The sequence below is a fragment of the Onychomys torridus genome, chromosome 21 (genome assembly GCF_903995425.1).
Source record: "Onychomys torridus chromosome 21, mOncTor1.1, whole genome shotgun sequence".
In the NCBI taxonomy this organism is placed as follows: domain Eukaryota; kingdom Metazoa; phylum Chordata; class Mammalia; order Rodentia; family Cricetidae; genus Onychomys; species Onychomys torridus.
Genome location: NC_050463.1, coordinates 30517859 through 30589475, shown reverse-complemented (window position 1 = coordinate 30589475; position 71617 = coordinate 30517859). Strand labels below are relative to the sequence as shown.

General features: G+C 46.3%; 1 protein-coding gene across 1 annotated transcript; it reads left to right on the top strand.

Annotated features, from left to right (window-relative positions):
- The first annotated feature begins 20673 nt into the window (after positions 1 to 20673).
- Lbh (LBH regulator of WNT signaling pathway) lies at positions 20674 to 46792 on the top strand. The gene is made up of 3 exons (XM_036170812.1): positions 20674 to 21363; positions 24022 to 24124; positions 44421 to 46792. The coding sequence occupies exons 1-3, from the start codon at positions 21338 to 21340 to the stop codon at positions 44610 to 44612; spliced, it is 321 nt and encodes a 106-aa protein (XP_036026705.1). The 5' UTR covers positions 20674 to 21337; the 3' UTR covers positions 44613 to 46792.
- Positions 46793 to 71617: the final 24825 nt, after the last annotated feature.

The following is a 71617-nucleotide window of genomic DNA, read 5'->3' as shown; positions in this document are numbered from 1 at the left end:
TTCTCTCTTGAACTGTGGCAGTCATAATTGGGACCTTTGATTGCAGACAGAAGCCTGAACTTTCTCCATGTCCTTTGCTAGGCATAGACATTCAATGAGACAGCCTCATCAAATTGAGAAAATAGAACATAGAACTCTGTGATATTTCTTGAAAATCAAAGTTTCTTAGACTTACTAAGTTTGAAAAAAAAACTTTATTGAGATAATCATAAACTTTTTATCCTTCAGTTCACTAACAGTGACTATCATGTTCACATTAAACTTTTCCTGTTTTAAAAAATTAGCTTTAATCAGTTATAGCTTTTAAATTGTTTATTTATTTTTATTTTATGTGTATGAGTGTTTTGCCTGTATATATGCCTGTATAGGTATTTACCATGTGCATTCAGTGCCCTCAGAGGCCGGAAGAGGGCACCTGGTCTCTTAGAACTGGAATTACTAGAGGCTGTGAGGGGCTGTGTGGGTACTGGGAACCAAATCCATGACCTCTGCAAAAGCAGCCAGTGCTCTAAACCACTGAACCATCTCTCCAGTCCCAGTTGTAGCTATTTTATTTATGTTATTTTCTTATTGTGTTTCATTTTTAAAGATTTTTTAATTTATTTTTTATTTATTAATTAGGTATACAGCATGTATGACTGCAGGCCAGAAGGTGGCACCAGATCTCATTATAGATGGTTGTGAGCCACCATGTAGTTGCTGGGAATTGAACTCAGGACCTCTGGAAGATCAGTCAGTGCTCTTAACCTCTGAGCCATCTCTCCAGCTCTGTGTTTCATTTTTATTAGCATTTATTTCTTTGTTTATGTTAAGACAAGGTCTCACTATGTAGCTCTGGCTGGCCAGGAATTCACTCTGTAGACCAGGCTGGCCTCAAACTCATAGGGATCTACCTGCCTCTGCCTCCTGAGTGCTGGGATTAAAGGCATGTGCCACCAAGCCTGGCCTGGTGTATTAGTGTTTAGTAACTGTACAAAAAATGATATTTCATACATGTATATGATACATTTTGATCACCTTCAGTCACCTAGTATCACATCCTGCTCCCTGTCCACTGTTCCCCTTGCTATATCTCCCAAGCCCTGTTACTTTCATGTATTATCTCTACTGGACTCTTATCTTAGATACATACAGTCAGCTAATATTTTATTTAGAATTTGGAAACATGAAGTATTCTGAAAGTTTTCTGTCTCTACCGTCCTTATCTGGCTTTGTAATAAAGGCTAGTCTTACAGTGGAGTATCTCAGCTCTCTTATCTGGAACAGCTTGGCTTGTCTGGGGATTACCTCTACTTCCAAAAAGAGCAGAACTTATCTGTGGCCTGAGCCTAGAGCTTTTCAGGAAGGGGAAGTTCTTTGATTAGACTGTAGTCCCTTATTGAATGTTTGAAAAACTGGCTTGCTAATTCTTTTAGTTCCAAGTTTGGATTTTTTTTTAAACTATATCGATGTTAAGAAACTTCCAAAGTTTAATTTTCATGATATTGTTAGCCTAAAACTTTTCTTAGATCTGAGGAAACTTTCAGCATTTAGTGTACAGCTTTAACTTCTCTTTTTAGTCCCTCTGGCAGTCTTGCCAGGCATCTGTGGACATATAGATGTATTTTAAAGTTTACTGTTATTATGCATGTATGATTATGGTGAGTATGTACTGGCTCACATGTGCCCTGGTGTTTGTGTAGAGGTCAGAGGACACTTTTGTTGGGTACTGGGGACCATTCTCAAGTCATCAGGCTTGTATGGTAAGTGTTTTTGCCAACCGAACCATCTAGCCATCCACTTAGTATTTGTATATCTTTAAAGCCAGCATGTCCAATGTCTTGTTGCTGCCCTTGACTTTGTGTGTGTGTGTGTGTTAAAACAAGGTTTCACTGTAGCAACAACTATCCTGACACTCTGTAGCTCAGGCTGCCTTTGAACCCGTTTTAGCCTCCCAGTTGCTGGGATTACAGGTATGGGCTGCCATGCCTGGTTTATGCATATGTTTCTTTAGGTTTATTCTGGACTTTTTTTTATTGCTGTTTTTGTTTGTCAGATTATGCTGTTGAACATGTAGCTACAAGAATGTTTCCAGGGGTTGGGGATTTAGCTCAGTGGTAGAGTGCTTGCCTAGCAAGCACAAGGCCCTGGGTTCGGTCCTCAGCTCAAAAAAAAAAAGGTTCCAGAAGAAATTTAGGATAAAGTCATCTAAAATCTTAAATATTTGATATTATTTTTGTTTTACTTTTGTTTTGTTTTTTCGAGACAGGGTTTCTCTGTGTAGCTTTGTGCCTGTCCTGGAACTCACTTTGGAGACCAGTCTGGCCTCAAACTCACAGAGATCCGCCTGCCTCTGCCTCCCAAGTGCTGGGATTAAAGGCGTGCGCCACCACTGCCCAGCTTGTTTTACTTTTTATTTAAGTGATAGTTTGTCTGGATATAAAATTATGGGTATGAAATCCTCTTCCATGAACACCTTAAGTATTACTTAATTGCTGTATTTGGTTTTATCGTCAAGTTCTGTAGCGTCCTGGTGGTTTTCATCTTAAATTTATCTAGTTTCTATCAAAGTTTTGAGAATTCTCTTTGTCATTTATGTTCTTAAATTCCATTACAGAGATCTGAGTTTCTTTCACATCTGTCTTATTTAACAGTAGGAAGCCACTCAATCTGATGGCTTGTTTCTAAGAAACGTTTAGTCATTACACCTTCAAACATATTTCTCCTTCATTATTTGTTTCTCCTTCTGCCTCCAAAGCCCATACTCCTAACCACTGTACTATCTTTAAAAAAAGAAAAAGAAAAGGAAAAAGCACTCTTTCTTGCATTTGGCTGTGTCGATCTTGCTGCCCTCCAACACACTGTGAAGGACAGAAACAGGCCCTCTTCATCTCTGAGCATGGTGCAGCCTTGTCTATTGTGTAAGCGAATGCATTAGTAAGCGAACCAAGAGAATACGGGGGTGGAGGGCTAGAGCAGGAGCCAAGTCGTGACTGGAGCAGGTGCCCACACCCAGGGCACGACCTCTGTCAAGGTGGCAGCCCCTTCAGCGGGTCCCTCCTTGTGGGGGGAGCATCTGGACTAACCAGCCCAGCCCAGCCCAGCTCAGCCCTGAGCTAATGACCTCCACCAGTTCCAGAGTTGGTCCCACATTCTGTCCTGACAGTCTGCTGTGGCTTCTTGTACCTTGTTTTCTCTTCTATGATTGGGGAGAAAACTCTAATCATAGTGCCCTGTGTAGCTTCCAGGGGTAAGAGGAAACTAGACCTCCCTGTGCTCTGTACACACACACACACACACACACACACACACACACACACACACACAAACACACACACACACAAAACCTGCACACAGCATGATGCTACTCTCACACAGCAAGGATTGTCGCAGACACACAGCCACCACCTCTGCCCTAGAGCCTGAGGGCCTGATGGGAAATGGACATGTAATGTGAGCCCTGGCTTGAATCCGGCTTTATTAGCAGCGGGGACAAGAGCTCCCACAGGTCTGCGCTATGGGGATTGCTGGAGACTTCCTGGGGGCTTTAGATGGGTGGAGAAGAATCTAACTCCATGGCAGTGACCCCATCCACACTTTGGCCCCCCTTGCCTGTACTCTCATCCATTGTTTCCCAATTGGCCTCTCCTCTGATTTCACTGGATAGCCACTGGCCTTCCCTGATGGTAAGGGCCCGACACCTGGAGTCTTCACTTCCCCCTTGCCCAGCAGAACTTGTCATATGACATCAGCATAACCTGGAGCCCGTTAGGCCTACACAGAGGAATTCAAACTAAAGTTGTCATGGGTGATATGGCCTTACTCTCGTGCGTGCGTGCGTGCGTGTGTGTGTGTGTGTGTGTGTGTGTGTGTCTGTCTGTCTGTCTGTCTGTCTGTCTGTCTGACTGTGTGTGTCTGTCTGTATGTATGTGTCTGTCTGTGTGTCTATCTATCTTGTGTGTCTGTGTGTCTGTCTGTGTGTATCTGTGTGTGTTTGTCTGTTTGTATGTGTCTGCCTGTGTGTGTCTGTGTGTGTGTCTATCTGTCTTGTGTGTGTCTGCCTGCCTGTCTGTCTCTTTGTGTGTGTGTATTTGCCTATCTGTGTGTGTTTGTCTGTGTGTATGTGTGTCTCTGTGTATGTCTGTCTGTATGTGTCTGTCCGTTTGTGTCTGTGTGTGTGTGTCTATCTGTCTCTGTGTGTGTCTGTCTGCCTGTCTGTCAGTGTGTATCTGTCTGTCTGTATGTGTTCGTGTGTGTATATGTTTCTGTGTGTGTGTGTCTGTCTGTGTATATGTGTGTCTATCTGTATGTGTGTCTGTCTGTCTGTATCTGTCTGTCTGTGTCTGTGTGTCTGTGTGCGCATGTTTGTCTGTATGTGCGTGTATGTGTGTATGTGTGTGTGTTAAATGGTGGCATCCAAAATCGTCAACTCCTCTGACTGCCTGGTGGGGACCCACAGGTATACAGTGCAAACTCCTCTGGTAGCCTACTTAAGAGAATAAAGGCCCAGACTTCCGCTGATAAATCTGTTTCTCCAGGCCCCCAGCCACTAGCCCTTGAGAAACAAACCCTCCCCTTCAACTTCACTTTAGAGCTTCCCCCAGCAACTTCTGAACCCTTGTTGATCCATACTTCATCTCTTCAGTTAGTTTGTTTGAGTAAGCCTGATGATCTCTCAAGATTCCAACCTTTTCGTTTTCTCTCAGCAAAACTCTCCTTTGGATATTTATCCTAAGGGCTATGAAGCATGAGGTAGGAAGTTGGATTAGAGTATCTTGAGTGGCATTCAACCCAGAGCTCACTGAATCTGAAATTCAAAACTAAACCAGCACCACGGGGGCCACCAGTGATTACGTCAACTGTGTGGATGCAGGACTTCTGTCCAATGAGAAGACGGAGTGCTGGCCAGCACTCTGTCCTCGCTGTTAAGATGACTCAAGTATTCTGACATTACCCGATTTAAACATTAATCCTATTTGGAGAATGGCTTAGATGTCCTGTCTCGGCGATGACAATGACAGGCGACATCAATGACACCTGTAATGTGCCAGTCACTGCCCCAGGTGCTTGGCTCACTTTGATTCTTATTTCCTGCAGTTATGAGGACAAGTTAATGAATATTCTCAACATTACATTACAGAGGAGAAACTGAGACACAAAGAGGTTATATGTTTTGTCTAAAATCTGATTTGGTAAATGATAGAGTTCAGAACCACCAGACTAGACCCTGGGTGTCTGAGTATGATACATACTATACTCTAGAGCTCAGAACACAAGATTATGCACCCCTGCTAGGGAATCATGCTTTCCTATCTCCTACTGAAGACTGCTCGAGAGCTTGCTCATCTTCCACCCTATCATCACCACATGGGTCTAGCTTTTATCTCTTGCGTACCTAGAAGAGTTGGATGGATGTGGGAACTTTTGAACGACATGGATGGCACCAGAAGGAAAGATAGCAAAGCAACAAGAAGAAATTGGACATAATGCTTGAGCCGAAGAGGGTTAAAGAGAGGAAGAAAGAAGGAAGCTAGGAGCCTTACATAAGCTTGGGAAACCATAAGTGCACACCTCAAATAATTAAAAAAGAGATCTGAAAATAAAGAAATGACATTTCTTCCAAAATTAGTCTATAGAACGTCAGTTAACTTTAATGGGTTTTTTTTTGGGGGGGGGGATGGGTTGTTTTTTGTTTTGTTTGGAACTAGATAATATCATTACAAAATTCCCTTTGTAGAGCAAAGGGCCAAGAATAACTGAGAAGCAGTTTTGAAAAAGGTACAAGCTAGAAGAACTGGCCATACCAGATGTCAACATTTAGTCTCCAAATATTTAGTAAGAAGACATTGCAGTTGGGCACAGGATAGACTAATGGAGGAGGGCAGAAAACCCAGCCACGGCTCATCCATGCTCAGAAACAATATAGGGCAGAGGTGAGGCTATTAACCCAGGTAGAAAAAGTGTTCTGTTGACTATTGAGTGTTTGAAAGAGCTCCCATCTATACGGAAAACATTAAAGTAGATTTCTACGTTAGGTCAATCTCAGGAAGATTAGAGAACAACAACAAAAAAGAAAGAAAGAAAGAAAGAAAGAAAGAAAGAAAGAAAGAAAGAAAGAAAGAAAGAAAACTTTAAAAGACAGCATGAGTATATATATATATATATATATATATATATATATATATATATATATATATATATATATATATATAAAGCCATGATCGTAAGATAAAGAAAAACTTCACTAAATAAAGCACACAAAGAAAATTAGGGGCAAAAAAAGTTCATGTAAATTTAGTTGCATTAACACCATTCGACAAAGTCCATTATAACAAATAGAAAACAAACCCTATTGTCTGAGAGAAGACACCTGTAATTAGTATAACATGTAAATAAAGTCCTCAAATTAGTAAGAGGTTGATACATGGAAGAGGAATGGACAAAGAATACGGAAGAGTCATAGAAGAACCCCAGAAGGTCAATGAATATAAAAAGTGGCACACTCTCACTATTAGAGAAAAACAATGCAAAACATCAGAGAGTTACCATTCCACCCACCGGGTTGGTAAAAATGTGCAGCTCGAGCCAAGTATTAGGAAAGAGCAGTTAAATCTCTGAGTCTCAGGCATTGCCGGTTCGGCTGTCAGTTGATCCAGAGCTCTAGAGAGCCATCTGGCAACAACTTAGGAAGATGAAAGTGATCGTGTCTAGAAATTCCACTCTTAGCAGGCAGTCAAGAAGACATGTATGAAGATGTTTACCACCACACTGGAAACAACTGAAATATCCATCAACGTGAGAATGGATAAGCAAATTGTATTGTAGTTATACAATGGAATACAACAGCATGTGTCATCAGAGATTAAGATCTCACAATTATAATGCCAAGGCAGAAACACATTGCAGAAGATTATAATTCTCTCCCTATATGCTTATGTCCTATGTAACATAAAGGGTAATAATGCTTTATCGGTAAAGTTTCAAAACCCCGCCTAAATAAAAACTTTATAATGTTTGTGAATACACACCGATGCAATAAAAAGATTAAAAAAAAAAACAGAGGGAAGGATGATTAAGATGGAATTCAAAACAAGTTCTGGCAAATGAGGGAACAGACTAGGATAAAGCATTCAGAGAGGAACTTAGTTATATCGCTCATATTTACTTCCTTTTGTGTTCTTCAGGATGCATTTATTAATTTACTTATCTGTTTATTTTGGAGATTGGGTCTTGCTGTGTATCCTTGGCTGGCCTGGTACTTACTCTGCAGTTCAGGCTGGCCTTGAACTTGCAGCAAGCAGTCCTTCTGTGTCAGTCTCCTGAGTACCAGGATGACAGATGTGTACTACCATGCAGGGCTTCTACTATTTACTTTCTTTGAAATAAAAAGACATGGAGCAAAAAGTATAATGTGTTAATATTTGCTAACGCTCATGTGGCCATCATAAATGATATCCACTAAGTATTTTTTTGGCTTACTGCTTTCCAGGCAGATGATTGTACTTCCTATCTACTCTAAGGTTAGAGGTGGCCTGGAGGCTTCCTCTACCCAATAAAATAGGAGTGTGGCTTACATTTATGGCCTCATAAGCCAGTGGGCAAAAAGCTTTGGCCAACATGGCAGCCCAGACACAAAGGTTTTATCCTCCCTGGCCTCTGGGGAAGCATGTCACATCCAGGCTACTGGTGGAGAACGTGAGGATTTGTGAGAAAGGAAACTGTGGGCGTTGGCCAGAGACTGGGAGTGGGGGCTTGGCTTGTTACTCCAGCAGAACTGAGTCCATCTTGCAGTCACCACAGGGGCTGTCAGCCTGGTTTGAAAGTTCAGCTCTGCTCCAGCCTGTGTAGCTCAGGCTGGCCTTGAACATGTAGGAATTGTCCTGCTTCATTCAACCTCCCATCACTGGGGTCATGGGTGTGCTACTATGCACGGCTTCTAACAGTTACTTTGAAATAAAAGGACATGAAGCAAATAGGTTAGTGCATTAATACTTTAAGCATGAATTATGATGACTGCAATTGTTGTGGACTTGGTGTGGCTTCTGGAACTATCTTTTCACTCTCTGTTTTCTGTCCTCTGGCGTGTCTGACCAACCACTCACCCCATCCCCACTGACCCCCGAAGTATTTGCTCAGTTATAGTTCACTTCTGAGAATATCAAGGAGATGGTCCCTCACCTCCTTGACTAAGGTTCCTTTTTCAGGCTGCCCTTGAGCCCCCCCAGAGAATAAAAGCCCCAACTAGGGGTGATGAGCAGGCAAAGTGGGAGAAGAAGGAAGAGAAACTTGCACCCTTGACTAGTTCTGTTCCATAGGTGCTGTGCAGAGAAAACCAAGCATTGTCTGGAAGTGTCTGTGACATGCGATGCCTTTGAGAAGTTCTGTGGAAAGAATGACATCACCACCAACCCCTCTCCCCCACCTTTTTTTCCAGTGGGAGTGAGAAATAAATAGACAGACACATTTTCCAGTCAGGGAGCAATTCTGGAGAGCAAGTTTACCTTGGCAGAGGAGCCCAGGTGGAGTTGTGAGAAACCTTATCTGTGCTTGCCCAGTAAACAGGAGCCGCAGTCTCCCCAGAGCCTTGGCTATGAGCAGGTGATAAGAGAGGCAGGTGAATGGGGCAGGTGAGCTCAGGGAACCTTGGCCTGGCCAGAGAGCCTCTGCAGAACCAGCCTGACCCAGGATCACCTGTGTGTTAGGTCAATATTGTCTTAATTTGATGGGCAGACTCATTTGACTGACTGTTCGTTGCCAAGAGACGTGCCATTAAACCCAGGAGGTTCAAAGGTGGAGGTTCCTGACCTTTAAATTGACAAGTCTCAAATTGTGATGTGGGCACAGCCTCTTAGGGAATCCCATTAAAATACGGGTTCTGATTCAGCAGGTGGAGATGGCCAGAGATCGACAGCAGTGTAAGCTGCAGAAGGGGCTAGCCTTCAGGCCTCTCTGAAATCCTAAGTGTGGAGACCTCAGATGACAGTCTGTGTTTGCAGAGACAGGGTCTCCATTGGAAGAGACAGAGCACAGGTGCCATGCCAGGTGTTTCCTCTCCTTTCTTTTAGCTCTTCAGCCTCTGCACGGTGGGTGTTCTTATCCCCACCCGCACTTGGCAAGCAAAAAGACTGAAGCGGAGGAAGGATAATTTGTGTTTTCTACATGTCATTTCCAAGAGATTTCATTGCTCCTCTGCTCCTTTCCCCGTGATCTGAAATAACCCAGAGACAAAGGGTAATAGACACCCATGGCAGACAGGCGTTGTCTGTTTGTGGTGATTGGACCTCTCGACACCTGGGAATGAGTCATCCCTTCTACATAGCATCCTGGGCCAAGCACAGGACTTCAGAGATCCTGGTATCAGCGTTTGGCCTAGGAGGCTCTGGCTTGAAAGTAGGCAGAATGGTGGACACGTCTGGTTTTCAAATCTCTCCGGTGCTGATGTGTTCAGCCTAAGGACATGGAGTTGGAGAGAATCCTTAATACTGGGAGGAGCTGTGTTAGTGTGTCAGCTTGGAAAGAATGCCTCAGGCGAGCCATTGAGGATTGCAGGAGAAAAGCAAGAACAGAAATGCCCAGCTTGTGGAAACATCAATGGGAAAGCAATGGTGGCCAGACAGAGCATTCTGGGGAGATATGTGATGTGCTAGGAGATCTGGGATGTGCTAAATAAACTCAGCTGTGCCCGGGGAGAAACTTCATCATGTCTGGACCATAAGGGGTGAGGCAGCCAGGCTTCCTGATCCTGGCCATGCATTACCTTCGAGGTAACTGGGAACTGTGAAACCCTCTCCCAGGCTCTTGGAAGACTGGAATTTTGTGGTGCGCTCATCATGTCCAGCTGCTCTGGGACTCCATCTTCATTCTAATCTCACTCACAGTGACTCCCAAGTGCTGCCAAGATTTGCACTGCAGGGTGGGAGGCCATGCGCAGGGCCCCCTAAAAGTCAACTGCACCATCTCTGCAAAGTAGTTCCACAATAGAGAATGAGCAAGACAAATGGAAGACTTTCCCCGAAAGGCATGACTTGATTTTGTTATTTACATATTATATCATTCTAGAAAGAATCTGCGCTTACAACCATAGAGAGCAGAGCAGAGGCTTTTAGACAGTGATAGATTTTGGAAAAAGGGGGGAGGGGGAAATAGAATGCAGGAGCAGACCGAGCCTAAAGCAGTTGTTACCTTGGTGTGTGTTATGAATTCCCAGGTGCTTGCACTAGGGTGTTTTCAATAGAGATCTGAATTCCTGACTTATAAGGCAATATATGATTCTTCTAATCTATGAATCACAAGTTCAAAGCAGAGCTGCCTCAGATAAGCCTGATCATTCCCAACAACCAGGCTCCCCTATGTAGCCTCAGAGTAAGAACGTTCAATCCGAATGCCACAGAGAGGTCTCGTGCACTGACTGCCCTGTAGTAAACCCTGGGCTTTCCTAGGATGTTTCCCATAGCACCTCCATGCAGATGGATGGCCAAGCCAATGCCCACTCCCAAAGGAGCAATTATGGAAGACTCCAGAATGACCCCTGCTGGTCCAGTTTAACCCCAGGATAAAAGTCAGAGGAAAGGACCTGTTTGGGGACTCCCTGGAAACTTGGATTCAGTTTTTTGTTGGTCTTGTGCTCACCTCACTTTGGGGTGGAAGCTGCGGGGGTCTTTCTGCAGAGCTGTACACATGGAAGATGAGTCACAGCATCTGCCGTTCCACAAACAGGAGCTGTGGTCATTCCTTTATGACTCTCAGAGCACCAGACTGTCTCTACCAAAGAGGCTGAGGGAAGGCAGGACCACATTGCTGGCAGACCTAGGCTCACAGTGCCCTGACTGTTGAACTTGGGAAGGACAGATTTTGGGGGGGCTTTTATTCTGTCCCCTGTAAGGTGGGAGGATCAGATGAGCAGAAAGAAATCAGGTTCTCCCTGAGGAGCCAATCAGTTACACTGTTTTTTGTTTTTTGTTTTTTTTGGTTTTTCGAGACAGGGTTTCTCTGTAGCTTTGGTGCCTGTCCTGGACTAGCTCTGTAGACCAGGCTGGCCTCGAACTCACAGAGATCCACCTGCCTCTGCCTCCCAAGTGCTGGGATTACAGGCATGCGCCACCACCGCCCGGCCAGTTACAGTGTTGTGCAGTGCACAGCTAGCTGAAGGGAGGCAGTGAAGCCGGGCTGTATGCCTTGGGGTCTGTGGAAGACATTAAATAAACCATGTAGATCTCCCCTGCAAGAGTCTGCTGCCCAGCTGTGAGCGTGGGGTCAGCAGACTGCCTCCAGTTGTTAGCATCTTCTAGGTGTGCCTCCCTGATGCTCATACCCTTTCAAGACAGCCCATATTATGGATTGAACAAAACAATGCAATAAACATCCAGGCATTTTGCCAGAGGAAGGTATTTGGATGGATGATATTTACACCATAGTCCCTCACAAGTTATCTAAATTTGTCAGGCCTTCATTCCAACCAGACCTCCCCCTGTCTTCTATTGGGCATCTCCTCCCTTCTACAGGTGTGGGTCCCAAGCCATGTCTCCATCTGCTTCTGCAGAACCCCATCTGTATAACAGTATGAATACCCACGGCACACACTTACAGGCTCATGACCTTTATATAGTGCCAGGGACCCATAGCATTAGTAGTTAGACAGTAGTGCGTGGCTGCTACTCTGTGAACGGTGGGTGGCTGCATGGAAACTCCATCTATTGGAAACAGACATGACCTTCACCTTCTCAACCAGCCCCTCTTAACTCAACTTCTGCAGCTAGTGAAACCCAAGATCTCCAAACCTGTTCCCATCACCCTCCCTCCCAATTCCCCATCCCCACATCACCAAAGTCCTGGGCCATCACCCCCACCTCCCACCAAAACTCAGTCCTTTAGAATCTTTGTAGCAATCTGTTGGCCCCCTCTTCCTCCCTGGCAGGCTCTCTTGCCTGGTGGCTGGTCCTGTGCTATGATGCTTCTGTGACCTCCTGTATGAATCATTGCCCTCCGGAAAGAAGAGAGAGGCTGTTGGAGCCAAGCCCGTCGCTCACACCTGCTTCCCTGAAGTCACTGGCAGGTGTGCGTTGCTGCTTGCAAGAAATGCCCAAACACACACACACACACACACACACACACACACACACACACACACACACACAAGATGGTAAAACAATGGGAACTGGGCAAGCTTCTGTGTTGACTGGGGTCAGTGTTCTTTCTCCAGCACTGACCCAGAACTCAGAGCACTTGTTCAAATGCTGAGATGCCCTTGGCCTGGAACGTGTGTGCTTGTGCAGGCATGCAGAGGTCCCGAGAACAAAAGAGCTGAGCAACTTGCTGGCACTGGATACCATGGTATTTCTTAACACCCCTGTCAAGCTGACAGCCATATGATGTTGACGGAAATGTCTACAGCCCTGAATGGAGCAGGGTGGGTTGTGAGGGTGGAGGCTATAACCCTGCCTCTGAGGACTAGTGGGCCATCTGTATACGGCCACTAGATATCTCCACTCTCGGTCCTGTGTGTGCTTGTGGACATGGTGCTGGTAAGAGTGAGGCCCTGTATCAATACACCCCAAAAGGTGCTTCAAAGAAGGAGAGATGGGACATGGACCGTGATTGTTGGCATTGTTCTCTTTTAGAGCTGGCCAGGCTGGGAAGCCCAGAAAGTGTTTCTATTGGTCCTTCGGCTGTTTTTCTTTAATAAGCAATAGTAGAATTGTTAATAAAGTTCTTGCCTGCCTTCCTTCCTTCCTTCCTTCCTTCCTTCCTTCCTTCCTCCCTCCCTCCCTCCCTCCCTTCCTTTCTCCCTCCCTCCTTCCCTCCCTCCCTCCCTCCTTTTCTTTCCCCCAGTTCATCTTCAAACAGGGTCGCTGGGCCGCTGTCACTATTGCAACTTTGCTGTGCAATACAATTTCGGGCAGGAAGTACCAGGCCCATTTACGGATGAGTAAACTCCCCAATAAGGAAAGGGGACTGATGGTGGCTTATCAAAAAAGGGAAAGAAAAACCAGCTCCCGTTGAGTGGCCTTGGCTCATCTTTCCTGGAAGCATCCTGACTTAGCTCCGAAGTGCTGGGATCTGGGATAGCATGCATGCATCACTACACATTGTTGTAAGTTCTTCGTCATGGAACGGCGGTCAGCTGAGATGCCCATCGATCCCTCCTTTTACTCTAGCTACCTTGTTTCCACTCCCCACCCCCACCCCCGAGCTGAGGATCGAACCCAGGGCCTTGTGCTTGCTAGGCAAGCGCTCTACCACTGAGCAAAATCCCCAACCCTCTGCCTCTTATTCTAAATCAGAGGTTCTCAATCCATTGGTCACGACCCCTTTGTGGGTTGCATATCAGGTATCCTGCATGTCAGGTATTTATGATTATTATTATATTTATAATATTTATGATATTATGATTCCTAACAGTAGCAAAACTGCAGTTATGAAGTAGCAATAGAATAATTGGATGGTTTGGGGTCACCACAACATGAGAAGCTATATTCAAGGGTCACCGCGTGAGGGAGGTTGGGGACCACTGCTCTAAAGCCTCTGGTGTTAGCACTGGGGAAACTTTTTCCCTCCCAGAGAAGCAGCAGCATCACAAAGGGCAGCTGTAGGTGCAAGGTCATCTTTCCAAAGAGGCCCTGAGTTAGGAGGGTGAGCAGTATAGTACCGGTGGCCAGCTGCTCCATCACCCTCAGTGGCTGGGGCCAGTACTGTCCGATAAGCCCCAAACACCTGCTCTGGGCCTCTAGGGCATGGACCCTCTGGCACTTCCTTGAGCACTTGGGAAGGCACTTGGCATCCGACACCACTCAGTCCTCACTGAAGCCGTGGACACCTCTGCTGGTGTGCACATCTGTTGCAGGGTCATCCAGTTCACTGGGTCCAGCTAGAGGAGTTCCTTTCGGCCCGCGTCTCTGTCTCTTCTCAGAAGGAAGAAAATGATCTTCCTGGACCTTTGATTCTCCTTCCATTAATCACTGGAGCCTGTCTACTAGAAGGCTGTCATCGCTGTAGAGTGGGGGTCAAGGATTTCAGTCAGATGTCCTCTACAAGGGTGTGACAGATGGGAATGGAGACAGCTGTCCCCTATGGGTATCTCCTGGCAGCTCTCTCCTACCCATGTCACCACGACCCTGTAGTGCCTCCTACCCTTCCTTACCTACCTGAAGGGCTACTTTAGTAGAAGCAGCTTTGGATGGTGTCACATGTCATCCTAGTAGCCAGATTTATGTGTCACATTAAACACTCGGCCTGGCAGCTTCCTGGACTTAGTCACAGGATAGATGATGGAGGGGGAAAAGAAAAGGGAGGTTTGAGTGCTTGGGAAGCAGTCAGGCAGTACTGGGTTCTGAGGGCAGGGGTTTGCAGAGGATTGTCTAGAGGTGTGAAATCAGAGGGGGCAGGAGGGGACGTCGCCAAAGACCCATGTCACATAAACTAAATGTGACCCATTCATGCTCCGGCTGAAGCACCTCACTGCTGGCCACTAGCCCAGGAAACAGAGGCTGTGGAGCATTGCTTTGGCTAACAGAAGATATATATGCAAGAAATTCTGTGTAGTCCTTTTGAAGAGGGACTTTCTAGCCATGGGCATTCATTCTGTTTGCCATGCAGAGCTGGTATCACAGGACACTTCAGCATCTCTTTCCAAGATCTATCAGGCATGCGCAAACTACCCCAAAAACTGTGGGCTGCATGTAATGGAAGGCAGCCGTAAATGTATTCCAACACAAAGTAGTAAACTTACTTAAAACATTGAGATTTTCTTTATTCGTAATTCAATGACATGTTTCTGTTATTGTTGGTTTGTTTTTTTTTTGCTTTGTTTTGTTTTTAGCTTGAACTTCGTAGATGAGTAGATGACAATTCATTCTTAGTTCCCAGCATTCTCGTGGTATTTTTCTCTCCCTGAGCCATTGCTAACACTCTTCCTGTTGGCAAAGGTTGCCTTCCTCTGGCTTCTCTTCATCCTTTGAGGTCAACTCTATTAATGTGAACCCCTTTTCCCCCGCTACTGTTCAACCAACATATATTTAGGGAACACCTACTGGGTGCCAGATGTCAACGGGACACAGCTAGGCACAATCCTTGTTCTGGTAGAGCTTAGATCCTGCACCCCTCTAAGTGTTCTGTAGCTCGTGACAGAACCTATCATATCCCTATCGTGGTCATGTGTCTCTGCTGTGGCACTTCTAGCATTAGAGGGAGCTGGCATCTCAGTCCTGCCTCCCCAGGGCTGTCATGCTTACCCAGTATCAGAGACAGCACCTCATTTCTTTGTAACAGGAACTCAAAGAGCAGGGGGAGAAGCCGTGGGCCTCAGCACACTCCGCACTTGTGCGGTACATGTGCCCTTTCTCTAGAGCTTTATAATTCGTTGGGAGTCTCTGATGCTGGTTAGGCAAATCTTATAGTTGTGTTCATCTGCAGATAAGGATGCTCCTAGGGAATGGCTTTGTCTGGACGAGGGGAAGGACAAAGATGGGGGAGACCCAAAGTCCCACTAGGGTGACTCCTCGCAAACATAGCCAACCCTCCTGGTACATAGTAGGTGCTAATGGCTGCTGGAACTGTTGAAACGGCAGAAGGGTGTAAGATGGACCCAGCTATCTGACTCCAAGGCGTGTCTTGTGGGTGTGAAGTACACCGGGAACTCCAGCAGGCTAGAGCTGGCTCAGGTTACTACTCAGAGGCAGTGGAGTGCTCAGAAGCCATTCTCTGGGGGACATCACAGGCTGCGTGCTCCTCCAAGGAGGAGCAGAGGGTGTGAAATCTGTGGGGATCAGTGGCCCCTGAGGAAGCATAGTGGAAGTGTGTTTCCACCCAGGCAAGCGACCGGAGTGTTTTCTTCCTTTTTCATAACACCACAGGTATGGTGGAGTTTCTCCTGGGTCTCGGGGCCGGTTAGGAGCAGGATAGATGGGTATGAAGGAGTCTGCATTGTTCTGTAGTTCCTGCTCTTTGTCTAAAGCCTTGACAGGCACAGCCCACCAGAGGAGCCCTCTCCTATGCCAGCAGGGTCCCCATGATAGTAGCCTCTCCGTTTGGCTTCAGAAGTGCATTCCTGTGTGGATATGGAGGGAGAGAAAGAAAGATCGAGCCAGAGCTAGCGCAGGAATGTGAGTGTTTCCTTAATTGGACACGAGGGCCTTGAACCAGTTCCAATTGGAGTGTTTTCTTTTAGGGCCTGGTCCCTCAAGATTCCGTAGTGTTTTCATTCTCAGAAGAAAAAAAAAAATCCCTTTGATTCAAAGGCCCCTTGATAGAAATAAAGAAACAGCCAGGCCCACGTCTCTTTGATATTTGGGAAGGCAAGAGTTTATGGGCAGCCAGCTCCTAGGCCTCTTTTAGGGTGAGGGAGATTCTGGCTGGAAAGAAGGAGGAGGCATTTTCTGAGATAGTGAAGGGCAGGGGGACCATGGGCTTTCTGTGAGGCTGCAGAGTCCCAGCACAGAAGTGCTTTGCTCCAATAATTTCCAAACCCAGGTTCTCTCAACTTTATCCCTCTGATACCCGCAAAGAAGATGTGTAGTGACAGCTTTGATTACTTTAGGAGCCTGAAGCAGAGGGGTGTGTGTGTGTGTGTGTGTGTGTGTGTGTGTGTGTGTGTGTGTGTATGTATATATATATACATAACATCTCACGGTATAGCTCTGGCTATCCTGGAACTAAACTCACTATGTAGACAAAGCTGTGTGAACTTACAGAGATCTGCTTGCCTCTTCCTACTGGGTGCTGGGATGATCATCTTGCTTGAGGGCGCATAGCAAAGTAAATCAAAGGCTGAAAGACTTTTGTCTTTTGTGTTTGGGGTTTTTGACCAAGGTGAGAAGGTAGATTGACATCCTCAGGCCTCTATATTCATCATGTACTGAGCTGGGCATGTCTTGGGAGGTACTGGTGCTGGTGTAAAGGGAGATGTGGGACACTGGAGCCACAGTAGCCTCTGGATCCATCACGACTCATGTCTGTTCCCCAACAGCTGAAAACAACAATGGAGGGACTTGGGGAGGGAAGCAAAAGTTCTGTCTAAAATGTGAGACTCTGTAGCAAATGCAAAGGACTCCGATAAACGTCTCTTCTTCCCCAAGCTCCTTAAAAGCAAGCCCTACATCTGCTCAGTGCTTTCCAGTACTTGAGTGTTTTCACGACACGTTCTCATTCATGCTTACATCAGCCCACACACATTCTTGCCATTTAGATTTCTTATGTACCCAAATGAGTGGCACTGAAAAATTGGCCCCAAACTCCCGTTCTACTCACATTTTTGTTTTTTAAAAAAACCTCAAGCCTTTGACTGATATCTTTAAGAAGCTCCCAAGTTACCAGGGTGGGTAACGTGTTTATTCTGCGTGCCCTACCCTACTGGATAGCTACCAAGAGGCCTGTCTTTGCTATTGGAACCAACACATCTGTATTCAGCTCACAGTTCAGCTGTTAAAACAAACAAAGGCACAGAAGCCATGGTAAGGGTGATATTGTAGGGGACACAGGCTTGGAAACTAGTAAGCCCTGGAGTTAGAATTTGGCTTGGTCCCTAGAAGGCTTTGTGGCCGTGGCCAGGGTACTTAATTCCTGGAGTCTGGATGCCTTCATTCATCCATAAAGTATAATCACAGAGCCTGTGACCAAGGTGTTTTGAGGCGCAAACGTAAGAATACCTCGACAAATGTTACTCCTTGCTTTCCTGGGCTCTCCACAAACAGGCTATACATACTTGGTAAAGTGCCATATAACTAAACAAAGTATTAACCTAAGCACCAGCCTCACTACCACTAGGCAACTTAAGTGTAATAACTGTCCTTGGTGAAACACAAGGAGACTTAAAGTGGGACGCATGGCTGGATGAATTTAAATGGAGACGCCTTAATTCGATGAATAGTTAGCTACGTGCCTCCTAAATACACAGTTACAACTGGGATCACTAACTCTAATAAGATCTTAAGTTCAGCTGGGTGTGATGGCTCACACCTGTAATTCCCAGCCCTTGGGAGGCTGAAGCAGGAGGATTGCTGCAAGTTCCAGGCCAGCCTGGGCTGTAGAGTAATACCCTATCTCAACGGAGGAAAAAAAAAAAAGACTGCTTCCACCCTATATGTATGCACATATATGTACATATAACACTGTATAGGCATATTTTATGTTCACTACCCTTATTCTTTAAAAAAATTTTTTTTGGGGCAAAGGAGAAAAGGAACTAAGAAACTGGACTTGTGTGAGATAGGAAAGCAAAATAATTCTATCCAGGTTTTTTATTCAAGCTGAATTGCAATTCAACTCTTTGATCCCCCAGGACAAAAGGTGGAGACAGTGCAGAGAGCTCAGGCTAATCTGCATACAGTAGGAGATGCCCAGTGACTGTTGCTTGATGGCCTGAGGTGGCTTAGCCAGCCCAGGCCTCTCATTTTATCTCTGTTGTGGGCTTGTTGGCAGACAAGGTGCACACGGTGGTGTGATCACGGAAAGAACATTTGACCAGTGGTCCGAAAGTGCAGTTTCCATCTACATCACTCAACAGCCTGGCGACCTTGGACATGCCATTTAATCTGTTAAGTGTCTTCTCACCTGTAAAATGAGGAGCCTGGACTCGGCACTTTGGAAGGTCTCTTTCAGCTCTGAGGCTGGAGCCTGAAGTCATTTCATTTGCTGGTGTTTCTGCTTCTTCATTTATTCAACGGTAGGGAGGGTAGAAACCTATCTCAGAGAGAGGAAGGAAGAAACAGTGTGCCTTAAAAATCTCCGGTGTCTTAAAGGAACTAGGAAATACAGAGATGGGGAACAATGTAACAGAAACATTGTAACAGAAGGGGAAGCTGACTGTGCCTCTACGCTGAACTCCCAGTCCCAAGTCAACCTTGTCTAGCTGCGGCAAGTTTCCCAATTTATTTCAGCTGTGGTTTGTACATCCGTTAAACCCAGGGCTGTAAACTGTTAAGCTGCGCCATTTGAGTCCTATTGCATTCTGTACAAAGCCCATGTAGTGACCATGTTTTGAAAAAACTGCAAAGAACTACATAACGTGTAGTAGCACTGAGAACTGACATAGATTTGGCAGTCACGATCCAAGGCTGATTTTCTGCTCGAATTTAGTGACAGGCCTCATTGAGCTAAAATGTTCATTCATACAGTTTCCGAAAGAGTAGTCATCTAGCATTATCTCAGTGTCTTCTGATGTAGGGCATGTTTCACAAGGCCAAGTCACTACTGTAGAGGGACACCTTATCTCACATCCTTGTCCCCCAAAGGGCTAATTGACTTCCGTGGTTGTTGTGCGTGGTGCTGCAGAGAGGGTTAAGATAGCTTTCTAACTTTTGATAGCTTCACTGGGTAATAATCACAAATTTGTAAAGTGTACCTGTGGCGTGGTGGTATGAGAGAGACTTTCATCTCAAGCCTTGTGAGGGATTGCTACAGGAGACAGGAGGAGGAGGCTTCCTTCTGCTAATCTCAGGGCCTGATTCAGGAACCACCTTCCTAAGGTTGCCAGAAAGTCTCCGCCTAGCACCTAGCTCTCCAAACATTGGCTCCCCAGGTGACAGCAGGTCACATGGCAGCCAATGACATTGAGATGCTTTCCCACCCTATTACAAGGTACAAGGAGCCCCTCTGTTAATAATAGCACACACCCTGGACCACCTTCCCTCAGCACCTGTTCATAAAGACTGGCCTACCCCAGCCCCAGCACCTGGACAGAAGCAGAATTGGGTAGTCCTGAATTGCACGAACAGCTCTTGATTTATCTCGAGGAGAAGGGACAGCCTGATTTTTTTTTTTTTTTTTTTTTCCTGGTTGCAGGGCTTATGAAATACTGCTCTTTTAGCGAGTCTAGCTTTTACTCAGGTTGACTATGTGGTGTGGAGCGGGGAGCAGGTATTACAAAATTTCTCTTACAGATTTATTTTATGCTTGGATTAATTCGAGGGGAAGAGTAGATTCTGAAAATTATGAGGTCCCCTATCTCCCAACATCCTCATGGTCCTGCCACTGACAACCTCTCTCTTGAACCTAGTAGTCTTTTACTGGAGAGGACCGATGTAGTTCCACTTTCCTTTCACGGTTCAGACTTATTTCAAGTCGCATTTAATTGTGCTTCGTTTTTGACCACAGCTCTCCCTTTCTCCAGCCCCTTTATGCTCATAGGTCAAGGTTGATGAAGCTGTTTTCAGGAGTAATTAAAGCAGAGGCCACAGAGGGGCAGCGCTGGGTACTGAGTCCTGTCTTCCTGGCTCTAGGGACTGAGCAGCAGTTTAATCACCAGGACAGACACAGGATCTGCAATTCCTGGGCCGTGTGGGGGGAGTCAGTCTCCTGGAGCTCTTTGTGTTTGCTGTTAGAACGTCTCTGGGAGCTAAGGCCAGCAGGGTGTACTTGCACGCTGCCCACCCTCACCCTCTAACTCCCAACCCAAATGGCGTGTGCGATTCGTGTGTGTGTGTGTGTGTGTGTGTGTGTGTGTGTGTGTGTGTGTGTGTACACGTACGCAAAAGCGCTCCCGCGCAGTGGAAAAACCCTAGTAAAACATCACATCCTTTCTCCCACAAACAGACCCCAGGACTGCAGACTTTTCGAAAGCCAACACGCCCCCAGCTCCGCGTCTCTGCAACCTTCTTTCCTATCTTTTTCTTTTTCCTGATCTCGCCCCGAGGGGCCGCAGGCGAGGATGCCCAAGAGAGGCCTAGTTTGCATGGATGACCAGTGAAGAGGGTCCTGAGATGTGAGAGTCGCAGAGAACGCGGCGCCAGGCGCTCGGGTGGAGGAATGGCGCCCTCCCCCGGCGAGCTGACACGTCCCGAGTGGGCCCCAACGCCTTCTTCCTCACGCCCACCCATCCGCGCAGCCTTTGGAGTCCCGGGGTGTGCGCGGGGAGGGGGCTGCGGACGCTGCGGATTTGCGGACAGGAAGCCGGCTTGACATTGAACTCCAGCTCGGGGACGCGCGCGTGTGAGCCGTGGGGAGGGGGCCGGGCTCGTAGCTGCGGCGAACCGGCTCAGGCGGAGTGCAGACCCGCCGCCGCCCGCCCGCGGGAGCGGCGAGCGCAGAAGCCATTCATGATTTTGGTGACGTTATTCTAAGAGTGGGCGAGGGGAGGCGGAGCCACTCTCGGACAGGCCCCGCCCCCGCTCCTATAAATGCGCCTTCCCGGGCTCTTTGTGGGACCCGGAGCTCGGTGGAGAGCGGGGAGCTTGGTCTGCACTGCCGACGCCGCTGGCAGCGGGGCTGTCTCGGGAAGGCGGACCGGCGATCGCCCAGTACCCGCTCTCGGCTGCCCGCTGCTCTCCTCTGCGCCCCTGTCATCCTCATTCGGGACGCAGAGACCATTTCTTTCTTTCTTTTTTTTTTTTAAATCACAAGGGCGTGGGTCAGCCTCCCCTAGGACTTCATGTCTGTATATTTCCCCATTCACTGGTGAGTATCCTGCGCCCGTGGCGGATGCCCGTTGAACCCAGGTGGCTGCCGGGGTCCGGCAGCCGGCTAGTGCCGGCTCCGGGTGCGAGGCCAGAGAGTGGCACGGACACCCAGTGCTGGCTAACCCGCTGCCTCAGCCCCTGCAGGAGTCGACGTCAAGGTTGCAAAGCTGGGGGTTGGGGAAGGCGGTGCTGAGAGCATCCAGACAAAGGAAGTGAACTCGGAACCTTCACTTAAGTGGCGGCCAGAGGGTGTGGATGTGGTGGCGACTGGGTGGGGGAGAACCCGGGGTCGCGCCTGAAGCCCCCTAAGGAAACCCTGTCCGCAGAGGGCGGCAGGAGATGAGTCCTCCTGCCTGGTGCAGGGGGCTCCGGCTCGCCCGGCCCCTCCCCTTTTCCTTTTTGTTTGCACGCAAGTCTCGGCGTCGAGGACGGCTGCAGCCGGGCTGAGCTGGTGCAGCCGCCCGGGTTGCAGAGCTTGGGGGGGGGGGGGAGGGGGGGGGGAGGAAGACACGCTCTCCGCACACACAAGCAGGGTGCACGGTGCACCTTTTCAACCCCTGCTCTCTGTGACCCCTAAAATCCAGCACGCCTTTATGGAGGACCGGGGTTGGGGAGGAGGGGGCTCTCCCAGCGCGGAAGACACGGGTCACAGCTCGGTGGGGGGCTGCAGAGGTTTGCCTCCAGCCGGGAGGGATTGGGTTGTGGAGATCAGAGCCGGGAAGGACACCGGGAGAGGCCCCTACCTGCTGGGACGTGCGAGCCAGCTGCTTCTTCCTTCCTGCTGTGGGGTAGAGGAGGGGCGCTACTGGAAGATGAGCTCCAGTGGTCCTGGAGCGCGCTTGCAGGTGCTGGCCTTGGAGAGCCGGTGCCAGGTCCAAGGCAAGCTCTGAGCCCAGGGAAAGCGGGCCCTAGCCATGGCGCTGTTCTGCTTAGCCCAGGAACTCAGAAAGTTCATGTTTCTCGTTTTAACTTTCTGGGCCCGCGCCACAGTTCCCAGAAAGAACAGAACGCTGCTAGGAACCTGGTCACAGCCCTGTGGATGCTCTACTGACTCCCTTCTTTGGGGTTTGGAGGCAGCTTTTCCAGACCCGGGAGAAAATTGTGAAAGTCTATCTTCTAAACCTAAACTTACCCCCAAGCCTGTCACCCTCTCTTAGTGTCTCTGCTCCCTGCTAGCGTAGCTTTGATTAGAGAGGCCCCCGAGTTTCAAAAGAAAGTAAAATTCCCCTACACTGGGAGCTTGTATACCCTCTCATGTGCAGACGAGTCAGCTATCTTATGGGTGGAGGCTTTGAAGGGTGGTGGAGGCTTTGTGCCCCCTCCTGCCCCCCATTGCTCAAAATTAAATAAGGTAGATGTTAGGAGCCCTCAGGGATATTAGCCCTCTCTCCCTCATCCATTAAGGTTTATGATTATTTTGTTCATTAGCACTTTGTGCGATGGCTGCAGCGTTTCCCCCTCCAGACATAACTATGCATTGTTAGCATCTTTGAAGTAAACAGGGATCCTGCAGCTCAGAGAGGCTCTGTAGTCTGTTAAAGATCACACAGCTCTCTAAGTGGTGAGGGCTCCCAGAACTGATTGCTTCTATTGCCATATTGCCAGGGCCAAAAACCATTTCTACCCTATCTGGTATATTTAAAAAAAAAAAAAAAAAAAAAAGGTTCTTGTCTTCCTGTTTTCATAGATGTCGTCTCTCTAAAGCCTGCCCCTGACTTGTTTTTTGTTTTTTGTTTTTTTCCTTTTTTCAAACCACATGCACAGACCTGATAGTGAAAAACTGGGCGTTGTGTCGTGGGTACCTGGATTTGGTATGTGTATTTGGCACTATGCATACTGAACTCTGTGTATACCCATGGTCTGTGCAAGGATAATGGGCTGTTTGTACCCTGCTTAGAGAGTACAGAGTCCTTTCACATGTCAGCCATTGGTGGGCCAACTTGGCCCCTCTGGAAATTTCCTTGCAATCAGAATCTGTGTGTCCTGAAGGCTTTTAATCCAGGGGATGTTTTTCATACTGGGAGCTAGTAGCAGCTGCTGCTAGGGCTACAGAAGCGGGTAGGATGGCAGATGTGAGGCTTGCAGAAAAGCTGACCCCTTGGGGTGGGACATTTCGCCCAAAGAGGCAGCAGACAGACAGAGACAGTTAAGAAGGCATCATGATTAGTCCCCGAGGCTGGCCTGTTATTGTTATTATGTAAGTCTACTGTGCAGTTCCCATTGGAAATTCATGGGCAAGATTACTCTTATTCTTAGTGGAAAAATGGGGGGGGGGGAGACCTAGCAGCATTAGCTTCATGTAGACACTACCTATGGTGTGTGTGTGTGTGTGTGTGTGTGTGTGTGTGTGTGTGTGTGTGTGTGTGGCGTTTCTAGTTTGTTTAATAGAAAACCCAAGCTTGCTTTGTGTAGGGTTTGGAGGTAGAAGGAGAAGTTGCAGAGAGTGGGGCCTTTGTCTGTCTCTGGGGATGAGCAAGCCACAGCACTGTGGGTTTGAAGGTTGCTTCCTCAGGCAGGCTTGTTTTGCTGTGAGCTGTTTCAGTATCTCTCATCCTATCTTTAGGCCAATCCCCCGATCTCAGGGCCACAAAGTCGCTAAGAGGAGGGATGTGCCTGCGTGTGCATGTGTTGACGTCTGGTCTGAATTTATTCACAGCCCTGACTATCTGAGATCGGCTGAGATGACTGAGGTCATGATGAACACCCCATCCATGGAAGAGATCGGCCTCAGCCCCCGGAAGGATGGCCTTTCCTATCAGGTGCGTTCAAACTTCTTGGGACCTTGTGCTTTTCTCTGGGACTGGAAGTAGGCTTGGTTTGGGGATCCCAATATCACCTGTAAGAGCCATGTCACCTTGAGAAAGTCCTTGACTGCTAGTGAGCCTCAGTTTCTCCATTTGTAAAATGAGGCAGCAATGGTCTGAAACTTATAGGACTATGTTGAAGAGTCAACATGGTGAGAAGGTGAGTTTAAGGCATTTGTAGTGCCTGGGCCACCCAGGGGTTCAGGAGACATTAACTGAAATCACTAACTAGCCATCCTGATTCTCTCAGTAACAGCAGAACACACTTCCCAGCCAGGCCTGGGAAATAAAAATGTAGTAGTAAGATGTATGGGTAAAAATGTAGTAAAATGAAGCTGACAGGAAGCGTGGTGGTCTGATAGGAGAATGGCTTCCTATCTTCTTGGAGTGATAGTTCACTGGTTGATTCAAAGTTCAGGTTTAAACTACACAGAGCCGAAGAGGACGCTTTCTTAGGGATGCTGATACTAGAATGTAGTGTAGGGATCATCCTGTCTAGTGGAGATAAATACACAGGACAGAAAAAGAGAGGGTCGGGGGAGGCCTCCTTTCTCACTCCTGGACAGTGCTCCTTAAGTGTGGGGAAAACTCAACATTACAGGAAAGTGGGGGGATATCATCCCAGCCAGCAAGAGAGCATTTTGGTTCCCTCTGGGAGGAACAACTGGTTTTAGATCACCAGAGAGTCCCTAGATTGCCGGTTCCGGAGGAGAGAAGTATCCAGAAGGGAATATTTTGAGGCATTGTGTACAGTGTGCAGTGGCCAGCCCAGGCAAGATGAATGGAGCACAGAGTGTCAAACACTCTGTCCCCACTACTTTGTCTATCCTTTGCGATATAGCTCCCGAAGGAACGCCCAGCCACCTTTTCCCCCTGAGACCCTAGCCCAGCCCCATTTGAGGACTCGAATCTCTACTCCTGATGGATCTTCTGACATCACCTGTGTCCTCACCCAAGGCTAGTTCTGCTAGAGTCTAGACTTACCTCAGCTGCTCACTCCTTAGAGCTGTTTCAGGAACCCTTCTTTTTGTAAAGAATGAAACAAATAGAGAAGCTGGAGAGGAGGAGTAATCTAAGAGAAGCCACGATAAAAGCAAAGGTTGGAAACGTGTCTTCAGATACCAGACATGCTCTGGAGGTACAGGAGCCTTTGTTTTATGTCAACATACCAGGCCTCGCTCGCTGGCTGCAAATAAGTGCTGTACCAACCTCCCAGGGGGTGAGGGGCCTAAGGGAAAAATGGTCTTTCAAGGCTAGTCTAACCTTCTTTTCTGGGAGAAGGACTAAGGGCCCCGTGGCCAGGCGGGAAGTACAGAAGTTCCCCAGCCCACCTGCCAGGGTAGTTTCGGATACCAGTTTCCAAGGCTCTGAGTCAGACTAAATGTCTTGGTTACAGGTAAGGGCATATTTCAGTTCTGGGTTGTAGATTTCCACCACAGAACCTTTCCAGCCGGAGTTGTCAGTGTGTGTGTGTGTGTGTGTGTGTGTGTGTGTGTGTGTGTGTGTGTGTGAGAGAGAGAGAGAGAGAGAGAGAGAGAGAGAGAGAGAGATCTTCCTTCCAACACATCATCTTCTTAGCCCTACACCTTCCTGAGGACATTCTAATAGATAGGAGCCTTACCATAGGTGACATGGAGGAGGGGACTGCCATGCTGGGTAGAAGACTGAATTGGGGCTTCGGTGGCTGGAGACAAACAAAAGCATTTCTGGGTTCTTCTTGTGTCTGGACACCTCCTGAGAAAAAGACCCACAAAGACCTTTCTTTTGCCTCTGGATTGAGGGTTCAGTTCCCACAGTCCCCAGAAAATCTTCCTCTGTCCCCTGCAAATATCTACCTCTGCCCAATGTCCAAATATCTTACCTGGAACTTTAAAGCACTCTTGTCATAGATGATTTCAAAAAAGGCTCTAGGTTGTCTGGTGAAGAAAAAAGGGAAAGTTACAGTGTTTAGCCAAGCAGAGTTTACGAGGCATTTTCTACCTTTAGTTTGTATTGGTTACAGCATCCAGGGCCCGGGGCTTATGGGAACCAGCACGTACATGCACTTCTGGAAAATATGCAGCCTGGCCAAACTATGTGTGGACACTGGTATTGTGCTCTTACAGAATCTAAGATGTCATGAAACAGGGAACCAGCAAGGGCTGGGCTTTGAAAGAACACGAGAGCCTTGAGGGGGCAACCCCATCTCGCACATGTAATTTTACTGTAATTTTCAGATACCTCTTGGCAGCCTGTTTGTGCCAAGGGTGGGGCTCCGCTGTGAGCTGGACTGGCAACTGGCAAATGATGGGTACTCTCTGGGCCCCCACAAAACTGGTGCCATCAAATTAAAAGCTTTCCCACCAATGCCCTGGGAATTGGCTGGGCCTGGCTCTTGGCTGAAGCTTGTCACCCTGCATGCTTGGGCTCTGCTTGGAGCTAAGGGTGGGAACTCAGTGCTCTGTTCTTGGCTTTCCTCCGGAGGATAATAATAGTATGTGGCTTTTACTGAGACCTGCTTTTCCAAGGAACTGAGTAAGGGCTGGAGACATCAATCCTGACTTGGCACATGAAATAGACTCCCAGGCTTGTAATTTGACCTTGAGACAAGGTCATCATATAAGTGACCCATTGGACTTTCAAGTCATTTATTCCCCTCCCTTCCAGACCTACTCTGAATTAAGTCTTCCTGTGATCTCTGTATTGTGTGTGGTCATTCTTCCAGTGCCTGTGTTTGGGGTTGAATTTTAAACTTTCTGTTGATGCTCTGCTGGGTTTTCAGGATGTGGACCCTGCATGACCTTCGCATGGCCAGGTCTTTGATGGCAGGGGTGCCCACCAGCTGTGTCTCCTTTAGCTATCCATCATCCTTTCCCACTTAGGAACCTCTAGGCTTATAGAGTAGGTGTTAAGGGGAAGGGTCTCCTGATCTGGAAACTAGCCACATTTACCTCTATGGTGGCCTCTGAAGGTCCTGCTGAAGGTATGGGTCAAGCCCATACCTATCCAGACCCTGAATGCATGTCCTTTTTATCCTCTATTATTGTTTAAAATTCATACCAATAATACTTTATTTTATTTTTGAGACAGGGTCTCATGTATCCCCAGACTAGCCAAAGGTGACTTTGAACCCCTAATTCTCTTGCTTCCAGCTCTTAAGTGCTGGGATTAGAGGCAGAGACGATACAGTGTCCAGTTTATGCAGTGCAAGGGATCAAACCCAGGTCCTCATGCATGCCAGGCAAGCGCTGTACCAACTGAGCTACATCTACCTCGGCCTCTAGTTCATGCCATTTTGTGAGCGTGTATAAAAACCTGGAGCCAATGCCTTGTTTTGTCTTCCTATCCATCTGGAGAGTCATTGAAATAAGTGAAACCCACGTGGCACATTTATTTGGCAGGAATTATCACACCCCATGGGGTGGGTGAGTAAACGGTTACTAGAAAGCCTAGTAAATTTAGCTGGAGCTGTGGGCGGCGGCAAGCTCTCAGAGCCATGTAGGAGGGTCTCTGTGAGGATATTTATGTCCCCAAGGGCTGTAGCTCCATCCCCATGCTGCATCTATGGGTTTCCCAGTTGGTCACCAGCCTATGGGACAGGAACGTGTACCATCCAGTGCCGACTCATCACTGGATGCCTGGTAGAGCCTGCTCTTTCTATGCACCCACTACTGTAAGAGTGTGATGTATAAGGATGTATCTTTCTCTGAGGGTCTCCTCTCAAATTGACCAGGGCTCCATATGGGGAAGGATCCAGACAATTTCCTTATGAGTCCTTATAGTGATGAACCTCAAGGAGCGCTGGCATTTTAGCCTTGCCCCTAACTTCTCCTGGTGCAGCATATACAAACTGCCCTATGCCTTTATCACCATGCTTAAGTCTATACATAGTTTAGGATTCCTTCACATTTAAACCTGTCCCTTCTGTAGCTTTTGGTCCAGGGTTCGATACCTTTATCTTTCCCTAGACTCCTTTCGTTTTCATATTATTTACTTATAGACAAGGTCTCTAGCTCAGGCTGGCCTAGAACTCTCTGTGGAGCTGAGAGTGACCTTGAACTTAAGATCCTCCTATGAATTGTGTGACCATGTCTGCTTCTGTGGTGCTGGAGAGCAGACCCAGAGTCTCGTACATTCTAGATGAACCCTCGGCCAACTGGGCTACCACCACAGCCCCTCCTGAGGCTCTTCCTTGGTTGCCATTGGTAATCCACCTGCTGTTACTTTGGGCCATGCATGCCTGCCTTTGACATCATCTCTCAGGCAGGAGCTTTGGCTCTTCTTCCCAGAAGGCCATGCTGGAAACCAGAAGGACCCCACTGTTCCTGTCCCTCCTCCCTCCCCCTCTCCCCCCCCCCCCCCTTACTCCATGCCTTCCTTCTGATCTAGAGAGCTAAGAGCCTCCTGCATCTCCCCCTTCATCTCCTAGGGTAAAGAGAGGGACAGGGGTGGGCTGGCCTTTCTTGTCACCCCTTAGTGTCTGCTTCTTGCAGGCCTGGAGCCTTAATTATAGCTCAGCCTTGGAGAGAGGGCTAAAGGAACAATGAGTGTATGTGAGATAGTCATATCCTGCAGGTTTCATAGTCACCAGGAAATCATCGTTCACAAACATCAGACTTTAAAAAGCCTCGGTTGTCCCCAGAGAGACATAAAGCTAAAATCCCCAAAGCCCATGGCAGGAGATGGTCAGCCATAGACACAGCACATTGCTGGGATCGAGGCAAGTTCTCTTTTTTCCTGGCCCTCTCCTTCCCCTTCGCTCACAGTGAGGAGATGTGCAACAGTCCATCCATTGGACTGAGAAGCATGAGTTGTCTCCTCTGAGTGGCACTGGCTCTTTCTGTGCCAACAGACACCTTGGCATTGCCAGTCCTCTCTGTAGGAGAGCCCAGCACCTTCCTTTCCATGTTAGAGGCCTGGACACAAAGGTCATGTTCACTGTTGTGGAAAGTCCCTGGATTAGGGCCTGCAGATGGCTGGAATTGTTCCCATGGGAGACTTCTTCTTCTCCCCTACCCCCATGGGCACAACAGTGTATTTGTGCCTGGCCATAGAGAGAGCAGGCTTTCTTTTTTTTCACAGCCAGCCAGCCAGCCAGCCAGTCAGCCGGCTGCACACTGGATTCATACAGCTTCTCTCAAAAAGGCCTGTGTTGGGTCTGACCCTCCCTCTTCCAGTGGCCATGTGTTCATCATGCTGCAGAGCCAGGGCCTACGTCTTAGACTGCTCTTTGTTCACAGTGTCCTACAAATAGATGCTTAATGCGTACTGAATGATGGATTGGGCTCTTCCTCTTTCCCTTTCCTGGGCTGAGACTATCTCTGTACCTTGGCAATCCCACGGTGAAATGTTTTAACAAGATCAGCATTTTCTCCCAGTCAGTCCAGTCTCATATGCTGGAGAGAAAAGGAGGACTGTACTGTACCGTGAGGAAAAGGGATGCATTTGGGTGGTGAATCTTGTGACTGAAGCCAAGAGCTATTCCTGGGTGTCTGGCGAATGTCCTGAGATGATCTTTCAGGCCCGAGTCTGAAATAATCCTTAGAGGATATGAAGACAGTACTTCATTCACACAGGGCTGCAGCTCGCTGGGGCTTCCTTCCTTTCCAGCGTGGTTAGGCACAGCAGCCTGTGCCTGTCTCTCCTCTGGCTGCCTCTCCTCTGCCTGCCCGCCCTTCCCGCCCAGCATGGATCTGTGTCAACCAGTCAAATCCTGTGTCCTGCAGTTTATCCTTGGCCTGCTGCTGGCCTGTTGACTGCACAAAGCCGCCTCAGAAACATTGCTTGTCTCTGCCCAGAGTATCTCCAAAGTGTTATGGAGGTAACACTGTGAACCTCAGGGGATGGGTGGGGATGGCTTCCACCTCCTCCTACTTGTACTGGGGCAGCGTTTTGTTGTTGTTTTGGTTTGGTTTGGGTTTGGGTTTGGTTGTTTTTGTTTATTTATTTATTGTTGTTTTTTTTTTTGTTTGTTTGTTTTTTTAGGGTGGTGGTGGTTAGGTCTTATAGTAGAGGCCGCCAACAGCTAAAACTGTGTTGACTGCTTGCTTCTTGGCCAGGGATTTTCTTGGAGCACAAGGGGAAAAGGGTTTTAGATCCTTCATGTGAAGTAGCCTGGATTAAGCCAGGAGAGCATCCCAAATGTCACTGTAGAGATGTTTGGTTCCCCAGGACCTGAGTTCATCTTCTGCCTTTACTTTGGAGACCATAAAATACTTGTCCATGACCATCCCTGCGGATGGCGCAGGTCTAAGCGCTTCTAAGTCCCCCATGCTCCCACTCTACCCTGCAGCTGAGATAGCGGAATGTTAGTGCAGCAGTGAGCTCTATTTTTCCGGTTAGAGTGTTGTAGTTACAGGAAGGTTCTTCCTCCCCTCTCTGTGGGTCATTTCCTGTTCTCATTGATAAAGTATGCATATTATCATTTTTATGCTTTTCAAAATTGGGTGACTACTCAGAAACGTTCATTCTCTTTTTCAATTTTCTTTCCTAGTTTTCACACATTGACCTGGCAGAACTCATAATTTTAACACTCCTGCATCTTTCACCCTCTTTCCCAGTACGCTTTATGCAGTCAGAATTGATACTTTGCTCTGGTATTCGGTTCTAAACAGCACCGGTCACCAGCATCATGGTGTCACTACAATGTATCTTCAGAATAATCGAGCTCTCTCTTTGTTTTATGGTCCTGGGAATTGTGCATGCTGAAAAATAGTTTCCCAACACTCTTTCTTGCTTTTGATTTTGAGATAGGTTCTTGCTAATTTGCCTACATTGGCCTTGTACTCACTATGTAGCCCAGGCTGGCCTTGAACTCTCAACAGTCCTCCTGCCTCAACCTCCCTAGTAGGTAGCCACCACTATACCCTGGAAAAGCTAATGTTATATAGCATGAGGTTGGATGATAATTTGTTTCACGTTTGTCTTGTTGAAAATCTTAGGTCATATTTTCTTTTCACTTATACTGTGATAGTTTACATTAAAATTTTAATATAAATCTTAGTGAATATATTATTCTTTAGAATAGTTTTATAAGTAGGATTTCTGAGTCAAAGGGTAAAAGTGTGGATGGATGTGTATGTCTAATCATTATAAAGATAATATTTATTCTTCATAGAATGTAGCAAAGCAGACTAGACCAAAGAGGCATGGCCTAGTCACATCTCTACCACTGAAATATTTTGGCATGTTTACTTTCAATGGTTGTCTGTGCACATTTTTCAATGCGTAGCAAATCCTTTTCCATTTTGTCTAATACTGTGACTCTGTTCTTGTCACTGGTTTTCTTTGTAAAACAGTATTTCATTCTATATGTAGCACTTCTCATTGCTGGATGTCTAGGTTGTGGCATCTTTTGTTCTTATGACAAATCCTGCCCTGAACATCATTTTCTGCAAATCTCTGTACAAACCTAAATTGTTTCTTTGGAATAAGTTCCTGGAAATAGAACTACTGATCCAAAGAGAGCCAACAACATTAAGCCTCTTGATTATATAGTACCTTAAAAAACAGAATATGGGCCGGGCGGTGGTGGTGCACGCCTATAATCCCAGCACTCGGGAGGCAGAGCCAGGTGGATCTCTGTGAGTTCCAGGACAGCCTGGGCTACCAAGTGAGCTCCAGAAAAGGTGCAAAGCTACGCAGGGAAACCCTGTCTCGAACCCCCCCCCCAAAAAAAAAAACCAACAACAACAAAAAACCAATAAGTTTATCAAGTTATAATCTGTCTGCATCGCAAGTTCAAGCAAATGGTAGCATCTATAGAGATGGGATAATGGTGGAACCTGCAGATGGGGTCAGAAGACATTTCATTATTTTAGTATGTTCTGATGTGGTACATCTTCTTGTAGCTTAATTATTTATTATATGCATGATGATAATTAATAGTGCTTAGGCAACCTTTAGCCAGCATTGAAAAAATAACTAGTGATCATATTTTTGACCCAAAGCTAACACAAGATATACTCTCTAGATTCCAAATGTTTACAGGCTAGCCATTGTTCTACTTGTCTCTTACTCTATTCTATGTCTTAGCTAGGATTTCTATTGCTGTGAAGAGACTCCATAACCATGCAACTCTTATAAAGGAAAACATTTAATTGAGGTGGCCACTTACAGATCAGAGGTTCAGTCCATGATCATCATGGCAGGAAGCATGGCGGCACACAGGCAGACATGGTGCTGGCTTACATCTTGATCAGAAGGCAACAGGAACTGGACTTTCTCTCTGGGCATGGCTTGAGCATGTATGAGACCTCACAGCCCACCTCCACAGTGACACATTTCCTCCAACAAGGCCATACTTTCTCCAACAAGGCCACACTTTCCAATAGTGCCATTCCCTATGTATATATGTATATATCTTATGGGGACCAGTTACATTCAAACTACCACACTCTATTAATGATACTAAAGCACCAGGTAACTTTGAAAACACCAGTACGATTGATTTGGCCAGAGGCATCCTTAGTGTTAGGAACCATTTTGGTGTCCCTGGGTTTTTGCCTCATGGGAAGTTCCTGGTTAAGAAACTTTGCTTCTCTGGATGTAAGGATAGACTGGATACTTAAAAAATAAATCTAAGTTTAATGAGTGCCTTACATCTATCCAGCAAGTTTGCAAGGCTTCTGGTGCATCTAAGCAATGGAGGCCAGTGTTCAAGTAGGGTCCATACTCCTGTTGGTTTATGAAAATGCCAGTGCTTTCCATGACACTGCCTATGGCACACACGGCCTAGTTGTCTATTTCTGTGGTGATGAAGTTTGGTTTTAAAGCAAGTGTCTTCTAAACAAGGGAGTAGAAAAGGAGCATGACGCCTATACGGATATAACGGAAAAATGAGGTGGTGCTGTGAGGCTGGTGGACACCTTTCCCAGGAGTGGGGCATGTTGCAACATGGTTCTTTGGGACCCATCGCTGGAACTGGCCACGAAGGAATTTTTTTCTTCAAATGTTGAGTACTGTCTTTGGTAGAAACAGTGTGACAGTTAGTACTCAGTTATGACTCCTTTGTTAAATAACAAAGTATGATTCGCTGCATCCAGGTGCTTCCTGACTGTTTTCCCCAGCTCTTCAGTATCAGAGAGGTTTGCCAAATCACTTCTCAATGATGCCCTCTGTAGCCACTGCTGCACATCTTACATAGTGTTAAGACAGAAAGGCAGCTGCCCCAGAGGGTCACAGGAACTCTCCAGGGCACGTGAAAACAGAGAAGGTTCTAAGGAAATCTATGCCCTCACCTTTAGCTTCCTTCTGTGGCTTTGCACAAATTACCATTCTGAAGGAATGCCCCACTAGCTCCCTTCCTCCACCTTCCTGTGATCTCTCTCTCTCTTTTTTTTTGGGGGGGGGGTTTGAGACAGGGTTTCTCAGTAGCTTTGGAGCCTGTCCTGAACTAGCTCTGTAGACCAGGCTGGCCTTGAACTCACAGAGATCCACCTGCCTTTGCCTCCCGAGTGCTGGGATTACAGGTGTGCGCCACCACCGCCCGGCTTTCTTTACAAGAGAGATATGTTGGTAGAAACTTTAGGGGCCTCAGAAATGGACCATTCAAAAGCAGAATGTTCCCTAGGCGTGGTAGCACATGCCTTTAATCCCAGCACTCGGGAGGCAGAGGCAGGTGGATCTCTGTGAGTTTGAGGCCAGCCTGGTCTACAGAGTGAGATCCAGGACAGCTAGAGCTAGTACACAGAAAAACTGTGTTTGGGAAAAAAAAGTCAAAAACCCAATATGTGCAGGTAGTCTCCTTCCTTCATAGTGAGAAATGTATCCAATAAAAATTAACTTCTGTATTTAGTAATTACTTATGATACATATATTGATTAGTTAGGTACTAAGAGCCACATTGAGCCAATATAGAAAATTTGAATTTATAAAACCTTCAGGTTACCGGACATTTTAAAATGTCAATTTATATACATAATAGATCTTTCTGTTGAAGGGGAGTATGCAAAAACCAATGGCTAAAACCTTGAAAATATAAAAAGATATTAAGAAGAATATCCAGTCAGGTGTGCTGGTGCGTGTCTGTGATCTTAGCTCTCAGAAGGATGTGGCAGAAAGATTATGAGTTTGAGGCAAGCCTGGGATACTCAGTGAGTCCCAGACTAGCCTGGGCTACATACATGAAACACTGTCTAAATTAAAAAACAAAACAAAACAAGAATAAATCCCATTTAAAAATGGAGTAGGAATCCAGTTTCAGATAGAGAAAGGAATACTATAAGGTTGACTAAGGAGCTTCCTTGTAAGTGTTTTAGTAGAAAGTGGTTGTTGATATCAAATTACTATAGTTCTCAGAATACACTGAGTGGAGCTTCGTTTTGTTTTCAGCTTGTTTGTATTTGTCCAAGTATTGGGGCTTTTTGTTGTTTCTGTTTCTGGCAGGGTTTCACTCTGCAGCCCAGACTGGCCTGTAACTCAGTGTGCAGCTCGGGCTGGCCTTGAACTCTGGATAATCCTCCCTGCCTCAACTTCCTGAGTGCTTCGTATAGAAGCATGCACTGCTGTGCTGAGCCTAACACTGAGTATAGTTATATACAAAGAGCAGTATATTCGTCCTGGTTTAAGGTGTTAACGTCTATGATAGAGCAGGAGTGTTTGGGCATGCAAAAGGAGGTGCAGTTGTTTTAAATCTCTCTAGAGATTATGTCAACAAAAAGACATACATACCCAGACACCCTCTTACCTCCAGGAGAAGATCGGTGGTGCTGCGGCATCTGAGTGGGAGGCAAATTGGAGATTGGACTCGGCATCTTGGCATGAGTCCTCCTCTGAAGTCACGTGGTGTTGGGTTACCCAGGGGTCCTTTGGGCACCACCAGAGGTTAAGGACATCTGGATGACTATCATCTACTGCCAGTCTTGTGTTGTCTGTGCCATCTCAGGCGGCTCACGTCACCACTGTGGGCCTCCAGTCCTCATCCTAGTAAGACTTAATCTTGTAATTTTGTTGGACCAATGAATGATGACATGAAATCCTCCTGGTACTAGGTCTTCACAGAGGATCGGAAACCTTTGTTCTCTGGTCCCCATGTTAGCCTTTGACATATTCGAAGGCACTTGTGATGTTCTACTCAACTGTATTCCAGCGTTAACGTAGATGTTGTCTTCAGCCTTGATTTCCCTGGCCATCTTTCTGAAGATGCTTTTCCTCTCTGGGCCAATGCTTCTAAACTTTGGGTTTCAGTTTATACTTAAAAAAATAAATAAATAAAATAAAACAACTTATGAGCCTTTGTTTATGTGTGTTATGTCTTTATATTTATTGCTTCAAGAATTAGAACAGATTTTTTCAATTTTTGCTTATTAGTTTATTTAGAATAACAATGAAGCAATTCTATGTTGATATAAATAATAGTTTTTCATAAAATAACTATATTTTCCAAAACAGAAAATCTTAGTGAGAAAAAAAAGCATTTTTTTTTTTTTTTACATCTTTAAATCTTTCTTATGTCTGGTCTAATGGTGAGATTCTCATGTGTGCTTCCCATGAGTAAATTTGTTACAATATGTGTTGGTTGAAGTAAATGAATAAAATCTGGCTTATACAGATTATGCAGTTAGGAATGGGAGGAATATTTTCACAGCTTTTCCAGACTGTTTTTAGTGCACCATCAAAACATAAATGTGGTAGTCTTTTTTTCTTTTCTTTCCATTTCTTTCCCTTCCCCTTTCCTTCTCTTCTCTCCCCCCCATCCCTCCCCGCCCCTCCCCGTCCCTCCTCCTCTCTCCCTCCCTTTCTCCCCTGACCTTGTTTTGATACAAGACCTCACGTGACCGAGGCTGGCCTCCAACTTGTTACGTAGCAGAAGATGACCTTGAACTTCAAATCCTTTTTGCCTCTAAGTCCCGAGGGCTAGGATTACGTACTCAACAACCAGTGGTAGTTTCTTCTTTCTTTTTCCTTCCCCAATTTATCGGTTTTTATTTTATGTGCATTGGTGTTTTGCCATGGGTGTTGGGTCCCCTGGAAATGGAGTTATAGACTGTTGTGAGCTGCCATGTGGGTGCTGGGAATGGAATCAGGGTCCTTTGGAAGAGCAGTCAGTGCTCTTAACCATCTCTCCAGCTCCCAAGTGGTAGTTTATTTAATGTTATGCGGTTTTTGATGAAACCTCATGACATAACCTTTTGTGCTCAGACATGAAATGTCTGGCTTGTACTTGATTCTTTTCTCTGTGTCCAGTTGTGTAGTGCATTGCACTGATCATTTGGAAATAAGTTATTCATATCTTCCAAATGGTGACACATTTCATTGTGCAATGTATTTTTTAAAAAAGCCTATTAGTTAATATCGCCTGTGGCCTCATCAGAAGCTAGCAAATATTAGGAAGTTATCAAGCATTTGTATCATGGCCGCCGATACAAATTTTCCAAAATACTAATTTGCACTTGAGAGCCCTATTTTTTTTTTTATTATTATTGGTGATAAATACCATCAGCCATTTATCTTGAAACTACAGATCACTTCCTCATTTTTGAGAAATCGTCCATGTTGGAATAACCTTAGTTTGTTTTTCTCTGTCGTTTTTCAAGTATGAAGGTGGTCCATCGGAAAAGTGGCTAGTTTAGCTGGCAACTCAACCATGTAAGTGTTTTTATTAGGGATAACCCAGGTACCTTAGTAAGTAGCAGAAATGCTTTACTTTAACTTTGCATTTTACTACCCCAAATATGAAAACATGATCTAGAGTCGGTATTTGATGAATATGGAGTTCAGGGAGGGTTGTTATTGATGTTGTTTGTCTTTGTTTTAAACGTGTGAGGTGTAAGTAATGGCAAGCACATTTTTCTGGCTGTACTTGTGAAGGTGCCAGTGGTTTCAGTAACTGTGGCTTTTTATATCATTAGTGTAACTGTCAACACTGTGTAAAAAGCAAATGGAACCTGAGTATGATTGAAAATATTTTCATCCCATCTGTGCTTCCTCCCCGAAAGGATCTTGAAAGTGGCTTCTCTCAAACAGAGCGTGGCTGAGGAGAGCAGTAGGGCTATCAGCCAGTGAGATAAGTATTGCTATCAGGCAGCTTTTTGTTGGGGGACACCCTTTTTATGGTACCTTTAAAGGCGGGCCATTAGCAGATGATTTACTTTTGGAGCAAGGCAAGTTGATGTGGTAATGTGTGGTACAGGTGGTAGTGAGTGAAACCTAGCAAAGGCCTTGGGGAAGGATGGCAAAGTTGTCCTGGGAGAGCTGAAAGAGTGTTTCCACTGAGGGGTGAGTTTGGAAGCTGTCAAGTAGGGTTTAGGAAGCATCGTCCAGACCAGGATGCCAGGGCTGAAGACTGAAGACGTTTGTCTCTAAAATGAAGAGGGAAGAAAGGATGGATGAAATGGCAGCTGGGCCAGTCTGGACTTTCTGTGAGAGGAGATGGAGGCATCGCACATGTGTGTCATGCTGATGGTGGAAGATGGGGAGAGGAATTGGGAAGACTGGGCAGGAGGCCATCTTCTTTCAAGGGGTAATGATGATTCACGGATTTGATAAGATATAGATATTTGACGTCATCTATGCCCCAGAGAACTTTGTGGACATTTCTCTGCTATTCCAGATGCTTTATCTGTTTCCGGGTCCAGCACTATCAGGAGCCATTAGTACTAATTAATTGGAATTTGGAACCTCTGACTTGCAGGATGGGTGTGTGAGAGAGATGTTTATGAAAGATGGTGTTTATCCCAAGGATTTCCTTTTCCTTCCAGTTTGAAAGCTTAGGCGCTTAGGCATCTTTGATCCAAAGGAAGGAGGTTCAGAGCTGTTGCAGAGGCCGAGTGTCTGTTCAAGTGCCCTGAAAGATTAGAAGCACCAGGGCGGTGTGAGCTAAATGTCCTTGCTCAGAGAAAAGTTGAGATTGGAGATGGACCGTACAATACTGGATAACACTTTGGCCTCCTTGAAGCCCCTCTATAACCCTCTGCCCCTGAGAATCCTTGTGTTTTTCCCAGCCACTTGCTACATTGAAAAGACCTTAAGATGCTAATAGTGCTAACAACATGATAAGATAGGGGGAGGTCAGATGTCAAAGACTGTAGTTCTTTCCATGATATATAACGTAAGGACCAAAGAGCAGTGCGTATTGCTCATCTGAATTAGCTGCTGCTCATTTATTCCACCCTCCATAGAGCAGGATGCTAGGCGAGATCTGCTCACCATTACAGACCAGCTAAGGAGGAATAAACACATGAGGCAAATCCATTGTCGCTCTCCAGGAACACTAAGAATTCCAGGCTTTGAGAATCTAGAGTTCAGGAAGTATGTGACTTCTCTCGGTGAAGACCCCTGGAATAGGCCCAGGGAAGAGAGTTAGAGACTTCCCAGAGCTTCCATGGAGAGAACAGGGTTTGGCCAAGAGAATGGTTTCCATTCCAGCTGGTCTAACCCATATCATAGGGGAATGGCAGCAGTGACATCACAGGTCTTTCTCAAAAGAACCTGGCACAGAAGTCGTGAGTACAAACCAGAGTGTAGTTCATTTGCTTCTTGTCCCTAGCTACAGAGTGTAGTTGTTGGCTTTCCAGGCCCTTGCTCTAAATGCTCCTTGGGGACCCTTGCTCTAGTTGCTAAGGGCTAGCATTAGCAATTTAAGAGTTTCCAGAGCATGTTCACACATACCTGGGTTTGACTCTCTCCCAAGCCCTGTAAGACCAGCATTAGTAGAAATCCAAATTTATGGAAGGGCGAGAGAGGACTAAACTGGCTGTGCGTCAGGACCCTGCACCATCCCCAGTAACCCTGCAGAGTACAAACTCCTCATTTCAAGGGGCTCAGAGAAATTTAAGTGACCCAAACAAAGTCACAAAGATGTTAAGAGTCAGGGACCAGGTAAAAGCCAGACTTTTCGAACCCCTGACCCACCTGTAAGAATAGCCATTCTTTTCCATAGTTGGCTTGGGGTTGGTTCTTTGTTACTGCCTGAAACTAGAGAGGGTAAAGGGTTACTGTGTGGTTTTGTGCGCAGTACCTTGGGGAATTAACCTGACGATTTCTCCCAGGCCTTCCTCCCTCCTTCCCACCTCAGCTTCTTCTGCCCTCTGTTCCTCCCCAGCAAAGAGGAGCAGGGTATCCAGGGCCGCCAATGTCTCAGCTTGCAGAGCTGGTAATTAGCCCTTGGTGTCCAGCTAAGCACCTTTCATCTACCCCACTTGCTGGTGTCTGCTTTCCCCATTAGCATCTCCCAGCTCCTTGTGGGGAGCCCTCCACCCTCTTTGTGGCCAGATCATCTTGTTTGTCGAGATGATGGCCCTGCAGTGCACAGACAGGGGAGGACCACAAAGACTAGACTTGCTCACATTTTCCATAGTAGGTGCCAGGCAACTCTTTCTTATCCCCACCCCAGAGGCAGCTAGGTTTAGGTCACCTGGCTTAAGGGCAGACAGCTGATAGCTAGGCCTCCAAATTTGGGGCCTTTGGAGGCCGAGGTTTGTCTTTCAGTTCCTCTCTGTTCGTGAAATGGGAGCTGGCTCACCAACAACTCTCTAGCCCAAGCAAAAAGCTACTGATGAGTTCATGGGCTCTCGAAACCTGGCCGCAGGCCCACAGCTCTCAGCTCTAGGCCACTAGTATTGGTCAGCCAATCCAGTAGGTCCAGTCCCCCTTAAAATCCTGTTTTCATTGTCCTCATAATTATGTAGTTTGAGTGTGGTAGCTGTTTGAATTTTTATGAAATTTGTGTTTATTTAAGTCACATGTAAAATTTGGCCACCTTTTAGGGGCTCAATTAGCCACCCATGACTAGTAGCCCCTGGACTGGACAGCACAGAAAACATTTTCATTACAGCAGAGCATTGTACACTAGCCTTCACAGCCAGAAACGCCAGTATGCTGGCGTCTACATTACATAGACCGCCTCGTAAAGCTTCCTTTACCTTTCAATGGAGTCTTCTTAAGTTCCCAAAATGCGGGGACCCATTGTGATGAGGGAGCATCTGGCAAAGGGTACCTCTGTAGAGATGTCCTTTGTGAAATTCACTGTCACCAGGACTACGCCGCATGCTGCTCATGTAGGACTCAAGATGTTCTTGGTGAGTGTGTGATTGACAAGATTCTATCCCTTTGTGTAGGTGGAAACTTGGTGCTCATTAGTTCTGGCCATGCCGATATCCTGCGTGTCCCCATGGGACAGTGGGTTGTGGAGGACAGTGATGGAAGAAATAGGAAGGGATAGGACTTCTGGATGCTTCTGGGCTCGCCCTGCTGGGGATGGGGGTGGGAACCTCCCATATGTCTTTCCGAAGAGCCTTTACTGTAGAGGGGGTTTCCAGTTGTTTTTGTTTTCAGCCCAGAGAGAAGACAGGGCACTAAAACTTGAAGGTTTAACCAGAAACAGTTTGTTTCTGGAACAGGGGCATGGTTTTTTTTTTGTTGTTGTTGTTGTTGTTCTCTGCGGGGATTCTGCCGGGCAGCCCAGCATGCTGCTGTTTGCCCTCCTCCCCAACCATACCTATCATGTGCTTTGCAAATCGAACGAGAGTTCTTTCTTCTTCTTTTTTTTTTTCCATTGCCTTCCCCACCCCATCAAATTGAAGGTGCAACCTCTCATTTTTCTGCTGCCTAGATGATTAAAAACCATGACTTAGTGGAAAAATGCTGACCTCCTCAGGGTCAGCCTCTTAAGCAGCTGTGGGAGATAAGATAGTGCTGGCAAAAGACTCAGAGACACTTTGCAAGGCTTTCTGTCTTTCCCCAAGAAACAGCAGAAGCTGTTCTGGTACAGGATGTGTTTTTATAGTTGTTGTTGTTTGTTTTGGGAGAGAGCTATAGTTTTCAGAGGTACAGATTTGTGTGATCTGATAATAAAATCTCCGATGAAAGGGTTAGAGTAATTATTATAGTGATTTTTACAAATACAGGCTCTGTAAAAAAGGATTTTTCCTGAGCTGGGTGGTGGTGGTGCACGCCTTTAATCCCAGCACTCAGGAGGCAGAGGCAGGCGGATCTCTGTGAGTTCGAGGCCAACCTGGTCTACAGAGTGAGTTCCAGGAAAGGCGCAAAGCTACACAAAGAAACCCTGTCTCAAAAAAAAAAAAAAAAAAAAACAAAAAACAAAAACAAACAAAAAAAACCAAACATTTCTTTTTCCTTTTTAATGGGTCCTGCTTTGAGCAAGTCACAGTGCAAAAGTCTTTGACAACTACCTCAGTATCAGCTGTTGGATGCTCAGATTGCCTCCCAAGGATTTAAAAGACCCAACTGTGTTATAAAAGCCATTGATTGTTAATAGTATTGCTTCACGCCTGGAGAGTGGATACTAACTCCAAGACCCATGAGTATCGCTGCAAAGAAGACATTATGATTTGGACTTTGCTTCTGTCCTTAAAGCATTGCATTGCTTCTGTGTTCGCCAACTTGGACCCATCGAGTGTGATAGGAAGGCCCCTTCATTTCTCTGGAGGAGAAATTGAGGCGGGAGCTTGAGAGGACCTGACGGAGGTCAGGGGACTGATGCCAGGGTATAGTAAGTAAGGATCCAGATGCTGTGGCTCAGCCCAGTGTCCTCAAACCGATGCGTCCTTGAAGTCCTGTAGACGTCTGAGTCCCAGAGTAGCTGATTTCTAGGAATGTGGTCTTCATTTTCTGACTTTAGGGATCTACCTACCTTACACAGTTATTATGAAGCTGGAGGTCCTGCTCAACAATGGCCTCATCCATTATCAGCATCACCTTTCTAGCTTGGAGGAGAATCAGCTGTTCTGTTGTTGGCCTGGGCTGCCTCTAATCCTTTCTGTTAGTCTGTGGCCTGAGTAATCATTAGAATCGGGTTCTTATGTCTCCGAGCCGTGCCACAAGCTGTCCCGGGAAAGGTAGGAGGTTGATCCAGAAGCTTCTTTTTAGCTCCCACAGCTACATCTCAGGTCCGGAAGGATGAGAGTCTGGGCTGGGAAGGCTTGGGGCTTCTGTTTATTGGATCTGCTGTTTATTTGACAGTCATCCTTGTCTGTGGGCTGGAGCCTACATCAGCCAAGAGGACAGTGGGGACCTGAGTCCAGATCCCCTTGGTCAATTTCCCATCTGGGAAACGAAAGTGATAACATGACCCAGGTGTATCCTAGTTGAGGATGAGATTTGAACCTTGGTTCTGCCTTGTGACCTTCAGAGTCCCAGACGCTTGCTGTCCCTAAGGTGGTAGTGATGTCTCAGTGAAGAGATAGACATCTGGTAGAACTTGGTTCTTTTTTTTTTTTTTTTTTTCTTCCAAGACAGGGTTTCCCTGTGTAGCTTTGCGCCTTTCCTGAACTCACTTGGTAGCCCAGGCTGGCCTCGAACTCACAGAGATCCTCCTGCCTCTGCCTCCTGAGTGCTGGGATTAAAGGCATGTGCCACCGCCGCCCAGCCTGGTAGAACTTTGTAAACTGAAGTGTGCTTTCCACTCACTGGAGAGCGCCTGCATCACACCCCAGGGCTCATGCTTGGAAGCTTCCCCATGCATGTCCTCAGCCCCTAGGAAGGGCCCAGCTGCACAGAAGTGAGCAAAGCCCCCCCCCCCCCCAACTCCCAAAGCCTGGCTAACCCACTCTCCACTCACACTTGTTCATGTGAGTGCACCATGATGTCCAAGGGCAAACATTGGAGTGGGCAGGCGGCATGACAGGAGATGGTGGTCGGCTTCCCTAGGCCTACCTGGCCTGTGTGGGCTCAGCCAGCCCCTCCCTGGTTCGTTTTCCTTCTGGCTGCCATTATGATACTTTTTATGAGCCCGTTTAAGTCTCTAACGATGCGTGCTCCCGCAGCTGGCTTAAGGCTTAATCCCAAGCAATAGGCCTTTATTGGATAAATGGTTAATAATCACTGGTCTGTAGGGATTGGAACGCTTTGTGAGGTCTGTGATTTTCAGAAGCCCCACGTGGCCTGTGGCCCAGTCCAGGGATAGGGAGATCAGACACCCTGGGAGTACCACAGAGCTGGGGAAGGATAATCTGCTACCCTCTGAGTACAGCAAAGCAGGGAGCTTCCCAGGACTTCTCCAAAAAAACGTCTCTTTCCATCCACTTCAGTTTGATGTGAACAGACTGTGTGACCTTCAGTGAAGTCTCCTGTCCTCTCAAGGGCCTGGGTTTCCTGTCTGTCAGACACAGAAGTGGGAGGAGATGACCTTAAAGGTGCCAAGTGTCAGTGATCTGGTGAGCCCCAGATTTCCCAGACCGAAGTTCCTTTCTCTTCTTGGGTGTGTCACCGAGGGCTATGAATGGCAAGGGACCAGCATCCCAGAGGATTAAGGGCTTAGCTACTGGGCAAAGAATTGGGTCAGCTGTAGTCACAGGGCAGGCAGTATGTGCAAAGGGAAGCCAGACTTGGCTCTGAGTTTTATAGCCTGGCTCAGTGTTTTGGTCGGCACTGGACAGACAGTGGGCATTAATATATGGAGCCTCTTCCATGGGACTCTGGAAAGAGATTTGAATCCTCCAGGTGTACAGCTGGCAGGAAGCCAGGAGTTGCTCACAGGTGGAAGAAAAGGAAGGTTCCATGGATTCTGTCCCCAGATAGCCTTGCCTTGATCTGGATTTGGCTTTGACTTGGCAGTTGCAATAAGATCCAAAGGCAGCAGGTGATGCAGGAGCGTGGGAGTGGGCACACCTGAGCTTGAGTCTTTGTTAATTTCAGGCTAAAAGGTCCTCAACAACTAGTTTGCCCAAGCCTGGGATTTTTTAACATAATGTGAGCGACATCTTGCATTTGACTGTGTCAGTTTTAAAATGATGAAGAGCCTGGCTTGTTTATTTCTTCGAGGCACCAATAATTATTCTGGCAGGAACATCATGTTTTTAGTGTCTGTTGTATGATGTGGATCGTAAGCCTAAAGTGCTTATTCCAAAGCAGGACCCGGCATACGGTGAGGACATGATTTTCCATTCTCTTATCTAGAAGTAAAACAGTACAAGGTGTTTACACCTCACCCTTTTGCTCAGTGGTATGATCCACAAATTTTTAGCTTCAGAATTAGAAGAAAAGTCTGGCTGAGGGATAGTTTTCCCTAGAACATACTCTCTCGGTTCCTTTCTTACACCCACAGTGTCTAGAAGGCAGAACACAATCCTTGGAAGACAGCCAGTGTGTTCTCTCTCTCTCTGTCTCTCTCTCTCTCTGTCTCTCTGTCTCTCTCTGTCTCTGTCTCTGTCTCTCTCTCTCTTTCTCTCTCTCTCTGTGTGTGTGTGTGTGTGTGTGTGTGTGTGTGTGTGTGTGTGTGTGTGTCTGTGTGTGTGTAAGGAAAGAGCCAAGTTTCTCTTTTCAGATATATATATATGTGACCAGACGTCTGCTTTGCTCTTGGACATTTCAGATCTTCCCAGACCCGTCAGACTTTGACCGCTGCTGCAAACTGAAGGACCGCCTGCCCTCCATCGTGGTGGAGCCCACAGAGGGGGAGGTGGAGAGTGGGGAGCTCCGGTGGCCCCCTGAGGAATTCCTGGTCCAGGAGGGTGAGCAGGAGGACAACTGTGAAGAGACGACAAAAGAAAAGAAGGAACAGTAGAGTCCCTGCAGGCTCGCCCGGGTTGTGCCAGCCAGCATACCTGAACTGTTTTTCCCATCGCGATGGAAGAAGAGAGTGAGCCACAGTCATTCTGAAAACTGTCAAATGAGGCTTCCGTTTTGCACCTGAAAAATCACCAAGTCCGTTTTCTTTTCTTGTCTTTTTTTTTTTTTTTAAATTCGTTGAGCAATGGAGCCCCCTGACAATTTGCAAGGCTGAGAAAGGAAGCTGCTGAGAACAGGGGTGTGGGTGGGGGTGTGGGAAAGGGGTGCCGCTTCTGAGATCCCTATCTGAACTCTAGTGCCAGAGGCAGTGTGTGTGTATGTGTATGCTGTTGGGGGTTCTGGCTGTGGGGTGCGGGGTGAGCAAGTGAGCAAGAAACATTCTTGGGTTAAAAAAGAAAAACAACAAAAACAAAACAAAACAAACCCCACTATTTTTTTTTTTTAAGAGAACTACAGCCAGGAAGTGCTTACCAGCATTTGCTCTGGCTGCTGGGGCACCTGACAACTAAGGTTTTCATCTGGTCTTGTCGCTCACCTCCACCAGCCTTTGCTTTCATTTCAAGCATGTTGGCTACCCACAGAGAAGTAAGGCCAGGACCAACTGCCTACGAAGCCAGCTGGAGGGCCACACAGGAAAGGAAGCGTCCACCTGTTCTTCCCGCGGACTCTGCCCCAGCTGTGCTGGGCTCTCAGAGCCCCCAGGGACCTGGACAGTTGTAAGGGATAGTACTTTTGAGTTTTTTCCTCCTCTATTGGCCCTTTTTGCCTCCTAATACATTGGGGAATAGCCAGAGCACTTCCTGCCCTTGTGGGACCTTCCAAGGCTGCAGCATGGAAGTGCCCTCTTCCCCTGTGGGTCTTCTGAGAATTCTTACCAAGTCCCCATGGAGCAGAATGGTAGAAGAGTCAGCTCCGCAGGTCTGCTCCCCCTCCTCCTTTGGCCACAACAGTCAGGTGGCCGGTCCCCAGCTCTGCTATGGCCCGTCACCCCTATGAACTACAGCAGCACCACTCCAGTGGGGTTTCCCAGCCCGGCTTCCACGGGAGCTAAAAGCAGAGCGTGTGGGCTTTTTAATGCAGGAGTCTGGGTGGTGCTGCATGGATGTGCTGAGGCTCCCACATGGCAGCAGGTGTCTGGTGGAGGAGTTGTTACGGGGTTACTTCTGCTCCTCTTGTTGCTCTTGAGCACAGGTTGGGGGAAGATATGGGGTACACTGGGGTGTCCTTATGGAACAGTAACCTTCATCCCTTTCCCACCTCACCTGCTTCTGGCAAGGGCAGCAGTCGCATGGGGGGCAATTAACATCTGGACTTGGCCTCTGATCATAACCCAGAACCTCCTGGAATAGCAGGTTAGAAGACTGTTTGGTCAAGAGGTGGACTGAAAGCCTTCCTTGGGCTTCACTCAGCCAACTGAGGCACCCACAATGTCCCCTCATGTCTCTGCCAGTCCAGGTTGACCCCCTCCATCTTTGGACTAGTGTGTCTAGCTGTATTTAATACCTCAAAGTCAGTGTGGCTCTGGGGCACGTTGGGGCAAGAGCGTGGGGGTATGCTGTTGACGCGGCATTCGGCAAGGTTTGGTTTTGGGATGCCGATGGTCACTCCCCTACCCCTGCATCTTCCCTCTGTCGTCTGCCTGTGATACACACCGATGGCAATAACTTTTTCCGGCTCCTCGCAGAAGTGGGAGAGGGTTGCAGCCAACCCCACGATGGGGGAGCTTCTCTCTCTTGCTCCCGCTCTGCTCTGTTTTGGCTACAGAGATCTGTTCATCCCACTCTTCCTTCTGTAGCACTTCTCATCCCTCGCCTCCCTTTATGGACAGGTGTCTGGCCTTTTAAATTCCTGGGTTCTGGTGTCTTCTCACCCCTAACCCCAGTTATCTGTCTTGGTCTTGCCGTGTGATGGAGACGTGCTTGTATATCCAGTATCAAATCGGCTTTGTGTATATGTGTGTTTATGGGGTGGTTTCTTCCCTTTTCTGGTCACTAGACCATGTTGTACAACTGTGTGCAGTCTGAGCAGGCCAGGGGCTGACAGTTGATGTCAGGACCCTCAGCAGTTGAGCCTGCTGGGGGGACCCAGCTGCTCTTAGACAAGCGGCTGAGCTCCTGTTTGGCCGCTTCTTCTTCTTCTTCTTCTTCTTCTTCTTCTTCTTCTTCTTCTTCTTCTTCTTCTTCTTCTTCTTCTTCTTCTTCTTCTCCTCCTCCTCCTCCTCCTCCTCCTCCTCCTCCTCCTCCTCCTCCTTCTCCTCCTCCTCCTCCTCCTCCTTTTTCTCCTTCTCCTTCTCCTTCTTTTTCTTCTTCTTCTTCTTCTTCTTCTTCTTCTTCTTCTTCTTCTTCTTCTTCTTCTTCTTCTTCTTCTTCTTTTTCTCCTTCTCCTTCTTCTTCTTCTTCTTCTCCTCCTCCTCCTCCTCCTCCTCCTCCTCCTCCTCCTCCTCCTCCTTTTCTTCTTGTAATTTGTGTGTATTTCTAACTGATCGTATTGAAAAAAAAAATCCTAGTATTTCGGTGACATTGCCTGTTGTGAGATGAACCTCCTGTGACTTCTGTCTGTTCTGTTTTGAGGCTCAGGGAGAAACTAGCATTTTTTTTTCCAAACTACTTTTTGTCACTGTGACAGTTGTAAATAAAGTTTGAAAATGCTTTCCATTCTAGTCTGAGTTTCTTTTTTTTTCACCATTGCATGGGGATGGAGTTGGCTCAGGAGTGAGGGGACTTGCCTTGGAGAAATCTCATGTGTGTTTCTCCCGTTCACCCAAGTCCAACGTGGTGAACTGATGAGTTTATCGTTTTGTTTTTGAATAGGGACATGGATGATCCTCAAGTAGCCATGTCCCTGAAAAGTCTCACTCTGGCATGAGTGACAATTTCCCCATGGTTGAATAGATTCAGTCCCATCTTTATTTAGCTCTCCACCTTCTGTGTATTCTAATACCTCCAGAGACCATGTGCAGCTGGGGTAAAATTACAGAAAACTGGGAAGGAAGCACCCACCCTCCTCAGTCCCTCCATCAACAAGCCTGACCTTGAGGGTCTCTGTGTGTGTGACCACAATTGCTCTGGTGAGGGTGGTGGTGGCTGTTACATTCAGAGGACAGCATTCTACAACTTGGCCTCTCCATGTGAGTCCATTTAACATCTGGTGGGATGGAACTGCCTTTCTTCTGTTAGTGGGTCTCAATCCCTGATGCATGTCAGAATTCTCTGGAGAATTCCACAAGCAGATGCTAGGCCCTTACCCCCAGAACCTAGGATTTTGGTGGTTTGCAGTGGACCAAACATCTAGAATCTCTTGGAGAAATTTTTATCATGGAGCCAAAGATCTGAACTAACCTTTTAAAGGAAAAGAAACTCAAGATGTGTCATAAGATGGTTCATAAAGCCTGGGGTTGGGCAGTGGCTGTGCCTCCATATGAACACAGAGAAATGGAACATAGTCCCAGTCACTGGTTGAGTGCCCACAGCTTGTCTGGCAAGAGGGGCTCTTGTGGTACGTCACTGTAAGTGTCGAATTATAAATGTGAGTTCAAGGTCAGGAAAAGGCTGGGTGCCCTGAGAATGATTGTCAGTGGGAACATTAGGAAGGCCTCAGTAGGCCTGACAAGAATTGGCCTGATAGCCAACAGCAGCAAGAGGAGGCACTGAAGGTGAGTGGGAGAAAGCCGCACAAAGGCTTGGCATGAACTGGACCAGCTCAGGTAGGAGCACACACTGTGACAAGGACTGCCGGCCGACAATGGCGAAGTTTAGATTTCATTCTGACTGGAGCACCTACATTTCAACCTAGTCTGACTTGCTGGTGAAGGGACTGGAGGAGGCAAAGTTGAGACTCTGAGACCAGAACAGGCTTTGTGGATGTCAGAAGGAGAGGAGGTGATGCTTTGTAGAAAAAAAATTTTGAGCATTTTCTGTCCTGAGACTGTGTATTTTTGCCTTCAATAAGCCCTCATTTAGGCTCCTAACAATGGTGAGTGGAAGCAATCACATGATCTGTGCTGAGCTATCATCTAATACTAATGGAATATCAATCCATACAGATGTTAGCCTTTTGAAGCTACCAGATCGATGCCTCTGTTACCCTGAGGACATCTTGAACAATCCATCCATTTCCATATTAGATTGTCCTTCTCCTTTACCCCAGTATTCTGAAGAGTTTATCTAATGTGGGCTTCTTGAACACAAACTCTCAAATCTGTCTTTGCTTGCATATGGTATCATTTATGTGGAAAACACTATGAAACCACACAATAGGAGAAAGAATTAATGTGTAATTTGCATTAGTTGTAGCACCTAAACTCTAAATATAAAAATTTACTGGATTTTCATATAGTAATAAACATCTGGAAATTGAAACCTGAATAACATAACATTAATAGTAGTATCTAAAAAATATTACTTGGGGATAAATTCCTGGCATATAAAACCTGGGCAACAAGTCCACAAGACTGAAATTAAAGAAGACGTACATAAATGAGAGACATACCATGTTCATGGACTTGAAGACTCGATGTAATTAAGTCAGTACTTTCTTGATTGGTGTATAGGTTTAAGACAATCAAAATCTCTGCAAGAAATCTAATGATCTGATGCTTAAAATGTCCATAGAAATACAAAAGAACCAGAATGGCCAAAGCAATCTTGGGAGAGAAAATAGAACTTCAAAGACGTGCAATTCCCGACTTCAAAACTACCACAAAGCAACAGCTACCAGGACAGCACCGTATCTGCATCAAGATAAACAATAGATTTATAAGACAGAATGGAGTTCAGAAATAACCTGACACGGGCCAATTGATTTTTTGACAAAAGTTCTAAGGCAACCCAGTAGAGAACAATAGTTTTCTCAACAACTGTGGAACCAGTAGCCTTCTAAAAGACCAATCGCTTATGATCACAGAACCCCACCCCGACTCTTCATCTCTGTCTCATGTGATCTTCTAGACAGAATGACTCTTTGTTTGGAAATAGCTCCTTCCTTTTTCGGGGCTGGCCAATCCCTTCAATTTTGTCCTGCTTTTCCAATCTCCCAGCCGAGGTGTGCTAAGTGGTGACTGATGAACTTCGCTGTGTTACACGGGCTGGCAGAATTTGGCTCTTTCTTTTGTACTTCGGGCCAATGTCTTACTGTCTAGACTCCTCAGTGTTCTTGCCTGAGGACTGGAGATAAGACTCAAAGCTCTTGCACAGGTATGTGAAGACTAAAATACTTAGCTAACCCCCACAGTCAGGAGTTTCTCTACCCTCTTTTTGAAGATCCCGTGGCTAAAGAATAATAATAGCTCCTGTCTTCTGGGCCCTGCTTTTTTCCTCTGGCTCCTTTGTGCACACAGTATAAAGTAGTCTCACAATAAAATCTTCCTCTCCTCTCATGTGCAGCTCCCCTTTTGATACCCTTTGTTCGTCGTCCTGAGTTTAGAAAGGCAAAGAGGAGTAGGAAAATTTTAAGCCTGATTATCCACCAAGATACTGGACAAAGTATCAGATCTGAGCCCCAGTATTGTAGATACAACTCAAGGTGGCACATGCCTGTAATTATTATAAAACTCAGGAGGCAGAAGCAGGAGGATCAGACATTTAAGGTCATCCTTAGACTACGTAACTAGTGATGGTTGAACTTTGTGTGAGCAGAGGAGAAAATCCAGGGGAGGTATGTAGCAAATAGAAAGGCCCTGCAGTAGAGTTTGGCTTGGGCCTTTTTGAGACCTGTCTGTAGGCAGAGAGACACATGGATGCAGCAGAGTGAGAAGTGTGGCTCAGATCAGAGACCACATGGAGCACCTGTGGGCCCTAAAGGCTACAGACCTGTGGATTTAGGGTGTATGAGCAATGCTCAAGGAAGCAAGCCTCAGCACCAGGCAACTGTGGACATCGCCTGGTCTACCCATCCGACACTGGTAGACCTGAGAAACTGCTCCATCCTAAATGGGTTCTAGATCTTCAAAGAAGACTATGAAATCATATAGCATTCGGTGGTTCATCCATCCCCCAAATAACTCTGATTATGACAAGAATGTGGGCTCTGAGATAAGACTGCTGGCTCTTTAGCCTAGTTCTTCGTCTTACCTTTTCTTCTATTTGGCTCACTTTCCTCATTTACGAACCATTGTGGATGATGGCTGCGATGAGCTTACATGCGTTACTAAAAGTAGCTTGCTTAGAACTGTGTCAGGCCCTTCATCAATGATTAAGAGATGTTAGCCATTGAGGTACACAGAGCAATGCTTCCAACCCCAAAGATGTCCACATCCTGATCTCAGGAGCTTGTGAATATGTCATGCTACATGCAAAGGGTGGGGGTCTACGGTTGCAGATGGAAGTAAGGCTGTTACTTTATCAGCTGACCTATGCCTGAGGATCCATCTAAGCACAAGGGTCATCGCATTAAAAGAGTGAGAAAGGGGATGGGGAGATGGCCCAGTCAGTAAAGTGCTTACTTTGCATGTACAAGGATCTGACTTTGATCTCCAGGATGCATTTTGTAAAAAATGCTGGGGGTGCAAATGCGTCACCTTTGTCATACCCTTCCCCTGAGACTCAGGGACCATTCAGAGGAGGGGCAGAAGGACTGTAAGAGACAGAGATAGGGGAGGACCCAAGCCACACAGCAGGACTTCTGTCCTCACAAACTTGCAGTAGCTGTGGCTGTATGCATGAGCTCATGCCAGTCAACACTCTAACATTGGTCAGGGAGTGGGTCATGAACCTCCACCTCTAACTGAAGAGCTATTGATGATCTCTGGAGGTAAAAAAAAAAAAAAAAAAAAAAAAAAAAGGACATGAAGTTGGAAGGTAGTGAGAAGAAATGAGTGGATCTGGAGGAGGAGTTAGGGGGAGGATTGGAAGTAAATATGATCAAAATGCTTTGTATGCATGCTTGAAATTCTCAAAATAATATCTGTCTAACTACCTATCTATGTAGAGATATATCTATTGATCTATAGGTATGCAAATAGATCTATAGATTGATCGCTATATCGATACAGATAGATAGATATTACTTTGAGAATAGATAGATAGATAGATAGATAGATAGATAGATAGATAGAGTATAATGGTGAACTTACTTTTCCAGTGAGGCAGATGCAGGCAGACCCACTGACCTCTAGAACTGTAAAATGAGAGTAAATTACATTGTTTAAGCTACTGATGTTGTAATACTATCACACCTACACCTGGAAACTAACACATCCCTATGTATGTCCCTTGTCTGCATGGCTTCCAAGAGCAATAAATGGACAGGTCCCAGATTTCCTCAGTCTCAGTGTCTTCTGTAGGCAGGCACCAGGAAGAGATATCTGTGATGTAGAGGGGCCATCAGGACCTGGGGTTGGATTGCTTAGGAGACTATTAAGCCTTTGCACTAGGCACATGAGAATTAGTGACTCACAATCCTCATTTAGTAGAATTCCCTTCTCTCTCGTTACCTGGATGGAAGGCTTACATTGAAAGGCCATCGATTTGCAATGTTCCTTGCCATTTTCTGCCAGAAAGAAACCAACTAAATGAACAAAGCGAGTTTACTCTGCTCTGTGTCTGGCTCCCATTTACAGAGCTTTGGCCTCCCTCCATTTCTACACTTCTGCAAATTGTGGCTTTTCGTATAGGAGATGATTTTGTTTTTATATAACTAGCAATGATGGAAATGATAAAAGGCAGTGGAATCTGGGGACTTTATCTGTCAAATCCCATTGGGCAGAAAATTGGTTATTTGCATGTTGGTTTCCTTCTGGCTGCTGTCCTTCTGCTCACCAAAAAAGACTCCATGAACATATCTATCCCACCCCCAGCCAGTGAAGTAGGCATTTTTAATGTATTTCATCAGTGCGGAAGCTGATGACAGAGAGTGTCATTATACACTGCATTTGCAACCAGAAAGACCAGTACTAGAATCAATTATGTGCTAGTAAATATGATAACAACCAGCTAGCTGAGAGAGAAACCAAATGAGAAAAGCAATGACTTGTATTTTCCCATTACCGTGGTGTAAATGCTTTCTCTGCGGCCAGTTTCATAAAGCTGACATGGGACCAAATTAACCTCGGCTAAGCCCGTTTCTGGAATCCCCAATATTGACCCCTTCTAAGTGAGTCATAAGAACACAGAATTAGCTTCCTTTTCTACCCCAAATGAGTCTACCTCAAAAGCTAGAGCAATCCCTAGCTCAGGAAAGAAAAGCTATTGCAAAAAAAAAAAAATATCTAGTATGGTATTCAAACTGAATTATGACTCACAATAGTGGTGAAACCAACTTATTTGTTTGTGGGCTACAACCAAAAATTTTTCAAGGGGAAAAAAGTCTTGAATAGGAGAAAAGAAGTCAAAGGATAACAGGAGAAGGAGCCATATACATACATATACACATACATCTGTGTTGGGTCGTAGACAACATTTTTTTTTGCTGTGTGGCTCTCAGTCAAATGTTTGAGAGCCAACCTGGTGAATCTGACTTTCTAGAAAGCTGTCCTTTTTATGTAACAGAGTCATGAGTGGGAGGGGGGAAGTGAGGAGAAGTACCTTGAGAGAGAGAGCTCTCTCCACACAGGAAATGGAGCTAGGACACCCAAGGTGGGGTATAGGCAGACAGGGTACAGGTAAAAGCCTTCGAAGGCCTCTGTGCCCCTGTTCTTCTCTGAGGCCAAGGGTGAGCTACAGGAAGTAGGTGCCACCTGAGCCTGGAGGAGAGAGACAGCATGCATGGGGAAGGAGAAAGCTACACCGGAAACTCACTGTAAGTTAGCTACCATAGCCTCTCAGACACCAGCACCACAAGATCAAAATAACCACAGGGTCTCAGCCCTGCTGTGCAGGGGCAAGGAAGGGCATGCTCTGTAGGGGGCTGAAATGTCAATGGGCTGGGTTGGGGTCCTGCCAGTGGCAGCGTGTGGGGCCACAATTTCCTGTTCTCCAATTAGAGGTCAGTTTTCCTACCCAAGGTCATCAGGACTGGTGCCACAAATGAGACCCTCCAAATGCAGGGTCTCTGCTCCCCTGTTCCTTTGAAAGGATGCCATAGGGTGATATTGTTTTAAAAATGACTCATGCTGTGAACTGGGCAAATGACTTGGGTGGTAAAGTGTTCGTTTCAAAAGTCTGAGGACCTGAGTTTGGATTCCCAGTACCTACATAAGAAAAGCTTATAATCCCAGTGCCAGGGAGGTGGAGACAGGAGGGCTCCCCGAGGCTTCCTGAGGCTGTCTGGCCAGCCAGTCTAGATGAATTGCTGAGCTCCAGGTTCAGTGAGAGACCCTGATTCAAAAAGTACAGTGGAGACGCAAGTGAGGAAAACACAGCATCAACCTCTGGCTTATGCACACGCACGTGCATACACACACACGTGCATACACACACACACACACACACACACACACACACACAGACAGACAGACAGAAACAGAGAGAGGGAGGAAGGGTGAGAGAGAGAAAAAGAGAGATAGAGTAAAAATAAGACTATTACTAAAAATCAGTCATGTCAAGACCTTGTAATTAGGATGCACTTTTACTCCCTAGGGGCTATCAGGGCCTAGCAGTTTTTTCTCACAGGATTGCCCCTCCAGAGGGTGCTCTGGGAACTGTGAGGAGGCAGGCTTCCCCAGAAGCCTTCTCCTTACCTAATACTTGCTCAGACTCTAACTCCATGCTAAGGCTCATTGTGTTAATAGTCTAGGAGACTCCACACTCAGCTCAGAAAAGAAAGTTAGAGTTTTCTTTCCCATCTGATCTCACAGTACCTGGCTTGTGAATAATCTGGTTTGAGCCTTGCTTCCAATTTCTCTTGCACATCGTAGAAACCACCACATCCCTCCATGACTAACAGCATTCACGAGGACATTGCACTCGACAGTTTGCAAGGCACATTTTCTTATTTTTTGTTTGTTTGTTTTTGAGACAGGGTTTCCCTGTGTAGCTTTGGCGCCTGTTCTGGAACTCACTTTGTAGACCAGGCTGGACTTGAACTCACAGAGATCCGCCTGCCTCTGCCTCCCGAGTGCTGGGATTAAAGGCATGTGCCGCCACCACCCCAAGGCACGTTTTCTTATTTTTCAGTAGTTTCTGGGGCATTTCTTAGACAGGAAGGAGTCCATACAATTTCAGGGGTGCCGGTGAAAGAACAAAATGACATGTACAGTTTAACACACCGTTCAGTGAACTTCAGTATTTCCTGCCATCAGGGGTGTAGGGCACAAACCACAGTAATGTCAGCGGTACCTATTTTTCACCAACATAGAAGCCACGAGTGTTTTCATTTCTCACAACACACTTGCTGCAGATATCATGAAATAACACTTGTCGTCATGGCGACCTGAAAATACACCCGCTGCAATGCTTTAAGAAAGAAGGAGCTTTGTGACTTTTCTATGAATCTATGTGTTTTGAAACATCTTTCCATAGTTGCGTCTTAGCAGGATCGATGCTCTTTTGCAACCTTCTGCATCTTATGATACTTAAAGCATTATTCTGGATAGAGAAGCAAAACTTCCTCAAGCTTCCAAAATGATCCACAACACAAGAAGAATCCCTTCCTCCCTGCCCAGAAACTGGTGGTGCTATGGCCCTGAGCAGAGCAATAGCTGTGCACAAAGGCAAGAAGGACGTACCCCTTACCCCGAGGGCCTCAGAGCCCAAGGAAATACAAGCAAATAAACAATTGCACAGGGACCTGGAGGTCATGCATGGCTGGAGGCCACACAAGAAGCATGGCTAGGGAGCCTGGGACAGCTTGTGGGACCTGGGGTGGTGAGCAGCAGGTAGCACCAGCCTTGTTTCTTATTCTGGATGTCTGGTCCACTTCTAATCAAGATGTCAGAGCCTGTCAGCCAAACCAAGGTAAGATGCTTGAGGAGCGGCACTTCCCTAGGCTTGCTCCTCTTTCTCACCAGCTGTCTGCTACATGGCAGTTTCTCTAGAATTGAACCATCAGGAAGGAGACGGAGATTCATGAGACTTGGGAGGCAAAAAAATCATCACTCAAGTAGGAAAGGAGAAACAGGCAAGAGATTTTAAAGTTATATTTGTTTTTATTTTTTTATTGAGAAACTTTTAAAATTCATTTTACATACCAATCACAGATCCCCCTCTTCCCTCCTCCCACCTCTCTATCTTTCCCCCCAACTCCCCCCCCCCCCCATTCCCTCCTACAAGAGTCAGCAGAGCCTGGTACATTCAGTAGAGGCAAGTCCAAGCTCCTCCCCCTGCCTCAAGACTGTGCAAGATGTCCACCTTATAGGTAGTAGGCTCTAAAAAGCCAGCTCATGCACCAGGGACAGAACTTGATCCTACTGCCGGGAGGCCTTTGAGCAGATCAAAGTACACAACTGTTGCATTTATGCAGAGAGCCTAGTGCAGTGCCGTGGAGGCTCCACAGGTGTTGGTCTAAATTTAATGAGTTCCTACTAGTTCCGTTTGGTTGTCTCTGTACATTTCCCCATCATGATCTTGATGCTCCTTGCTCTTAGAATCCCTCTTCCCTCTCTTCAACTGGACTCTTGGAAAAACACACAAGATTTAAGGCCCCTCCCCAGCTTTAGAGAAGGAGTGACCAATGGCCGGCCGAGGAGATGCTGACCAGCTGGGCTGTAGAGCTGTAGAGGGGAGCCTCTCAGACCTGGAGAGCTGCCTACAAGTTGTTGCAGAGAGCTCTGGGTTGCAGCCTTTGTGGGTTGTCACCTGAGGTGCGGTCGGCTTTGGGGTGACGTAACTGCGTTTGAGTCTCCCCTGTTCCTGTAGGTAACCCTTCACCTCACACTCTATTGGTAATTCCAACAAAAACGCATTGGTTCCCCAAGTTGGACTTTGGTGCAGTGGTCACTTTGGTCTGCCGTGGGTTCCCTTTCCGGAGGAAGCCGACCAGGAAAAGCCTGTTGTGTAGTGACGTCTAAATGTCGCCCACAGCCCCAGGCCTGGGAACAGGGTAATGAGGCTTCTAGGGACACAAAACCTTAGCTGATGAAACAGGGATAGTCCCGGAGCAGGCCAGCATGGCTTCTCACTCTGCTTGGAAGCCAACTGCCATCCTTTGACCTAGGACTCATTTGGCTGCCTAGAATTGGAGGAGGCTGTTGCTTCCCTCAGCCTCTGGTCTCTCTCTGTCCACACTTGTCTGGCTCTCCCTGGCTCTCCCTCCCATCCCCTCCTCCCAACTTGTTCTTTAACTCTCAAGCTGGCCTAAGTCTCCTGCTGCCTGCCGCTGTTTGCCAACTGCCCTGAAGACTCAGCTTTCCCTGGGGGCCAGTTGATCTCCACTCACTCTTTGTTTAGAACTGAGATAAAATTCACATAAAGTGCTTGCTTCCTGGCTGACTGTCACGATCACCGTTTATTCACCATGAAACCACCACGAGGGACAGATACAGAATGCTGTGCCCAAGGCTCCTTAGCCAGTCTTTCCCAGCCAATGACTCTGCCAAGGGGGAGTAGTGGAGACACAGGATGACTGCTCAGCTGATCCTTGTCACCGTGACTGAGAATGGCCTTCATATGTGATGGAGCCAGCCCCCACCACCACCACCCTCAGGAGCACAGCTGGCATAAGCCTCCACTTCCTCAGCACCGTGAAACAGGAAAGGGGCAGAGTGGGTGGGGAAGCACCAGATGTTGTCGTGGTTGGAGAAAAGACCGCACATTTCGTTTCTCAGACACAACAGAGTTTAGTGCCGTTTGGCCAGCACAGGCTAATTTGAGAGATGGACACACAGACAGTCAGAGAAGCAGAGCTGAGATTAGAACTCGGGATTCTTGAACAGCCTCCTTCTTCTTCAGTCCTGGGCTGCCCTCAGAGGAATGCCAAGACGGGGGTGGGGGGGGGGGGGGGGGGCTCTGCATGGGGATGGCTGGGAGGACACCTCTACTTCCTTGAGTTTGTCCTTTTCTGGTGCCCCTGGCGCCTCGGACCTGTTAAAGGGACATGCTTCCCAACCCCGGACGCATGTTAGAGTTGCTGGGGAGCTTTAAGAACTACCCAGATGTCCAGGCCTCATCCCAGACCAAAGAAACTACCCTCTGTCAGAGTGAGCCCAGGCTCTGGTGTCTTTAAAATGCCTCAGGTGACTCCCACCCGAGATTGCAAGGCAGGGGCCATAGGAACCTTCTGGAGCTCAGATGTAAAATTTTTAGCAGGGTAGGGTGGGGCCCACGGATTTGCATTTTCAGCTCCCAGGTGATGCTAATGCCTCTGGTAAAGGTGACTCACAAACCACCTTTTGAGTGGCAAAGACCTAGAAAGAGCCCCCTGCCCCTTCCTTCTTCATCTCCGTGGTCTCCACAGAAATATATTTTGCAGATTTAAAGGTAGCATAAGGCTTCCAACTCAGTCAAATCATGGTGGATTGACCTCCTGGCTGGCTCCTCTCGATTGTCACCTTGGTTGTGTTACGGGGACTTGGGTGAGAGATGATCCTCTAGGCGTGCCACCAGCTTCATTCTTGGGAGGGACAAAGAATCGCATCTCTGGGAAAGAAGCTCCACATAGAAAAAAAAAAATCAAAAGTGGCAGCAGAGGAGAGGCAGGCCACTGAGGCAGAGAAGCTGGGTGTGAACGCCACAGGACACAAAGGGAGGCTGACACAGGGGACACACACGAAAAGTCACAGAGATGGGGGCAGGGCAGTACAGAAACAACAAACTTCATTTAATAGAGGGACAGCTTCCAGCTTCCATTGGGATTATAGAAGGAGCCCCAGATGTGGGAGTATCCTGGAGGACTCTGGGGTAACTGTTTTATAGACTCCTCTCTTTCCTGTCAGCCCCCTCTTTAAAACTTTGTGAGCAAGGGATGGTTTTCTTGTTCTTGTTCTAGATCAGCCCTCTTGTTCTTGTTCTAGATCAGCCCAAGTTCCGCTGACCCTCTGTCACTTGGATGTCAGATCAACTCAGAGACATCTCTGGGTGGGTTTGCAGAAGGTATTTTCAGGAAGGATTAATGGGTAGGGAAAAACTCTCCAAATGGGCAGCCTCTTCCAGTGACAGACGGCCCCAATATACAGAACTTCTTGCTCAGTGCATCTACTGTTATTGTGGTCCCTCATTTCCATCAGAATGCAGATGCTTTGGTCTTCCATCATGGACTGCAGACCAGTGGCTCTTCAAGGATCGTCCAGGTCTTCAGGGAGAGATTGGGACTGCTGAGGGATTCAGCCTTCTGATCTGGGTAGCTACCAGGCTGTCTCTAGAATGCAGACAGCCATTGTTCAACTACCTGGTCCCTACAATGTCAGCCAATCTAACAGATCCTTTTTGTGATCTATTATGCTTATTGTATCTGTTCTGTTTCTCTAGAGAGCCCTGACTAATATGCTGACTAGTACTTTAAAAGGTACAATGGCCAATCACATGCTTTCTGTATGTCAAATATTGTCCCCAGTGACTGAAGAATTCAGGGCCCTATTTAAATGTTGAGAAACAGCAGCTCAGAACCCCACAGTATCAGTGGCAGTTCTAATTCCAAGCTTCTGTGGCTTCCTTGCCTCCCAAGACTCTTTTGACTAAATGACCCGGCCCTCCTTATTCAACCTTTTAAGAAAGGTCTTGAGTCTAATTAAAATTTAAGCTTGCAGGGCCGGAGAGATGCACATATCCTCACATTTGTACACAGACAAGCAGACACAGACCTGAAATAAATTTTTAAATATTTGAAATCTAAGCTTCAAAGTTATACTAGCTGGTTTTGTGTCAACTTGACACAAGCTAGAGTCTTCAGAGAGGAAGGAGCCTCAGCTGAGGAGATGCCTCCATGAGATCTAGCTGTAAGGCCTTTTCTCAATTAGAGATCAATGCAGGAGGGCCCAGCCCATGGTGCATGGTGCCATCCCTGGGTTGATGGGTCTTGGGTTCTATAAAAAGGTGAACTGAGCAAGACATTGGGAAACCAGTAAGTAGCACCAGTCCATGGATTCAGCATCAGCTCCTGCCTCCAGTTCCTGCCCTGCTTGGGTTCCTGTTCCAACTTCCTTCTGTGATGAACAGCAATGTGGAAGTGTAAGCCAAACAAACCCTTTTCTCCACAACTTACTTTTTAGTCAGTGTTTTGTTGCAGCAATAAAAACCCTAAAGCAGAAGTTCAAGCCCCAACTGGTTTACAGGATAAATGGCTAGAAAAAGTTGCTTCGGGTCACTAGTTTGCTATTTTCCCTAACTCTGTTCTGCCCAGAATGATTGATAGTCACCCAAATGTTGTTCCTCAATGGCATTTCCAGCCCTCACAGCCACCACACCTTCATTATACATCAAAATAATGGCAAGGACCAAAATACATAGAGAGAAGCCTAGCAAGAACTCCCAAAGGACCCCAGCCTGCTGGCTTCCTCTTCCTTTACCCAATAGAGCAACATTTGGGCTTTGGCATTCTGGCCTGGGAGTCCTCCAAGAGTTCCCCGTGTTGCTGTTCTTGGAGAATTTCTCCCACAAGGGCAAGAGCTATCTCAGGATTATTGTAATGGTTAACTTTGTGTATCAACTTGACTGGGCTAAAGGATGTCTGGGTGGTGGGTGGTGCATGATTCCTAGGTGTATCTAGGAGGGTGTTTCTGGAAGAAATCAGCATTTGGATGGATAAGCTAAACACAGCCTTCTGCATGTGGGTGGTATCATGCTATTCATTAAGGGTAAGAGCAGAAACAGAAGGTCTGAATTATACTTCCCTTGTCCTCCCAGTCTGCAGATGGTGGCTAGCCGGGTGTCTGGACCTCTACAACAGAACAGGTGACAGAATTCCAACAATAGTTTCCTCTTACACATATTGGTTCTGTTTCTCTGGAGAACTCTTAATTAAAGCAATCGTGGTACCACTTTAAGGACAACAGAAAAAAAAAACAAAACAACAGATATTGGTAACACACAGCTGGGCTGGCTCCCCAGCCAATTTTGCCCCTGGTCACTCCCTAGAACATCTGTTCTCTGGTAACCAGTTCATGGGTAGAGCAGCTTTTTGCTAGCAACCGGTATCTTGGTAGCTGATAAAGAGTTAACTACTTGGGGCTCTCCCACGTTGCCATAGCTGCAGGTATAAGATTGTCCCTTCTTTACAGGGATACTGGGGACCAGCAAGGGTTAGCTCCTGATGGGGAACAGCCTTTGCTGGAGGGAGAAAGCAGATTTGGGAATTATAGGATCTTCATTCCAAACCCGATTCCCTCACTGTTCACTGAGCAGCCAGCCATGTGACATAATTCTCTGTGCTCTAATCCCGTCATCTGTAAATTGGAAGGAGGCCGTGAATCAGTACCTGGAGGAGATTGGTTCCAAATACTCTCTTCTGCCACATAGCAAAATCTGAAGATACACCAGTCTCTTAGGACAGTGAAGTATTTGCATAGAATCTACACAAGTCCTGCACTCTTTAAATCAACTCTGGACTACTTACAACACCTTGCACAATGTGCATGCAATGTACATAATTGTTCGCAATGTACATAATATGGACAGGACACAAACGTGTCCAGGTTCGGTACAGATGTAATTTTAAAGGTATTTTCAATCCAGAGTTGATTGAATCTGAAGATGTGGCTCTCAGAAATTCGAATGATGAACTGTTTGTTGTAAAATTGGGTATGAGTATGCAACTCGGCATTCGCCACTTGTCTGGTGCTGTGGGATGCTGGGAAATGGAGCCTGTGGGAAGAGTTGGTTAGTGAAGCTGCTAGCCTGCACATGGTCCTTGCCAAGTATTGCCTTCTGCCTCTATCCTGATATCTACTTTGTATGCCAACCCAACCAGCTCTGCAGTCATCTTTCATCCTGGGTAACAAAGGGGGGTGGGGTAGGGGGAGTGTGGGAGAGGCCCAAGGTCAGGTCAGAACTCTGAAGCACCCAACTCCCTATTTTCCCATTCTTCCCAACAGGTCCCTCTCAGCACCTACAGCCTGAAGCCTTGCTAAAAGTCTTGGGATCAAGAAGCCAGCAATCCCAGACGTGGGTAGTTGTCTTAGGTGTTGGGGGTAGCAGAGAGAGAATTGCTGGTTTAGGGACTGTTCTCGTCGGCCCCAGTTCATAATCTGCCATGGATAATCACTGTTTATCAATGCTGGAAAAAATGACTACAATTACATTTCACACATCAACACAAAGGAAAAAGAAAAGCTCCAGTGGAATGTCTGAGTCAGCCTTGGAGTCTTTAAATTACATTCATCATGGGCCTTTCTTTCCTGTATCCTCTCCCTGCAGGGGGAGGGGCAGGGCCTTGTGCCTGCTGCTTGCCAGCCTGGCCAGACCTTGCAGGCCACCCAAGACTCATTTTGCAGCTTGAAAGAGGCCATAAGAAGCTGTTGAAGGGACCAGAGGACACTGAAGGACTATCGTTTTAGAGCCAGTTACTCTACATTCAAACTGGTGACTTGGGCCTGTCATTCACACATGTACAAAAGCCTTATGGAATGAGAAGGAAAAGATGCCAATAAGGAGACATCATTGTCACAGGAAACAGATCCTTTACTGTTGTATGCCTGTTGAAAAATGAATCACTTGGGCTAGGGAGATGGCTTAGCTGATAGAACTCGTGTTACATAAATGTGAGGATGTGAGTCCAGTACCCCCAGAACCCATGTACAAAAAGGCCAGGTGCCTAGGGCTGGGAAGTAGAGACAGGAGGGTCCCTGGAGTTTGCTGGCTGGCTTTCCTAGCCACACTAACGAGCTCCAGATTTGGTGAGAAACTCTGTCTCAAAACAATCAGAAAACAAACACACACACACACACACACACACACACACACACACACACACACAAAAGATAAGGAGCACTTGAGGAAAACACCAGATATTGATCTCCAGTTTCTATGTACATGCATATATACACATACACACTTGTTTCATTGAGAATAATATGGAAAGATTTGGGGGTATCCTCCCTCCCATGATAGTAATGTACCTATGAGCCACCAGATTCATGCATTCCAGCATATCATTTGAAGTAATCCACAAGGCCCCTGGCTCCTGAACACTGGGCATGTTAAAAAGCTGATCTCTAAGAACACATTGTAAATGCACATGGCATTTTTCAAGCATCTCAGGGGGCAGGTGGTCATGCACCCATTTGAGAACCTGATGGAAGCTATAGACATTCTCCCCACAGACACCAACAGGTTGATTACAGACTTCAGGGGAATCATGGCCTGGGAAAGTGGAACATGAGTGGAACCCAAATTACACTAGACACACTTGCTGTCTGAGAAAACCCTGTGGTGAGTGTGTCTGTGGCTTGCCCGTTGGTCCCTGGAGTCTTTTGTTACACCTTATACTTTCTGATTGTCTCTAAACAATGAGTCTTTGAAAAATGGGTTTGCTTGGCAAAATGAGGAACAATTTACCATCTCTCCTGGGCCAGGCTAACCTCAGAACAAGTAGTGACCATGGCTGGGGCTTGGTGGGCACTCAGCCTCTTGTAAGTAGGTCTTTCCTATCAATTAGAATTGTCTTAGATCTCTGAGCCAAGACTGTAATCCCTAGTCCCCAAAGGCAACGCCGTCAGAGAGCAAGGAACAAAGGCTTCCAGGCGGAATGTGGTGGCTCTGTGACATCCTGTGTCTCCAGAATCCTGGCCATCATCCATTCATTCTTCAACTTGGTCATCAAATCTTCTGGCTGGAACAGGCAGTAAGCAACAGGTCTGAGCCAGAACAGGCTGTGTTTACACAGCACCTTTATGCCTGCCAATCTGCCTGTGAACTTTGGAACACTTGTCCACCATAGCAATACAGTAATTATCAATGGTGATTGCTGTGCCTTTTTACCCATATAAAGTACTTATGCAGATACTTTTTTTATTGTGGAAAATATACATAAAACCTACCAGCTTAACTATTTTAAGTGCATGATTCAGTGGCCTCAAGTACATTCATAATATTGTGCAACCATCACACCTATCTATTTCCAGAACATTCTTACTGTTCCAAACAGAATCACAGCTACTGTCTGTCTCTATGAATTTGTCTATTCTGAGGGGACTTCAACAAGTGAAGCTGCATAGTTTCCGTCTTTTTATCAATGGTTGATTGTCACTCAGGATAATGTGTTTTGGCTCTTTTGTGTTCTGTTCCAGTTCATAACATAATTCATTTTTTTAAATTGCTGAATAATGTCCCATTGTATGGATATTCCATATTTTGGTTACTCATTCAAGGCTATCTATAGACATGAATGTTAGTGTACAAGTATCTGGTTAAGTCTTGCTTTTAATTCTGTCTCTGCTTTTAATTTCCAAATCAGGAAGTTGGACTCTTAGCACAGCACAAGTGCCCACAGTCAGGACCTACTGTGGGACTTGGCTTCTGGTGGAACAGAATTATTGAACTATAGAGTACTTGGAGATGAAGTAGAGGGGATGGCTTTGGAGAGAGATTGACCACTTCTGGGAGCTCTACCTGCTTCAGGGTTGTGGATGACCCAAACCCAGATTTCCTGAGCTTTTAGGGTTATGTATCCAGCTGCCCACTCACATGGCTCACATACACCAGAGGGCCCAACGTGGTCAAACTTGAATTCATTGACAGATTTTCGTATGTTGAACCATCCTTAAATCCCTAGAATGAAACCTGCTTGGTCATGATGGATAATTTTTTTGATGTATTCTTGGAGTCAAACTTGAATTCATGCCATGGACCTTACAAGTGGTATTTCTCCAGGGTTTTGTCTCTACCTAAACCAAGTGTTGTGGGTTTTTTGTTTTGTTTTGTTTTGTTTTGTTTTGTTTTGTTTTGTTTTATGTGTGTGTGTGTGTGTGACAGAGCTTTTCTGGGTGGTGGTTGAAACAGTGAGGAAGGAATGCCTACTGTAGACTGTCTCAAATGGAAGTTCCTAGCATTTCCCATACCTCATTAAGGTTGACCACAAAGCCTGTCGCCTCCCGAGGAAGAACCCAGAGACTCAGCTTCACCTCAGTGCACCAGTGGGGCCCAGCTGGGCTGGGTAGGCACAAGGCCCACTGTGTCGGTTCACCTCTACTGACCAAGTGGAGAGGAGGAAGGTGGGCAGGTGGGGCCAGGCCAGAGGAAGCCTTTGTGGGTGTACGTGTGAGTGGAGGCCTCCAGGACACAGCTCCACCCCACGTACCATCGGGGCCCCCTTTCTCTTTCAATAACCAACCTCAGCACCTGTGTGGCAAGAGGAATATAGGGCTGTCAGGGACATCCACTGACAAAGACAGTTAGGAGACGTGCCAGGGGACAGGCCAACTTACTTCCTAGTTTAGGGAGATGTAGCCCAGATGATGTCATAGGCATCAAGATGCCCACTCCCAGGAGAAGATGCAGGGCTGGCTTGTATGTGAGATCTCACCTATGGGCCTCCTAGAACCTCTCAGTCCCATGTTTACGGGACCTCCGGCAGCTGGCTATGTCCTAGATACTTATAGGCAGGAGCCCCCACTAATTCTCAGTGGGTGCAAGCTGTCACTCCAGACCCACTACCACACCCACTTCCTCTTTCAGGCTCTTTTGCAGCCTCTGAGGTTTGAACTGGTCTGAGCATCAGAGGCCCATATAGCTTTTTGGAAATGGTCCTACAGAATCAAGCTACTGGATCATTCAGTGTAGGCTGCACCTGCTTGGTCACACTGGTTGGTTCTCCTGGCATCCTGCCTCACTTCCCACATCCTCTGTTCTTGCTTCCCAGGATTGTACCTTACTAAAGCTGTGGCATGTTGGCATGTGCCCCATGGAACACAAATTTGTCATTTATGTTAAGGCTGAAGAGTATTTTGTTCTGTAATAAAGGGGAGCTATGACATTAGGGATCCCACGCCCAGCTGGGCAGGGGGTAGAGCCGAAAATATAAATTCAAGGCAGAAGGTCTTGATTCCAGGCAGAAAGTCTGGGTGGGGGCTCCAGGTATTAGTTTGGGTAGAGCGGGTCTGCTCAGGCAACTTTGGGGTACTAGTCTGGTGGGTTGGGGGTAACTCATCTTTTCTGAAAGAAATAGTGAATAGTGGGAGAGAGAGGAGAGAGAGAGAGAGAGAGAGAGAGAGAGAGAGAGAGAGAGAGAGAGAGAGAAATGACCCCCTCCTCAGCTGTGATACCTCATCTTTACTCCGGGTCCTTCTGGGGAAGTTCCTCTGGTCCCCAGTGAACCCCACCATCATTCACTTGCTTGCATACGTCCCTTTTGTCAAGTGCAGAGGACTTGAGGTTTCTCTAATGGAGGTTATAGCCAGTTCTCAGGAAATGCCACCTAAGATGTCTGTGGGCTTTGAAAATGTTGCTCAGAACTCTTTGCTTCCCAGGACAGATGCTCTGAGCTCTTGTGTCCGTCTTCAAAGGAAAGATTTTCCCATGGGCCCACCTACTAACTGGTCCAATCCTCCTGACATCACCTCTCAATGGTTCAATATTCCTGTTTCCCCTCTGGTCTCACTCCATTCACATGTCTACCAGCAGACATTGTGGGAGCTCCCTCACAGTCAAGATGGCCCCCATTGGCACAAGCAACATGGCATGAAGTTCCAGGGAGATGGACTTTGACTTTCCAAACATGTGGCTAAGCTTCGGGAGGAAGAGAGATAAAGAAAGTGGGTAGATTTATACTCTTCTGGGCCTGAGCTTTTATTCACAACCTACCTGAGCAAAACGTATATGCTCTGAACAGCACATCTCCTGTAAATTGCTTTCATTCAGCGTCCTATGACATTCTTAAAGGATTTGGTTAATAGGGAACAATACCAACACATTAATCACTCAAAGCGGCCCTACCCTACACTCCGCTCCCATGCCCTTCTGGCATGGGAACCATGATGACCTGGCTCCTTTCCCAATCATTCAGCCATTGGCTCTCTCTGTGGCATTTTCCTAACAGCTTGTCCTATACTCCCTTCCTACATGAACACAATACCTGTGTCTCACCTGGAGGTCCTCTCTCCCCTCCTTTCCCCATACTTGTCCTCATAGGGTTGTCCACAGTGCCAGAGACTGCCTCCAATACTCCACAGCAGTTCACACAGGAAGGAGACAGCCTTTACAGCGGTGGGTCTCAACCCTCTGGGGTTCAAAGGACCTTTTCACAGGGGTCACCTAAGATCATCGAAAACAGAAATGTACATTACGATTTATGACAGTAGCAAAATTATAGTAATGAAGCAGCAACAAGAATAATATTATGGCTGGGGGTCACCACAATAGGAGGAACTGTGTTAAAGGGTCGCAGCATTAGGAAGGTTGACCTGGTGCTCTACAGGAAGGCAGACATAGGACAGGCGTTTACAATGCCTTCTAGTCCTCTCCCTGTCCCTACTGTAGGGACACCAGCTCTCACTGTAGGCGAACCCTTTCTGATTGGTGCTCCCATGGCATGTTCCACCATTTTTTCTTCAATCTATTTGTGTCTCCATATTCCTGTTTTGTTTCTAATGAGCAGCATAGAGCTAGTCTTTAAAAAAATCTTTTTGGGTGATGTTTGCCTTTTAAATAGGTATTTTACACATTTACACTTAGTGTTTAGGGTATAGATAGAATCAGCATTAAACTACTTTCCCTTTGTTCCATCTGTTTTTAGTTTAGTTGTATTTTTATTTTCTTTTAGATTAGATTTTTATCATTTGATTTTCTCTCTTTTATTGGCTATTGGTTATGTTTATCTGTATCACTTTGTTTTTGATGTTTGATTTTAGATTTATAGTCTAGAGTGGGCTTTTTTGATTGTTTTTCAACCATAGCCATTGTGGTGGTTCATTTTTGTCAACTTGACCCGAACTAGAGTCACCTGGGAAGAGGGGTCCTCACTTGAGAAACTGCCTCCATCCCACTGGCTGTGGGCATATCTGTGGGAATTTTCTTCCTTTTTTTTAATTTTGAAGTTATTTTTATTATATGTATACGGGTGTTTTGCTTGCATGCATGCCTATGCGTCACATGTGTGCCTTGTGCCCACAGAGGCCAGAAAAGGGCCCTGGGTCCTTTAAAAACTGGAGTTGCAGACGGTTATGAGCTTCCAGTTGGGTGCTGGGAATTGAAACCAGGTCCTCTGCAGGACCGCTGCAGAGGTCTCTCCAGCTCTTACATGGACATTTTCTTGATTGTTAATTAATGTAGTAGTGCTCGGCCCACGGTGGATGATGCCATCTTGGACAGGTAGGCCCGAGGTGTGTCATAAAGGTAGCTGAAAACCAGACAGGAAGGATCCTGGGGTTCCTCCATGGCCTTTGCTTTGGTCCCTGCATTTGGATTTCTGCCTCGGAGTCCCTGCCCTGGTTTTCCTCAGTGATGGTCCATAGCCCGTAAGCTAAACCTGTTCCTCCCCAAGTTGTTCTTGGTCATGATTATACCCCAGCAACAAAGAGTCACCTTCAATTACAGATGCCACCATGTGGGAGCACCTTCTGTTCACTCCCTCTTCTGTCTGTCCTGGGAACATTTTTACCTGCACATATACTATAAACTCCATATTACATTAATATTTTTCATTAGTGAAGTATATTACTATTATTATTATTATTAATTATTATTTTGGTTTTTCGAGACAGGGTTTCTCTGTGCCATTTTGGTGCCTTTCCTGGATCTCGCTCTGTAGACCAGGTTGGCCTCGAACTCACAGAGATCCGCCTGGCTCTGCCTCCCGAGTGCTGGGATTACAGGTGTGTGCCACCACCACCCAGCTATTTAAAGAGATTTTAACAATCAATTTTAATTTAAAAATATTTACCGTGTATGATGTTTTCCGTTATTTGTGTAGCTCAAGACTTCTACCTTGTTTCGTTTTTCTGTTTTCTAAAGGTCCTCTTTTAACCTTCTGGTAGACTGATGATCAATTGTTTCAGCTTTGTGTGTCTGAAAAATATTTATTTCTCCTTCATTTTTCATATATATATATATATATATATATATATATATATATATATATATATATATATTTGCTTTATATAGAAGTCTAGGTTCACAGGGTTTTCTTTTAGCTCTAAGCCGATCAACTGGCCTTCGGGACAAGCCAGTGTCCTCCCCACTCTTCTTCATGTCCTCTTGAAGTTTTGTCTCTCTTGGTACTTTAAAGCCATTTCATTACGTACTTCAGTAAATCTTTATATTTCTGGTTGAGCGTCCTAGACCCCTTTTCTGCAGTTGGGAAACTATTCCGCTCTGATTTCTCCCCTTTCCTTTCCACTCTCTTTCGGGAGGTAGCTTAGTTATACACTAAGTTGCTTCAGGTTGACTGGCAGGTCACTAAAGCCCCGTGCACTGGCTTTCTTCCGCCTTCGGTGTCTAAAATAGAGTTAGTCTCACCTCATGTGTTTCTTCTTTATTTCCATCTCTCTGACCAGGAGCATGTTTTTTAATCTTTGGAAGTTTGACTTGAGTCTCCTTTTTTTCATACGTGTGTATTTCCTTTTCCTCCTTAATATGCTCACCTTGCTCTCTTTCTTCCCTGTCTCTATACTTGCATTTTTAAAAAATATTCTGGTCTGTGGCTTCTATCATCTTGTTCATATCTGCATTTATTTCTAAGGATGGAATTTTTCTTCCTGATACAGATTTATTTTTCTAGTTTCTTGGTCCTGATTGTTTTTTTTTTATTGGGTGCCGGGTAATATGAATCTCACATTGTTCAAGGCTCAAGTCATCTTCTGTAGACGCTTTTAAATTTTATCTAGGATTCAGGGAAGGTACGTAGAAGCAACTCTTTCAGGACTTGCTTTCAAGCCTTTAAGGTAGGACCAAAACAACCTTTAACCAGGCTGACTTTTGCATCTCTGGGGCAGGGAGTGAAGTACCATTATTTTTTTTTTTTTTTTTTAGCTTTTCAAGACAGGGTTTCCCTGTGCACCTTTTTCCTGGAACTCACTCTGTAGCCCAGGCTGGCCTCGAACTCACAGAGATCTGCCTGGCTCTGGTTCTGCCTCCCAAGTGCTGGGATTCAAGGCGTGCGCCACCACCGCCCGGCTGTACCATTACTTTGGACTTTTAGGCAAGAAAGGGATGTGGCTAGGATTTACACCTACAACCATTCTGGCAGCCTGAAAAGGACAGGGGAAGAGTTGAGGAAGACACCACCTGTTCAGTCAAAGAGAGAAGTCTGAAGCTCAGACAGCAGCTTTTTGCTAGGGTCTGGAATCCTGGGCTTAGGTCAATGATGTATTATATGGGCATAACATGAGGAAGAAGGGGTAGTCTAAAGTGACCTGAGGTGTCCCAACTGGGCTTCTGGTTGGTTCTGAGGAAATGTCATCAATGCACACAAAATCATTGTAGGGCTTCCAGAGATCAGGAGCTCCCAACTCTCCTTTCTGAGTCACTCTGTTAGTACCAGGGGACTGATGGAAGGAAGAGGCAGAGCCAGGACCACACAACTTGGGTATCTGTTGGGTTTTAAATTCTGATGGGGGGGGGGGAAGTCAGTGCTGTTAAGAGAATACTATTGGTAGCCACTGTACTAAAAAAAAAAAACAAAAAACAAAACAAAACAAAAAACTTCTATACTGGGCCCTAAGAGATTATAAAAACAAAACAAACAAACAAACAAAAAAATGCTAAATGTCCCGATATCAAACTAAACTAGCTGCTATCAGACCTGAGAAATCAAGAGTGAGAGAACTAGCCAAATACCCAAACAGGCCCATTTCAACTGGCATGATAATAAATTTTACACACACACACACACACACACACACACACACACACACACACACACACAAACCATGGAATAACCTGTCATCCAATCAGTTATTTTTCTGTTACAGGCTCTGCCTCTACTTGACAAAGGAAGCAACAGGACAAGACCAGCATACTTCTCATTGATATTTTTTTCTGTTTTGTTTCCATTTTTCCAGCCCTGCTTTGCACTAAAATCCTCTTCTGTTTAGTTCATTGGTGCTCTTATTCTATTTTTATGGCCTGAAACGTGTGATTCTAGAATTGAAAATAAAGCTGATTAAGATCTTTAAACTAAATTGTGGTCCTTGGTCTTTGACGGTCTCCAATTTTAAGGCCCCAAGCAGGCACGATTTCTCCTGCCCGTGACATCACAGACTTTTGTCTGTTTGAAGAGGAATTTCCACCGTGTAAGTGCACCATCTGGTGTCTCTAAGAGCTTGGCAAATTGGAGTCTTTATGGCACTGTGTTTTTATAATGCGACACAAGCTTCAAAATGGCATCAAGAGCTCCGGTTGGTACAATTATATTAGTCCAGAATCACGTCCAGCTCTTCCTAATGAAAAATGTGAGCAAAGAATTTCATTCATAAAATGTAGAAACGACGTCCTCAGTCCTTCCTGAGCTTCTCAAGGCACAGACAAGGTCTGTTTAGTCCTGGTCTGTAGCCATCCTCCACCTCCATTTTCAAAGATGGTCGCCCCCAAACCACATACTGTATAATTTACCCTTTTATCCACTATGACAACATGTTTTCTGACAGGAGACGTGAGTCAAGTGTTCAGTGGGAGCTGTGGTTAAAATGCAGGTTGTCTACACCGCTGTGGGAGAAAGGGTTAAAATTTTAAAAGTAGAACATTCAGCATCTGTGATTCACTTCCCTCTTATTTCCCTTAGCTATGAATTTAACAGAGATAATTAAATGTTTCTAATTAGCTTGAACAAATTTAAAAAAAAAAAAGAGAGAGAAAGAAAGAAAGGCCCTATCCTAGGGACTCAGGAAATTCATGAACATGGGCAGCCTGCAGGAGCAATGGCTTCCCTGGGACGTCTGGATCTGAGATGTGACATCTGATCAAAGGGAATGATTCGAGGAAGTATCATAATTCAAACACTTTGCAAACTGCTGGGGCCTTCTCTCTCGTTTCCTCTATTTTCTGTATGTGTTTCACACATACATGCACACCCAAATAAGCCAGCCTAAATATATTGACAAAGTCACACTTGGGGCTGTTGTAGTTCTTCATTTTAAAAAAAAAAGTTACAAACAAAAGCATTAACTGATGGTAACAGACCTCCACTTTAACCTGAAACCCTATTTTAAAACAAAAAAAATAGTGCTAAATTATCCACATAATTAACATCATACCAACTATCTGAAAAGATGCAGGCCCCCAGACTGCCTTCCAAAGTTAGGAAAATGCCAACTCTGGTCTCTGT

Coding starts and splice junctions, on each gene's coding strand:
- Lbh (XM_036170812.1), top strand. CDS start 21,338: ATGTCTGTATATTTCCCCATTCACTG. Junction 21,364..24,021: donor GTATATTTCCCCATTCACTG/GTGAGTATCCTG, acceptor ATTTATTCACAG/CCCTGACTATCTGAGATCGG. Junction 24,125..44,420: donor AGGATGGCCTTTCCTATCAG/GTGCGTTCAAAC, acceptor TGGACATTTCAG/ATCTTCCCAGACCCGTCAGA.